Genomic DNA, 66,795 nt, shown 5'->3' with positions numbered 1-66,795 from the left:
GAGGGAGGCGTCAGGAGGACCTCCAAGCCCGGGCCTCCACAACCGGGTGGTCAGGGCTCCCCTTTGGAGCACCGTCCTCAGCAGGAAGCCACCTGAAGTCCGGGAAGGAGGGTGTCACAGGTGAGCACACCTACCCGTCTGGGGGGAACAGTCCAGGTCTATACGTATCATCCTTGCATTGTTGTTAATTGTGCCCCCTTTCACTCTCAACAGGCTCCCTGTCTTCCTCTGAGTCATAAATAAAAACACAGGAAACAAATATAAATGACGCATGAATGAACAGAGAGAAAAGCTGCCTTTCTTCACCGCAGATGCCAACCTGTGAACGTGGAAGGATCGAACGACACAATTGGAAAGAAAGTCGCCATCTGGCAACCAGCATGGGCACCACCGTTCCTGGCAAGAATCGAAAGCTGGTAAACCTAGCAGGGAAAAGGTAGAGAGAAAAGGTAGGGAGAAAGGGTGTCTTTGTAGGCTCAAAGTACCTCCCCGCAGAGGCGCGTTACTTACAAAGGAGGGAGGAGTAAGTGCAGTGAAGAAGTCCGGCTGATGCCCTCGTATTCAAGGGATGAGAGTTAATGCCAAGAGACAAGGTGCTATCAGGAGCCCCGTGGCAGGTGCCCGTGAGGGGAACGCAGCATCACTTCTGTGATATGGAAACACATCGGCTGGATCCGATCATCAGGAAACAGTTACTCACTCTATAAAATAGAATCCTGTTCAAAGGGATCCAAGTCATGAAAGTCAATGAAAGACTGAGGAATGTTCCAGATTAAAGGAGACTCAAGAGACAGGAAAACTCAGGGTCTCAAGTGTGTGGTCCTGACCTGGGTCCTTTTGCCCTAAAGGACATTATTGGGACAATTGGCAAAATGTGAACAGGGTCTGTGGCTCAGAAAGGGGTGTCCCATCAGGGTGGCTTTCCCGATTTGGGTGGCTGTGCTGTTGTCGAGCAAAAGCATGGTCTATTTGAGGGAAATACGCAAAAAAAAAAAAAAAAAAAAAGTCTTCTAGGGGGTGGGTGGCATGCTGGCCGTTGCTCTCCGATTGTCCAGGGAATAAGAGTTCTTTGTACTATCTTTGTACCTTTTCTCTGTGTCTGAAACCGAGGCCAGAGAGTAAAATGGCTCACCGCAGGTCACCCTTAAAGGCAGAGCCTGACTTATACCAGGGTCTCTGACTTCCCGGCCTCCCTTTGCTGTCTGCTGACCTTCCCAGCCTAGAAAAGGGTCCTCTGCTCAGATGCATAGTTTCCCAGAGTAAGGATGGAATCAAAGAGGTCAGATCTATGACACAGCTTTAGCCACCCCTAGCGGCCACCTAGCGGGTGGCAGTTCCAAGATGTACCGAGAAATTTGAGGGTACCCCCAGGCAAGGTGATTCCCACCGCGTGAGCTGTCCTCTCACGGTCTAAGAGGCAGGGTCAGTCAGCACCACCAGGGTTTTTCCCATCTGTGCCTTTCGGGTCCCAGGACCCCTTAACACTCTGAAAGATTACTGAGTGAGGGCCCCCAAAGAGCTTTTGTAGATGGGAGTTTTGTTTATCGACGTTTACTATATTCAAAATTACTCAAAATTTAATTTTAATTAAAATTGAAGCACACAGGGTGCCTGGGTGGCTCCTTCATCAAGCATCTGACTTTGGTTCAGGTCGTGACCTCGCAGTTCGAGTTCCACATGGGGTGAGCTCAAGCCCCACTTTGGGTAAAACACGAGCCCTGCTTCTCTCTCTCTCTCTCTCTGTCTCTGCCCCTGTCTCACTTGTACTCTCTCTCCCTCTCTCTAAAAAAGTGTAGAAAATTAAAGCACACATTCCATTGGCTGTCGGAGCAATGACATCATCACATGTCCGCTCTGGAAAATTCTACCACGCACTCAAGACAAGAATGAGCATAAGGAAGGCTGATAATGTCTTATAATGAAAACAGCTTTGACCTCACAAGTCCCCTCAAAGGGTCTCAGAAACGCCCAGGAGCATGGCCCCCCCAGCCACACCCCTGCTCCAGCGATCACTGGGATCACTTGGAGTGACGTTGAAGATGCGTCCGCCCGAGACCCCAGCCGTTCTGTCCCTCCAGACACACCCTAGAGAGACTTGCACACGCACATGTGAACCACAGAGTCAGACCCAAGAATGCACAAGAACGTCATCTCCCTTCACAGCTCGGAAACTGCCTGAACGACAGAGCTGACAGGTAACTGATACTCTGTTTCTATAACAGAATACTACACAGTATCAACATACATAAGGCTCCCAAACAAAAAGGGAATGCAAACAACAGGCTGAGGAGGGAAAAGGTCGGTATGAACCCACTTGATGAATTTAGAGCACACAGGAAGGCGCTGCACGTTGTTCATGGATACACTTAACCTTTGCTGTGTTAATAACCACGAAATTCAAGATTTCAAGATTCGCGGCCATTGTTCTCTACTGTGGGGGGCAGGGCAGAGAATCGGGAAGGGGAAGTTGCCCAGGGGGTTTTCATTGCATCTGCGATGTTTAATTCATAAAGTTATTTTTAAAGTACCCGAGTGACTGGGGGAAGATGTAAAACTGGGCCAAGCTGGCGGTGTGTGCCGTCACCAGTTCATTAACTGATTCTTCATCTTTGCGAGTACGTGAAGCGGAGACTGCCAGCCGCCTACCTAATATCTGTGTTCCTTCTTAGCGATTTATCAGGGGTAGCATGTGCCCAGCTTAAAAAAAGAAAAGAAAAGAAAAAGAAAACCCTGCATATTCCAGCCCCTGTGCAATGTAGTGGCCGTACCAGCACACTGGGGCCAACAAGGTGAACCTGAGGCATCTCACGGGAAAGATTCTCAACTATAAGGGATGACGACTGACTGCACTGGTTTTCTTCATCCCTCACACTCACCCCTTTTCTCCTTCTCCCCACCTAGAACCGGGTTGGAAAGACGGTTGGAGCTGCAGCAGCCCTTTTGTGATCATGAGGTCACTTTGCAGATGGAAGGCAAGACTGAGCACGGTGTAACTGTAGGGGGAACCTGAGCACTGATGATACCACATAGCCCTGCATCAGCCCTTGGCTCATGTTCCATCACGGACAAATAATCCCTCCTTACTTAAGCTGCTTGGGTCCAGGCTATGTCCACCCTCCTGCACCCTTGTCTCCCCAAGCACACGGAGAGCACAATCTCACGCTGCACATGCAAAAATGGCAGGTGCCCCAATTGCCTCGCTTGCTAACCCTCCTCTTCTCTTTGCCTTTTCCTGGTCTACATTTCCAGCTTGTTGAGCTGGGTTTTTTTTTTTTTTTTCTTCCCTCCTCTTGGTGCCAAGTAATAAAATTTCAGTACTTAGCCTTGAAAACTCTAAGCTTTTCTTACTGCCGGTAAAAGAAATCTCAGCAAGATAAGAAGGAAAAAATGTTCTTGCTTCCCCTACAGCTGCAAAAACACAGACGCTCTTCGGAATCATCAAGCCGGTTCTGATAAGTAGTGCATTGAAAATATTCACCGAGAAAACGACGTATGTTCTCCTCTTCAGAGTGGAGACTGGCGTGAAAATGCAAAGCCCTGTTCTATTTTCTGTGAGTATAAACGTGTGCTTAGAAGGGTTATTTGCACAAAGGAGCCTTATAAGATGCCTGGCCTGTGGGCCTGGCTATGGTGTCTACAGCCCTCTTAGGCTGCGAGGCCCAGGATTGGGAGGGTGTCTTATGTGACCCTTTCTCGCCCTGCTGAGCACTTGGCATCTGGAATTTCTGGGTCAAAACTAAGAGGATCATTGCTACTTGCATGAAGGAAAAAAATTAACAAAGGCGAAGACATTGTTAGATTCCTTATTTGAACCCAGATTCTTGGACTCTCCCGTCTCGTTTAAATCAACACGGATCTACCGGTATTTGTTCATGGGTTCCCCTATCCAGACGTCCTCCTGCTCTGCTCTCCCTTCATTTCATTTCATTTCCCTTCAAGCTCAACCAGAGTCTCCATCTTGGAAGGACCCTGCCCCTAGAAGAACTGGGCTTCCTCCATTCCCGCAGCTTCCCAGCATCTCCCTAGAGTAATTCCCCTCCTCACTCACATCAGCCAGGGTTCCTATAGTTACAAGGGATAGGAGCCCAATTCAAACTAGCTTGAGCAAAGAAGGAGATGCGTTAGCTCCAGCGCCTGGGAATCCTGGCTGAGCTGCACTCAGGCAGAGCTGCATCCAGGTGCTGAGAGGATGATTTGTTCCCGTGTTTTGCTCCCGGTCTAGCCTCTTCAGTGGCCTTGGGTGGCTTCGTCATCAGAGAGGTTCTAGCAAGGGGTGGGAGGGATGGGGTCAGCAGCTCTGGGACCACATCCCACCGATCCATCCAAATCGGCAGAGAGAGACATCTTGTTCTTGAGGGCAGAAGCAGCTCTGTGATTCTGATTGGCCCTTCCCCAAGTGTCACATGCATCTCTGAGCCAATCACACTGCAGCTTCTCACAGGCTAGGCCTGCACCTGTGCCCACCACGAGTGGGGGTGGTGCCTTGGTGATGTGGGAGGGCCAGTCCTGGAGAGGGGAAGGGGGTGGTTCTCATCAGTACACTGAGCTGGCACAAAAGCCCACTGCAATGTGAGGTTGTAATTCATTTTCTTCCGTGCCTTTTGTGTCCAGATGGACAAACACGGAGCCTGGCACATAGTAGGTGCTCAGTAAATGTTTGCAGAGTGACATGAATGGGAAATACGAGATGCAGCCCGGAAAAGTCACCTTGATGCCACAGCTTTAGAGCTTCTCAGACATTTCAAACTCCCATATGTAGAGGGGCCAGGCCAGAGACACAAATAATCGACTCAGGCCAGATGGGCCTGTCATAACTGGGGCGGGGAGGAATGCCCCAATCTGGGATCGTTGCATCTCGTGAATGTTTTTTTTTTTTTTTTTGAGAAACCGAAAATCTGGAAGTGTGTGTGATATCTAATATTTATGTTCTGACAACTAATTAAAACAATTTTTGAAAACATCGCGCGTGTCTATGGGCCACCTGTTTACGAGGATGACCGGAGTCCGTATTTGAAATGTGCGCAAGAGGGAGGAATCGGAACCTTCTGGAAGGCCACCTTCACGGGGGCTGCTTCCATGACTGCACGAGAGCACTGTCACCCCCACACCAGTCTGGGAGTCAGGGGATTCAGGACCGACCACGGGGGGCAGGCCCACACCATGAGGGTGTGCACCAGGCCGGCCCCATGGCCCAGGCAGACCCTGGCCCACCGGGAAGGCTGTCTCCTTGGGGTGGCTCTCCAATTTTCCACTTCGAATCAGACTCATCTTCCCCAGAATGCCATTCAGCCCCAGCCAAGCAGCACTGATTTTGCGTCCCAGAGTCTCCTGAGCTCCTAACGAGATCTTGACTGGAGCCCGGCTTTAAACATTCTTCACAGCGGGTGATTGGGTCTTGATTTGCTGGATGCGTTCAGCTGAGTCACCGTCCCCAAACAATATGAGAAATAAAAAGCTGGCCACGCTCGGATGGCCAGCAGCCGCCTCCTGATCCACTGGGCCAATTACACGGGCCGCTCCCCGCAAGCAGGCCCGGCCCCCCCGAGGAAGGTCCTGCTTAGAAACAGAGGGCGGACAGCCCCCTAGACAGAGAGGCTGCTCAGTGCCAGGCCCGGCACAGGGTGGGGGTGGGGCGCGATCAATACCACGTCACAGGCGAGGAAATGGAGGCATGGGGACCAAGGGGTCCTGCCACGTCACACGTGAGACCTGGGTCAAGGAACGGGGTTGTCTCCTTGATGCCCAAGCGGTGTGCATCCTGGACCCAGCTCTGCCATAAGCATCCCAGGGGGCTGTCTCTCCCCTCCAGGGCAATCCTGTGGGGACTTCTCTGCACCCCTAGACCGTGGAGTGACTGCAGCTTCCTCACCTGGGTCCAGTGGCCCCAGCGGCAAGGCTCAGAGCCCCTTCTTTGTTGCTGTGTCTGTGAGTCTTGGCGGTGGAGCGCAGTGGTTGGATCCCTGCGGTCAAATCCCACCCTGCCTTGTGTTTGGCCACGTGACCTCTCCTTCCCTCGGCTTCCCCATCTGCAAAGTGGGCATCATAACCGTGTGGGCCTCTGTCACCCACGTGGAGTGTTCGGAATGTGGTCTGAACATCGATAGTTGTCACAGGCCCCTGGATGAGAAACGACTGTCATTATGCCCCAGGATAACCAGCCGACATCACACGGCTTCCACTCCAGTACACGGGCCTGCCAGGGGCCTGACTTCCTCTCCGATGGAACACCTGCCCGTCAGCACCCCTTCCGGCCTGTCGCACCTGCTGCTGCAAGGGGGAGGGTGTGGCGGGAATGTGGCCACCCGCTTTCCCCCGGGGCCTACCTCCCAGCTCCGCTTCCCCTGAGACCATAGCTGCCTCTCTCGGAGCCCCAGTGTCCTCATCTGTAAGGTGGGGTGATGGCAGAAAATCTGCCTTGCAGGGTACGTATCAGGACCTTAGCAGAATTACCTGCTGCGGAGGCCCCGTGGCCAAGGATGAGACCAGCTCTCTGAGAGACAGCAAGCCCCCAGAATCCAGAGCAGCCTTGCCTTTGCCCCTGCAGAGTCTGGAGGCAGAGCCCATACATGCATCTCGGGGACACAGGGTGCTTGGACCCACTTCCTCTGAGGAGTAGTGGTCCGGTCTCCAGCGCGGTCCTGCGACAAGGTCGGGAGGAGAGCCGGACGGCCACTCAGCTCCAATCTGCTCCCTGGGGCTTAGGACCGAGCTGTAGTAGCTCTGACTCCTCACTCCTCTCCAGTCCCCCTCCTGAGACTGAGGCTGCTGGCTGCAGCGTCCCTTTACCAAGTTTAGCAGGTGCTCCTCTGGGCTGGCTGGGCTCTGTCGTGTTCACCTGCCCCGGGGAGGCGGAAGGGTAGAGACACGGGTCTCTGGGGAGAAGCAGGGGCGGGGGAGGGGGGTTCTCTCTGAGCAGACCACGGGCTGACAGGCTCCGTCACATGGCGCTGCACATGTCCGGTAGCAAGTGCAGGCCACTGAGCATCGCTGGAGAGGGACTCAGGAAGCTGGCTGTCTGCTCTCGGAGGGGCCGCTCCCCTCATCTTAAGAGAGAAGTGTGCTTGTCCCTCCTGGGCTCAGGGCGTGGGCCCACACGGTGGGCAGCACAGCAGTGACAGCTCGTCAGGGGAGGGGACGGCGCTTCCTGCATCAGCATTCCAGAAGGAAGCTCAGTGCAGGGTCCTGGAGACACGTTCATAAACCGTAACCCCGGATGCCAGTGTTTCCTCGACTTCACGGCCCCATCTCAGAGCCAAGCCAGTGTCACCATGGCTCCCTAGCTCCCCAGCAGGACCGCATAGGTCCTGTCCCAGAGCAGAGGAGGAGCTGCTAGAACCTCAAGGGAGGAGAAAGGCCGGGGTGCTTGGGCTATGAGCCTGGCCCAGGCATCTCCAAGGAAGGAAAGCCATGAATGGGAGAGGATAACTTTGGCATGAAGCTTCCGGAAGGTGGCACAAGATGTGAAGGGGAGGCCCACGCCACACAGAAGATAAGGGGTGACCCTGTGACCCCCCCAGGCTGTTAGTTGTCCCCAGCCCAGACCTTGCTCCCCCTATTTGCTGAACATCGAGTGAACTGAGCACCATTAGGAACCGAGTGGTCTATCTCATTTTGCCCTTGTATCGGTCACGATGTGCTAGGACCTGCTGCATTAACACATGGCCCCTGATCTTAGCAGCTTAAAGGACAAGGCGTCTTTCTCATTCTGGCTAAATAGCCAGTGCAGTCTAGCAGAGGAACTCTTGTCACGAGGTCCCTCAGGGACTCAGGTTGACACGGGGTCTATCTGGACATACGTTCCAGTGGCAGGACATACTCTGTCCTGTGGCAGGACAGAGTAATGTACTAGCAGTTAAATGCTTCTACCCAGAAATGACACGTGGGACCTCCGATCAAAGTAAGTCCCGCGGCATTACCCCTCTCCCCAAAGGGGGCAGGGAAGTACAATGATCCTCTATGTGTGTCCGGAAGGAAGAGAAGCAGAATGTGTGGGCAATCCTCAAGCAAACCCCCCTTACACCGGTGCAGTGAATCCCAGGCCACAAACATACAAGTGACTTTCTAGAAGGCTCCTTAATTTCCTACTTGGTCCGATTCTGCTGAGCGGGTAGAAGATTTCACCTCTGTTGTTCTTGGGGGCTTTCTGCCTGGTCCCTGGACCAGGTCAAGTTTCCTAGCTCTGGTACAGTGTCAGGATGTCAGGGGAAGAGAAGCATTCGTGCCATTTATTATGGGCTGAATTGTGTCCCCCCCCACCCAAAAGTCACATGGTGAAGCCCTAACACCCAACACCTGAGAATGTGATGTATTTGGAGACAAGGCCTTTAAGAGCCGATTAAGTTCAAACAAAGCCATTCGGGTGGGCCCTAATCCATCTGATGGGTGTCCTCATAAGAAGAGGAAATTTGGGCACACAGAGAGACATCAGGGGCGTGCATGCACAGAGGAAAGGCCATCTGAGGACACAGTGAGCACACCAAGGAGAGGGGCCTCAGGAGAAGCCAAGTCTGCTGGCACCTTGATCCCAGACTTCCAGCCTCCAGAACCATGAGAAGGAAATGTCTGTCATGTTAGCCACCTGGCCTGCAGTACCTGGCAGGCCACTACACCACTGGTCGCGTGTTCCCAGCCGTTACCACTAAGACCTCCAGTGCTCCTGGTGACAGGGACCTGCTGAGCTGAGCTCTGCAGTGTCTGTATCACTTGGGCTTGGAGACCGCTGTGCCCAGAGTCTTCCTCCCGAGGCTCACAAGGGCGCCATCTTATCTGGAGCCCGGCCTCCCCCATGCCTGGTCCTCAACGCTCAGGGACACATAGACCTGACTCCCAAGGGAATCCCCACCTGCTGCCTTCAGTAACCCAAGGCATTTGGGACAAAGTCAGGAGGTCAGCCACCATCTGTGGGCTTCCCTGGGTAAGGAAGGACAAGACCCAACTCCCCCTGACATGAAAGGGAAAAGAAAGCGAAGCTCAAGAAGGAAAAGACACAATTACTATCTCAAAATAGTATCCTATTTCCTGCGAGTGACCTGTTGGTGGTGGGAGGGGGGCTATTTTGATCCTCACATATTGTCATTAGGACCAAGCTTCTGTATACAAGATAGTTTCTTTCTCTCCCATTAAGGAAGCCTGTTGGCAGCATTCCAGTGCTGGTACAGCATCACCATCACTGGGAACAGGACTTGTTGTTCTGTCTATTTGAGAAGTCCCAAGGCATAGCTTCCCAAAGTCACCTACCTCATCATCCAAGATGGCTGCCAGAGAGTCGGTCATCACATCAGCATTGTAGGAAGCAGGGGGACAAAAGAGCATACCTCCTAGCTGAGTCAACGCCTATTAAGCAGTCTGTGTTAAAGAAAGCCTCATACTTCTGCTAACATCCACTGACCAAAACTTAGTCACGTGAGTGACTACGAAGGGTCAAGGAATGTCACCTTACACCTGCCTGCTTCACTGAACCACAAAACACCAGGGTGTGGTTACTAAGGAAGGGAAGATTAGATAGCAACCAGTCATCAGATACCCTGAGTCCCTATGAGGAAACTGAAGGTCAGAGAGAAGACGCCACTCGCCCAAGGTCCATACCTCATGAGCAGAGGCAGCAGGGAGGTAGGACTGGAACTTGGGCCACATAGGGTTAATTCCATCGCCATAACAAGGCTTCCAGAATTCCCCACATTCTGGCCACTCTTCAGCATGGTGTTTGTTGCCATCTGGAAAGTGCTCCTAGAAGAACAGGAGCAAGCAAGTCTTTTCGGGAAGATTAAAAATTTGAATGGCGCACAGTGTCAATGAGGCTGCACTGGTAGGAGTTAATACTCGTACAGCCTCCTTGAAGAGTGTGCTGGTTCAGATTAGGTTGAACTATAAGAGAAAAATCCAAAGCGGTTTAAACAAAGTAGACATTTTTTTCTCCCTCATATTCAAAAAGCCATCATAAGGGGCACCGGCTGGCTCAGCCGGCTAATCTTTCTGACTTCAGCTCAGGTCATGATCTCACAGTCCATGGGTTTGAGCCCGCGTTGTCCTCCGTGCTGACAGCTCAGAGACCGGAGCCTGCTTCAGATTCTGTGTCTTCCTCTCTCTCTGTTCCTCCCCCCATGTGTGCCCTGTCTCTCTCTCTCTCTCTCTTAAAAATATATAAACATTAAAAATTTTTTTTCTAAAAAGGAAGGAAGTCCAAGGCCACCATGGATGCACCAGTGTCAGGACATGGGCTCCTTCTATCTTGTTGCACTTCCGTGAGAGGCTTCCGTTCCCAAGATACTCTGTGATTCGAGATGGCTGCTACAATACCAGCCACTGCAACCACATCCCAGTTAGCAGGAAGGAACAGAGCCTGTTCTCTCTCTAAGGAAGTTGTGTGTATGCTTGCATCCCATTGGCCAGAACGTAGTCACATGGCCACACCTACCTGCAAGGATGGCTGGAAAATGTAGTCTTATTCCAGGAAGCTGTGTATCCAGCTTTTAAAAAAACCAGGGATTCCATTACAAGGGAAGAAAAGGAGGGAAAACCAGGGATTCCATTACAAGGGAAGAAAAGGAGGGGTGCCTGGGTGGCTCAGTCGGTTGAGCATCTGACTTCGGCTCAGGTCATGATCTCATGGTTTGTGAGTTCGAGCCCTGCGTCAGGCTCTGTGCTGACAGCTCAGAGCCTGGAGCCTGTTTCAGATTCTGTGTCTCCCTCTCTCTCTGCCCCTCCCCCACTCACGCTCTGTCTCTGTGTCTCAGAAATAAACATTAAACAAAATTTTTTTTTAAAAACAATGGGAGAAAAGAAGGACATATATTGGAGGATGGCTATTAGTCTCTGCCAGAAGACTGTAAGACTAATTAAAACTAATTAAGACCACGTGCTCCAGTAATTCCACTTGCATGAGTTACCAAAAGCATATTTCTAAGGATTTTTGCCACTGTGCTGTCTGTTGTTGCAAAATAGATCAGGAACAAAAGTCCATCCCAAGGGGACTGGTTAAATAAATTGCAATATATCCATAATGTATGCAGCTGCCGGAGGGAAGCAGCTCTCGCATCTGACATGGGATGATCCCAAGATCAGATGTCAGTGAGGAAAAAATCTACAGAACGTCTACGTTTCCAGAACAGGGGTAATGAATACACACGGGGGCCTCTGGAAGGCAATGAAGCCCCTGGCCTCGGTGGTGCTTCGGGGGGGAAGGGGACAGGGAACCTGAAAGTCAAGGTAGGGAGGAGAGTCAAACTTCGTCGTACACCTCCCTGCACCTCGTTTTTTGAGTGTGTGTGTGCGTGTGTGTGTTTTGGCATGTACGTCTATTACCTATTAAAACACAAACTTTAAGATCAGGACAAAAAAAGGGGTAGGCCTCTAGCCTCTTCTCTTCTGTTGGTGCCTCCCTGTTGACACAGCCATTTGATCCGTCACCACACTGAGCAAACCCCGGCTGTGAGTCTGGTATCTCAGCACAGGCGTCCCAGGCTGCAGTCACTGAATGCAGCTCTGGGCTGGACTGTCCGGTCCCGCCCGGCCCCCAACGCTTGCCCTGCCTGGGAGGCGCTGCAGGCCTCCTTCCCCCGCCCCCAACAGGCTTCTAGGAAAGCTGCGAGAAGCAACCTCCTGGCAGCCCCAACGGTCCCCGCCCCGGCTGTGCCTTTGCACTTGCCGGTGTCCGGGCCCACGGATGGCCCTCTGGGCCCCCGATTCCGACGAGCATGCCTCATGGGCCCCCCCCTCCGCCAGTGCCCTTGCTGTTCTCCCACGAAAGAGGGCTGGCAGGGCAGGCGGGGCCGGGCCTGACCCTCAGCACCCCTGTGGTCCCACTGAGCCTTCCTCCTCCTCTCTGGCACAGGGGATCGCGTAACTGGCAACTCCCTTTTTCTCTGGCTGCCCAAAGTCTCAGGGACAGACTTCAGTACGATGGCAGCAACACGGACACCAGCACCTCTCTCTTATTCACAGGTTGCTTTATTCTGGCCTCTTCTCAGCGTATCCCATCAACTCCCTGCCATCCTACCTTCGGAGCACCTGTTACGTGGCAAGCACTGTTCTAGGGGCTAAAAACAATCCAGTTGTCATTACTGCCCCATAACCGTCTGCCAGCCGTGCACGCTTACTGTTTCCTAACCCTTACAAGAGCCCCTCGAAGACAGGCCTTCTAATCCCCATTTTCCAGATGCTGAACAGGAGCTGGGGGAGGAGGAGCGGCCTGTCCAAGATGGCAGAGCAGAAGGAGCAGAGAAAGGATGGGGCCCGCAGGGCTCATCCTAAACCCCGGGCTCCCCAACAGGGTAGGGAGACAACAGCTCACAGAACCATGATGCTCTTTTCATGTGTGTCTCCTCTGCTCAAAAAGGGGCCTGGGGCAGGGAGCCCTGGGATCCGATTTCCCTCTATGTCCCCAGCAGCCAGCCTGTGCACTGGCCAGTGTTCCTTGGCTGAGTAAACGAAGGGGCCCAGGGCCTCCCAGGGCTGGGGACACAGGACCTGCCAGGACCTCTGTACGGCACGGGTTCTCGCCCCGGCCCCGGCGCTCCGGCAGAACCTCTACAGCTACACCTTCTGCTCCTTTTGTTTTTTATTAAAAAATAGATCAAGAAAATATCCACACTTCAGCCCACCTGCCAGAGCGGGCTCTGAAGAGGCCAAAGTGCCACGGGGAGGGGACTTTGGAAGGGACGAGGAAGGCCAGACCGGTCCCGGGTGCGCAGGCTTTGGAAAAAGGAGACGCCCTCAGCAGGCCCTGGGAGATCAGAGTCTGGGCCATGTCGCTGAGCAGGGTGAGGGCAGGTGGAAGGGGGAGGCAGCCCCCAGCTAGAGCAGAGGTGGCCACAGGCAACGCAGAGGGCAGGACAGGGCCCGCACGGGGCTGCCGCCCACAGAAGGTCCTGCGACCTCGTCCTCCTCCACCAGGGGCTTTGCGCGCCCTGGCCTTCTCTCCAGTCTGCCCTCCGCAGGCCCCAGCAGGCCTTCCTGCCAGGGTGGCCACACTCAGGCGTTGATAGCCTTCCAGCGCTCACTGTCTGTGCTGTTGATGCTGCCAGTGTGGCAGGGCATGGAGGCGATGTCGTCCAGGTAGGCCACCCCTCCGGCCGAGTCGAACTGTGTACTCGCGGCCCCTGCTGCCTCCAGTCCCTCTCGCCGGGCCACCGCGTAAGGCTGGGGCAGGTGCACGTCTGGTTCCTCAGTCTCGTCCACTTGGCATTTGTAGGAGAAGAGGATCTTGGGCTCCGAGCTGGTGGAGAAGACAGAGAGACAGGGAAGCTCCACCGGAGGGTCAAGAAAGGCTTCCTTTTCTGGGCAATAAGGCCTTTGGGCAGGGAATGAAACACACGAATGGCTGCCTAACCGCCACCCTGGGAGGTCCCCAAGGCTTGGACTCTGGAGTCCAATGGGACTTGTTTTAAAACTCAGCCCGTATGTGAGCTTGGGCAAGGACTTCTGCGCCTGTTTCTGTACAACTCTGAGCTCAAGAGGGTAAACGGAGGTAAATTCCGGCCCCGAGGTGCTCCGCAAACACCAGCTGTGACCTCCACCCTTGCAGCTTTGTGACCTCTCACTTTGCATTTACTGGTCCCTCCAGCATCGAGATAAAACTGATGGGGAAGCACTGCACCCGATTTGCAAAAAGGAGCCTGAGGCCAGGGAGATAAATACACATGCAAGGTCCCACACGGATCAGGGTTGGGCTGGGGTCCAATCCAGCCCCTCTCACCCCACCTCTGATGCCCCTACTTCCTCAAACCCAGCAGGTGGGGGAGGGTGCGGCGGGTGGGGGTGGGGGGCAAAACGCCAGCACTCCTGCCACAATAGAGGCCCAGGGTCCAAGCCTCCATCCCATGTGTCCTTAGCATCCTGTCTCCCTGCCACGTGCACCAAAGTGCACCCACCCTACGCTGCACTACAGGCCGGCTTCCCCCAGCCCTGCTCCTCTCCCTAGCCACTCCCAGCTTGAATCCGGGAGCATGGTGACTTGTGTCTCCTTTGTCCCCTGCGGTGTCTGGCGGCTGCAGCGGTGCGGGACACGGAGTAGGTATTCAGTGAATGCTTGCTGAAAGAATGAGCTAATCTACCATAGAACAAAAAGCAGCAAGTGTAGAACAGCGCAGAGCTACTCTCCTGCCGGGAAAGTGTGTATGTCTGTATGTGTTGTATATATAACGTGTAACGTGTATGCGTATATAATGTACGAATGTGTATGCGTGTGTGTAAGCACGTGTAGGAATATACATACACCCTTCATCAGCATCGCCTTCCTGGTATCCGAGCCTGAGCCGGGCCGAGGGACGCTCAGGACCGCGCAGCTGCGGATGCGCAGGCGCAGAAAGCTGGAGGCGCAGTTCCGCCGGCAGCCACGAGGCGGAGCTCACGGCCCTCAAACCACCAGAGGCGGGGTGGCGAGCAGGCAGGCCACCGCCTACCCCTCGGGGCCCACACCCCTTGCCCACACCCCCCCCACACACACACCCCCCCCCCACCCCCGGTGGGAAGACTCACCCAAAGAAGCCCCGGAGGAAGGCCACGTAGATGAGGGGCGCAAAGAAGCTGAAGTAGAGAAATGTAGTGGCATCTACACAGCTGGGGGGCAGGAGGAGAGGGTCAGGGAGGGGCCTCCTCTGGGTGGGGCCTCGGCTTGGCCTCCCCCTGCCCGCCACCCCTACAGCCGGGCCAGTAGACACCCTGAACCCCGCCCCACCTACCAGAGCCCCTCGATGATGTCGGCGCAGAGCAGCGCGCTTCCCAGCCCCTGCAGCAGGTTGAGCAGCGCCAGGATGCCCGCATACACGTAGAAGCTCCTCCGTGCTGGGGGGTTGGGGACCGTAAGGTCCTGCCCTTGCCTCCACCCTCCATTCCCAGCGTGTCACCGGAGACCCCTCTGGACCCCCAGGAGGACTCCCTCCCTGGCACCCACGGCTCTCCGGGAAAAGAGTCAACGCCCCACCCCCCAGGGACCCAGCCCTATCCCAGAGCCACCCACCAGCTGCTTACAAGGCAGGGAGATGCGCTCCTTCAGCGGGGTCTTGGGGAGCACGACCACCAGAGAGTAGACCTGTGGTGACAGAGCAGGGCTGAGAAGGATGCTGGGGACACCAGTACCAAGGCATCCAGTCTCATGCTCTGAGGCTCCTCGGGGCCACCCCCAAGGTGCCCAGAATGGGGGAGGGCACCCTCGGCCTCACCAGGAAGAAGAAGCAGGAGCTGACCAGCCAGAACTGGCGGCCCCCATGCCCATAGATGTTGAAGTCCTCAGCTGACAGGTGGGCATCAGGGTACAGGATCTCCAGCGTCCCCTGCAGGGGCAGGTGGGGGAGGGTCTCAGTCTCCTGCCCACCTGGAAAGCCCCCTCCCTGGGAGCTCCCTCATACAAAGCACCCAGATCTCTCCACCACCCCAAGCCCAGCTCCCCAGCTTGGCCATCAGAGATCCCCACTCCAGACTGCTCTCTGGCCTCGCCCTGCCCCCTGCTCGCCTCACTCCACCACCCAGAATAGGCCCAGCCATGGGGCAGGAGACAGAACTGGGCAAGAGGCAGCCCCCACCAGATCTAAGGAAGGAGTCTCTAGATGGACAGCTCTCAGGGTGGTCTGCAAACCCGTATTTTCCCTACCCGGGCTGCTTCTTAAAACAGCAAGTTCTGGGCCTCCTCCCTGCCCCCACCCCAACCTATTGGATTAGAATGGGGCGGGGGGGGGGTAAAACCTGCCTTGTTAACAAGCACCCCAAGTGATTCCTGGGGCGCATTTAAAGTTTGAGAACACTGCACCTGATAAACATTCAAACCCTGACCCAGAATCAGGAAGCAGTGGATGTGCGGCCCTCAGTGACCCCCTGGTCTCCTCCAGGGAGCCCTCATTGCTGCACCTGCCCCACCTCCCCTCTTACCTGGGTGACAGAGTAGGCCAGGGACAGCACTGTGGTGATGGCCAGCACCCGCTTGATGCTTGACTTGCTCTCCAGGTGACCTGGAAGAAACATGCTGGTCGGTCAGGGGGAGCCAGCCAGGTGGCCGTGGTGGGGTCGGTGCCCGCTAGGGAGGGACAGGGAGAGCACTGGCCCCAGCCGCACACGCACCAAAGGCAAGGCCCAGGATGACCACACTCAGCTCGATGGCCAACAGGAAGAAGCGGGTAATCTCCCACAGGATCTGGACACAGAGTGGGCAGACTGTCAGCCTGGGGGGCCCAGTCACCCCTCTCCCCAGTGCCCAACATCCCCCCACCCTTGTCAGCAGGCCCGGCCCCACCTTATCAGCAACGGTGGCAGCGTCCGAGGTGCTGACCGTCATGGACACCACGGCCCGGGCGATGCCCACCAGCGCCACTACGAACACCTGGTGGGCGAGAGCGGGGATGCCATTAAGGGGTCAGGGAACGAGGCGTCTGGGAACAGCGGGACTGCAAACCCACACCCCGCCTCTGCAGGAGCCTCTGATTCTTCGAGAACAGAAGGATTCTACGCTAAGAGTCAGGGGTGGGATGCAGGGGGGTGGCGAGATCCTCCGCTGCTGGTGACAGTTCCCTCTCCGGCCTCAGTTTCCTGGCTACACTGGCAGCCTGAGAATGGTGACATTCTTAGGGGTGACATGGTGGGTCCCCGCTGCCTCCTGCCTCTGTGACCTCAGGCCAGGAAGTGCACCTCCGTGCCTCAGTTTCCTTATCTATGAAATGGGGTAAAACTAGCATGCACTGCATTTGATGGCTGGCAGGGGCAAATGGGTAAGTACATGTAGCAGAAGCATGCGTGGCACCCAGTGAAGGCGAGGTGCACGTCGGGCGCTAGCACTGTCATATTAGCGGTTTTATTTCCAAGACGCGGGGGATGGGAGGGTGCAGGGAAGAGACATCAAAGACCCTGAGGAGGGCTACTGCACTGGCAGGCGGTGCAAAAGTGCCTGGATTTTGTCACCCCGGTGTCCACTCGCTTCTTCTGGCAACAGCCTCCGCCCTCTCCCTGCCGCTCGCATGGTTCGGGGGGCTGACCCCACCATGCCTGGCTTCAGGGGCTGGCCTGTAGCACAGGGCTGGGCATTCAGCCTATGGCATTCCCTGATTTGGGGATGGCAGGGGATCCCAAGGGAGTCTAGTGAAAGGCACGCCCAGGACAGCAGGTGCAGCCACTACGAAAGGAAGCTGAGGAGCGCGCCAGCCTGGAGTTGCCGGGCTGTCTGACTCCAGGAGGGCAAGACTGCTAGAGGCAAGGCCAACAGAGAGACCCAAGCTGACAGGGAGACAGAGACTGTGCCCCCACGACATTGCCGAGCCCCTGAATCCAGCCATGCCTGAAGCCCTAGGACTTGTCAGATTCTCAGTCAATATGTTCCCTCCAGCTTCTATGAATCTAACTTTGGTTTTCTGGGATACATATGAAGGGGAGAGTCCAGGTACAGGGCCGCCTGAGTGGCCCCGTCAGTTAAGCATCAGAATCATGGTTTTAGCTCAGGTCATGATCTCGCGGTTTGTGGGTTTGAGTCCCAAGCCTGGCTCTGTGCTGACAGCAAGGAGCCTGCTTGGGATTCTCTCTCCCTTTCTCTCTGCCCCTCCTCACTTCCTGCCATGTGCGTGTTCTCTCTTTCTCAAAATAAACAAATGTAAGAAAAAGAAGAATCCAGACACACACAACAGTCTGTCCTCTGCGCCACAAAAACCGTGTCAGCCTCCTGGGGAGACTGACCCCAAGATCACAGGAGCGCCCCAGGGTAAAGCAGACCCAGTGCACATGATGTGAGAAGGAGGGCACTGAGGCACAGAGAGGCCAAGCCACCAGTCCAAGGTCATTCAGCACAGCTGGGGTCTGGAGATAGCCTGAGTCAACCCTCACCGCTGTCTCCTGAGCTTTCTAGAACAGAGTCCCCAGGAATAAGAGGGCAGTGCTGAGTCCCCTGTCCCTGCGTTGTGTTCCTGGGCATTGGCCTTGGGTCGCTTCTCCTTGTCTGCTTCCCCAGAGAGGGCATCAGTAAGTGATGCTTTAAATAAATGTTTTATCTGTGGAATAAATACTCATCTCTGTAATGAGTCAGAGAGGCAGCGGAAGACAGAAGAGAGCAGGCTTCAACACCCACCACTGCCTCACAGAGGAGGGGGCTCCAGTCAGCCAACGACCCCTGGGGCCTCCACCAACGGCCTCCAGGGTTCCACACAGCCTCCCCTGACCCTGCCTGCCCGCTGACAACTCCCCTGCCTGGGAAGCTCTGAGCCAGGCCACAAAGAGGGGGACCAGAGAGCCATTCAGCTCTCAGGCAGTGGTAGCTAAGAGGCAGAGAGAGGGAAGGATTCCAGTCAGTCAGGCCTGAGCTCTGAAGGATGCAGCTGGATGGCCCCGCACCTGGAACCCTCACCTGGAAGCCACACCTTGGGCCCACCTTCTCAACCACAGCCCTGCTACCTCTCCCGAGGAGGCCCACACCAAGAGCACTGACTGAGGAGAATTCAGGTTTGCCCAACAGGCAGGAAGAGGTTCCAAAGAGGTCTCAAAGAGTGTGTGGATGGCTGGATGGACAGACAGACAGATGGGGGTGGCCGTGGGCATTTCCCCCCCAGCCAGTATCTATTCCCCTTCCCTCTACTAATGATTCCCCACTTTTCTTTCAGGGACCACCACCCTCTTCAGTCCACATAGTCTGGCTGAGTTGACCCCACACCCCAGCGCCAAAGTGCCCCTTTCCCTGCTAGTCACAGTGATTGGCTCGGGGACAAACAGGGACCCAAGGTGGGCCGGTCAGAGAGAATTTCAGGTCCATACTCGCACCGCCAGTAAAGAAGTCCTCTTCCGCTGGCATTGGCAGGGAGGCAGGATGTTAGCTCACGGCTGCTCTTGGCTATCTCTGACACCAGGCAGGGAGAGCTCATCTGAGATAAGGCCAGAGGAGGGCAGAGATGCTGAGAAACAGAGTCCTGATGACACCCGTTAATCCTCTGGATCCAGCCTCATCTGAAGCTGGCTTTCATTACAGAGGCAGTTGAGAATTCCCTTTTGCACTTATGCCAGTTGGAGTTGGACTGAACTCACCAGGATATAGAAGGTGATAAAAATGGGGCTGGAGGTGACGCGGATCTTGGCCCGAGCGAACGGAAGCTTCCAAAGCAGGAAGATGAAGAAAAGCACATTGGGGACGAGCAGCAAGACGTCCCAGTACCGGACCCTAGCAGACGGGCAGAGAAGCCAGCTGACTGGCAAGGCTCTGTCTGCACCCATCCCCCTCCGCAGCCCGTCATGCACACGCACACACCCCCGCACACACGGGGGAAACCCACTCACACGCAGCCAGTCGGCCCAGCAGGGCCACGGCTGCCTCACCTGGAGGTGCCAATATCCTCATAGAGCAGCAGCAGACAGCGATGTGGCACGCTGATGTTGGGCGCCACGGGCGGGGGCGGGGCTGTGCTCCCATTGGCCCGAAACACCTCCTCCAGGGCGTCCATCCCGCCAGCAGCTGGCCCTGCGGGAGCGAGAGCCCCAGCGTGGCTGCGTGGCCCCGGGTCTCTGGTCTCAGGTTCCCAGTGGAACCCAAGAGGGCCGCATACAGTGGGCCTGCGGACAGCTCCCCCACCCAGCAGGAGGAGGGCGGGCTGTGGCTCCTGCACGTGCCACAGCACAACCCCCAGACAGGGGCCCGGTGACCCCAACAGTAAATGCCACCCCACTGGTGGAGCCTTACCGTGAGCCTGGCACAGCAGCGCAAGCTACTCGGCACGACCTCAGTTCATCCCCCCAGTCCCCGGGGGCCCCGGGGACAGACAGAGAACAGAGGGGTTAGGAGCCAGAGTTGTTGGCCCCTCTGTGCCTGCTTCGTCCTGCCCTTGCAACGCGGTAATGACCGACGGCATCCACCCCGTGAGGCTAAGTGGTGCCAGGCGCCTCCTACGACCCACACACGTGCAGTCCCCAGATTCCGCGAGCTGCACTTCCTCCCTGCACGCAGATGCAGAGCCGACTTCGAGGCAATCACACGGCCACCAGGCGCCAGAGTGGGGCATCAGGCACACCTCAGGTGGCCCACGGCCCTCATCAGCCTCTGCTGCCACCCTGGAAAGGCAGACGCAAATCTGGGGGGACGTGCACTGTGCCTGGAAGCTGCACAGGTGTCCAAGTGGAGAAGGGAGGGAAGGAGATGTCCTGCAGAGGGCGCTGTGTCTGCAAAGGCAGGAAAGTTGGGGGGGGGGGGCTGCTGTAGAGTCAGCAGGTGGGCCCGCAGACAAGCGTCTCCCAATGACAGCTTAAGACCCCAGCCTGGAGGTGCCTGGGTGGCTCTGTCGGTTGAGGTCCGACTGCAGCTCAGGTCATAATTTCATGGTTCTTGAGTTTGAGCCCTGCATTGGGCTCGCTGCTGTCAGCGCAGAGCCCGCTTTGGATCCTCTGGCTCCCTCTCTCTTTTCCCCTCCCCTGCTCGTGCTCTCTCTCTCTCTCTCCCTTTCTTCCTCAAAAATGAATAAATAGGTAAAAACAAACACTGAAAAAAAGAAGAAGAAGAAAAGAAAAAGAGTCCAGCCGGTGGCCGGGAACCCTGGGAACTGCCCTGGACAAAGCAGGCTCCCAGGTCACTGGGCTCTCAGGGACAGGAGCAGAGGGGCTGGGCCCACACTGCTGGCAGCAGGGATTTCCTCAGGGAGCTCAGGGGGCCCAGGGCATGTGAGCGAGGTGTGTGTGGCCCGGGCACCAGGACGTAACAGATGCCAGCATGAAAACGAATACTTGAACACACAGGGCCTGATGGCCTGGCGTCTCCACTTCTGGGTACATTTATAATAGCCCCAGGCTAGCAACAGCCCAAATGCCCACCATCGGCAGCAGGCACACATATATGGCGGCGTCGGTATAAGCAGCAGAACAGAAAGAGAAACTACTGTTACCAGCAGTAACACGAAAGGGCCTCACAGATACGGTGCTGAGCAGAGCCAGCCACAAGAGTGGATATGCTGCTGCCTGACCCCGTGCAGGGGTCTAGGCGAGGGTCACCTTTGTGGAGGACGGAGGGCGTAGTGGTGGGGGGAGGAACACCAGCTTCCGGCGCTTGATCTGGGGGTGGGGGGAGCGGGTACACAGGCGTGTTCACCCTGTCAGAATCCACTGAGTCGCATCTAGGATCTGTGTGCTTTTCTGCACGGGTTACACGTCAGTAAGTTTTAAAAAATTAGAAAGACGTGTTCTGTTTACACCCCGAGAGTGCAGATCTCACACTCAGCCAGGGGCAGCCCAGGACGCTCAGCGCCCTGTTAGCAAGGATCGGTGGCCCCTGAACGACGGGCCGAAGGCGAGGGCTGGAGGGGATACAGGGACATCCCTGCTACCTATCCAGGCCATGAAACGGGAGCACTGCCTCTGGCTGAAAGGGAGAGGAGACTGAGGCAGGTGGGCTGAGACCATCCTCCTCCATCCCTCTCTCCAACAGGCCACTCGCTGCCTGTGGATCACATCCCCATTGGCAACTCGAGGCCAAACCAACAGGGCAAACATATGCCCGACACACAGTAGGTCCAAAGAAAGGGTGCGTTCTTCGTGCATTTTCCGCCCGCAGCAGCAGCACCTACCACGAGCCAGGGAGGAATCTGGGTGTTGGGCCACACTTCCCCTTTGTTCTAGGAGGGGAGGCAGCCAGCCAGCATGAAAACTGCCTTACGAAGCAAACTTCTCCTAGAGATAAAGGCTCAGAGAAGAAAACGGAGGAGTGGAATGGAACAACGGGTAACACAGTAGAGACTACCAGGGTCCCCAGCATCCACCCTTCCCTTTAGCACTGGAGCCCATAACTCACACAAGGCTGCCCAGAACAATAGCTATTTTCTAAGCTTCCCTTGCCACTGGCTATGGCCCCATGACCAACTTTTATCCAATTGTAAGTGAACAGTTAATTTAATGAGTTTGTCAATTTCAGGCCATGCACTTCTCCTTTCCCACTGCCTGGAATAGGGATGTGGTGGCAGGAGCAACAGCAGCCATCTTACACCACGAGACGGAAGCCATGGCTTGAGGAGAGAGCAGTAAGAAAAAGCATCTGGGTCCCACACCCAATAGGCCTCCATGCATATCCTGGACGGCTTGCACGCAGACTGTCACGCGACATGCAGGAGTAATCTTCTATCTTGTTGTCTAGACCTTTGTTTCAACAGCTAAGGCAGAATCCCAATGAATATAAAGAGGTGCTGCTTTGGACTGGGTCGTCAGACAACCCAGTGCCTTCTGCACTAGATCTAACTAATCGAGAAGCAGGCAGACTTGGAAAAATCTGGACAAAGAGCATATCTGCGAGAGAACAATGAATGGAAACGCCGTGAAATACAAACAGGCTTGGCCTGTTCAAAGGGCAAAAAGCAGGCCAGTGTGGCTGGAGGTGATCAGAAAGGCTGGCAGGGCCAGGTCACTGGGGGCCATATGACCACATGCAATGCGATTTCATTCTAAATGCAATGAGAAGCGTGTCACGAAGGCTGGGGACGGGATCCCCTTTCCACTCAGGCTGCCGTGGAAAACGGACCGGAGCGGGGGCAGAGTGGAGCCCCTGTACCAGTGCAGGCAGGAGGGCGTGGCTGCAGCGGGGGTGGAGTGGAGGAATTTGGGATACCTTCGGGAGGGTTGGCCCACCTGACCTCCCCACGGACACACGGAGGGAACGAGGGAAGACAGGAAGGATGTGGTGGCTTCTGGCCTGAGCCACTGGATATTTTGCAATGGCAAGGCCAGTGCTGTTAATGTGGCCCCACCAAACACTGCTCCCTTGTCCCTAGCTGACAAAATGCTGTTCTCGTCCAGGCCCCCTCCATGATGCCCTGCTGAACAGGCAGGGACCCCTCTCCCGGGCCACAAGCTGAACGAATTACTATTGGCCAGTGGCTTTGGGGTCGGGGCAGTGTGGAACAGGACCAGGCACTTGGGCCGTGTGCAGGGGTGCTCCAGTTTGACACAGGGACTGTGGGGGCAGGGTGCTATGATGTTTTTATAGAGAGAGGCCAAGGCTGCCAATGTCCCACAACATGGGGGACGGTCCACCAAATGGATAATCGTCCTCGCCTTTGCCAACAGTGCCCCGAAGGGAGGCTCTGGTCAAAGTCAAGAACGGTGTTCTCTTTGCTGGTGGCCAGTTCAGGCCAGGGCACATGATGCCACACGGGGGAAGTCTCCCAAGAAATGTTTTCGTTCCTGAGCACCCGATACTTTGAAGGAGGAAAGCCCCTTGCTTGCACCTGCATGTGGCTGTTGAGGGTATGACGTCTGAACTGCAGCCGTGCTGAACACGGGGAGGTTACTGCTGGCAGGGGGTGTGCCGGCCCCCTGAAGACTTCTCGTGACCTGAGATGCTGACTTTTAAGTGACCGGAGTTGAAGGAGAGAGATTCTCCAGCCCCCTCCACCCCACTCACCACTCCCTGTGGAGCAAAGTGTCAAACAGCCCCAGGAGGGGCAGGCCTGGGAGAGCAGGCCAAGCTCCCAGCAGCCGCCGGGAAGCTGAGAGTTCCTTGTGAAGGGATGGGGATCCCAGTCCCCAGTGGGGATGAACAGGGCCAAGGAGCAGGAGAGCCGGATAGAGAGTCTGAAGGGGGAAGTGTCACTTGGTTTTGCCTGTCCAGCGTCCCAATTTCCTGAGGGGGAGCCTCACCTTCCCCAGTCTCTGCCCATGAAGTTTGGGTACAGCGGACTGTACCACAGCTCCAAGGAACGAGCACGGGATCTAAGCCCGGCCAGTCGGGATGCTCCCCTGCCCCGACCAATGAGAATCAGCCCTGAGACTTTTGCTATAGTTGTTTGGAACAGATGGGCTTTCTGCTAAAAGCAGTACGCCAGGGCTGTCCCACTTTGACCCTGCACATGGATACCCACCCGAGAATAAAGCCAACTTCGAGAAATATAGAGCCGAGAGACAGATGGAAATACATCCCGGAGACAGAACAACCTCATGCGAGCCCCTGGATCTGGCCACACCTGAAGTTCATCCTACCCCTGGACTTTCTTTTGCGTTTTAAATCCCACAAATTCCTTTCTCTGCTTAGGTCTGGTGGAGTCTGATTTCTCTCCTGTACTACTGAAAAACTTCCGGCTAACACACGGTATGGAGTTGGGCAGATCCGGGTTGCACTTCTGGCCCTGCCGTGTACTTGCTCCGTGACCCTGTGTGAGTCGTTTCTCCTCTCTGAGTGTCACGGGGACAATAACACTTACCCGACAGAGGTGCTGAGGATCAGACAAGGACAGAGAAGCAAAGGTCTACAAAAGGTAACATAAAGGTAATTGTTGCTTTCCACCCCCTCCACCCCCAGAGGAGGGCTTGGGGTGTAGAGGAAAGAAGGATTTGGTTCCAAGTCCAAGGGCCCCTTTGCAAGCACTGCTGGCTGTGGGGTGATGAAGGAGAATAACATCGACTGCTCCCCACCAGTGCCCCTGCTGACTCTGCTACAACAGCACAGCACACTCGCTGAGCCCTCCCAGCCTTACAAGGGAAGTACTTCTGTTACCCCCACCGTACAAAGCTCAGGGCCAGCGAGCCGCCTGCGAGGTAATCTGTCTCCAGTGCCCAGGCCCTCAAGTGGCAACTTGCCAAGGGCCCCTCTCCAGGCATTGATCTCTCCACCTGTAAATGAAAGGCTTCATCTAGAGCTGTGCTTCTCAGACCTGAGCACTGTGCACAGGCAGGTTCTGATCCGCAGGCCCGGGGCCCGGTTGACAGTCCTCAACGCCAACCCCTGCGGCGCTGCTGGTCAGAGAACCACAGCTGGGTCATGAGGCTGTTGGCCACACCAGAATTGCCACTATGGGTCAAAGCTTACAAACCAACTGAGGCAATGATAAAAAATGAAACAACCACGCACACTACCTGGAGACAGAGGACTTTACGTGTGGTGACACACTTAACTAACACAGCAGCCCCTAAATGAGAGGGAACTACTTTGTACCCATTGTACAGAGGGGGAAAGGAGAGGCACAGAGGGGTGAGTCACTGGCTCTACACTCTCCTCCCCCCACCGTGGGTGAGCTCCTGGCCTCAGAGGTAGAAGTCTGGGTGGTGACAGACAAGGAAGGGGACTGCAGGCTCACGAAATGGGGGACAGTGGGACAGGAGACGGTGGGAAGGCCGGCTGAGGGCAGGGGGCAGTAGGGGTGGAGCCCAGACTAGAGAGGGGAATTCTCAGAGGACTTTCTGGGATGCTTGAGTAGCCTAAGGCAACCCCAAGCCTCTCAGGCCCAGGGAAACTGGGACAGACTTGTCTTCCACCTGGGAGGGACTTTCCTGACCTTGTTAACATTCTAGAGGCCATCTTCCCGCTCACCACTTGGGCCTCCAGTTCCGTCCCTTCCTCTGTGGCCGGCCTATGGGGCAGGATGCCAGGCTGGCTCCAGTCATGCAGTGCCAGACCTGCTATGAGCCCCTGGATGGGATTTTCCCTTCTCTGGACCTCAGCTTTCCCATCTGTGCATTGGGATTGACCAGGGCTGGATGGAAAACTCTAGGGAAGGCAGAGAGCCCGGAGCGTAAGAGAGAGGCTATGCCTCATAGTTGCTGTCATGCCCCTCGGGGCTTCTGACCCCTAGCAGATTGCTGAGCTTCTAAACCCTAGAACCAAAACAAAATGAGAAGGCTCCAGAGGACAGACGCCAACCCCTTATCTTTCATCCTTGGGGGTGGGGAGGTGGACACTGTCTGAGACACACTGCCAGCAGCCCAGGCAGGAGCCCCCAGGAGGATGGGAAGCCCTGGGCCCCTTCCCTCATCTGTCAAAGCCCAATCTGATCTGACCCCTGCCTTCTGCTCTGCCTCATTCCCTTCCATTCTCTAGCCCCTGGCTTCCACCTTGTTCTCCAAGCTGTTAAGCGTCCTCCTACCTCAGGGCCTTGGTGCTTGCTCCTCTCCTGCATCATCTCCTCACGTGGCCCATTTCCTCAGGGCGCTCCTTAACCATCTCTCACGGCTGGCCCACCCGGTGTTTTCTTTACAGCACTTCATTTGAAGTGGCCCAGCTGCGTGTTTATGTGTTTACTGGCTGCCCATCCCAGGCGTGCTCATGACCCAATCCCCTAGAATAGCGCCTGGCACAGAATTAAGTTCTCACCAAAATGTTACAATGTGGACAGATGAATCTCCAGCAGAGTGCGGCCAAGCCCTTCTGGGGAGCTGGAGAAGGATCGCCTGGGAGGACCCCACAGCCTCATCCCCACTACAGAGGCAGAAGGCAAAATCGCTCTCCACCCTCCATCCCCCCGATCCGTGGAAGCTGTCTCTGAGCCTCCCAGACAGTCCTTGATGCAAAAGCAGCCCGGCCTTATAAACAACACCTCCTGCTGTGGAAGCAGGTCCTGTCACGCTGTTTGTAGGTGGGGACACAGGCCCAGATGCGGGGCCACTTGGCCTAGATCTCCTCCTACACAGCCTCAAGCCCCAGGGTCCACCAGCCCTGTTCGATGGCCAGCCCGGGGCCTGTGCAGCCGTGTGTGTGCTCATTCCCCCTCGCAGAGGGCTCAGCCGCCCCATCCCATCTACGGGCCTCCCAGTTACCCGCCTCTTCCCGTGAGTCCTCACCCAGGGGCCCCTGGCCCTCTGAAACTTCCCCAAGGGGGTCCTCTGAGAGTGTGCCGTGAGCGGGAAGGGGTCATTCCGAAAGTAAGGAACGGCGACAGGTGGGCCCCAGGTCCAGCTGTGGGGATGGGGGTGGGTGTCCCGATCAGCTCCCCGCTCTCCCGCAGCTGTCGCGGGGAGTCACTATGGGCACCCGGGCTCTGGGAGCTCCCTGACAGAGAGCGACTGTAGGTGCGGCGGAGGCCGGGAGGCGTCCCTGGAGCGCCGGTCCCAGGCGCGGCAGAGGGAGGGGGGCACCCAGCCCCGCGGCAGGGCTTCCGGACGCGCAGCTATGGGGCTCCCCGTCCAGGTGTGGCGGGAAAGGGGAGAAGATCCCCTCCTTACCTGAGGGTCCCGGGCCGTGCTCAGCCCCCGCCGCCCGGGCCGCTCATCCACCACCGCAGGGTGCGCAGACCCGGCCAGGCCCCGGGACTCCGGCCTCCAGCGCCCCTGGCAGGCAGCAAGGCCAGGGAACGTCGCGCAAGAGCCGGGGACAGCCGGCTCCGCGGAAATGGGGAATCGGCGGGAAAGGGGAAACGCGGTCAGCGCGCCGGGCCCACCGGCCCCCAAGACACCACGCAGCCCTTCCCGGCAGCGGTGACCAGATGGCAGGCGCGTCCTTTTCGTTCAGCCAAAACTGCAAAAACAGCCACAGCCCCTACTTATAGCCCTCAGGCCCGCCCCCAGCCCCCAGAAGCCTATAGAAATGGAGATACATCAAAAAGAAGGCGCAAGCCGCGGAAGAAGCCAATCAGATCCCTAAGAGGCGGGGCGACCTGCTGACCTCTTAAAGAGACAGCAAGAGGGCATTGCGGGGGAGGGAAGCAGCTTTGGGGTAGGGAAGCTGCTACGTATCTCACCCTGAAGGCTGCCAGGATCGCGGACCCGAGAACTGAGGACGCTGCCCCCCTTTGGCCCCTGCTCCTGCCCCAGCTGTCAGCAGCTGTCAACAGACCCGCTCGCTCCAGCCAGTGCTCCTCCTCTGGGGCCCGGACGCGGCCGGACCGTCCAGGGAGGAGCCTCCGCGGACCTCCCCCTCGCGTGCTGCAGCCTCGGGCGCCCCTCAGCGGCAGTCTTGCCTGGTGACCTTTGGTCACCTGGCTGGGGAAGGAAGGGTAGGGACAGCCCCTCCCCCTCTCCCGGAACGACGCGTTTCCACAGCATGCCACGCTGCCCCTACGTCCACCATCAAAGCGCTCTGGCATTATTGAGCACCAATCGGGTTTCAGGCACTAATTTTCACAACAACCTTGCAGGGCGGTTATTATTAGCCGCCTATTCAGAGGAGGAACCTGCGGCTTAGAGACGTTAAATAACTTGTCCAGAGCCATACAACTAGGAAGTCAAGACGCCCGGGGTTTGAACTGCCCCTCCTCTCATCTCTGACTTCAACAGGTCTTCAGGCAATCTCCTCTGGGAAGCCTTCCCTGATTGCCCCATCTTTGCCGTGTTCACTCCTGCCTCTCCTCTGCTGGCCCTGCGTGGTTTGGCCCCTCCTGCATCTGAGTCACCGTTTCCCACCTAACCCCTCCTCATTCAGCGTGTTCAAGCCACGGTGCTTTCTGTTTCTCTTCCTTAAATATACCAAACTTGTCCCTGCCTCCCACTCTCTGCATCTGTCCTGTCTGGCTGGCTCCTTGTCACATGACCTCCTTGACACCCTAGCTAAAGTAGCTGTGCAGTCTCTCACATAATGCCCCTTTATTTCCCTCCAAGCACCATCTCTCAAACATGATTATATTCATTTACTTGCTTCCTAGTTCATCAGCCACCCTCCACTAGAATGTCAATGTCATGAGGACAAAACCATGTTTGTCACTTTCTTTGCAATATCCTGAGGCTGACTCGGTGCCTGGTGCAAGTTGTAGACACCCACTCATCACGGTAACCTCAGGACACACACCCAGTGATAAGACGGTGACTTCACAGTTGGGCTGGAATGACATGGACCCCGTTCTTCTAAAACAGGAGAAGGTTGGGAAGTCACCACCTCGTGACCATTTGGGATTCGGTTTGTCTGGGACTTTCCCAGCTTGGACTGTGGTCAGTGTGCACAGTTTCTGTATTGGCCAGGAGGGGCTGTGCCCAAACTGATGCCTGCCTTCCTGAATGGGCTACGGGGAGTCACAGTCAATTCCTAGAGTCGCCAGGAAGCTAAGAAAAGAACTTTATCACTGCTCACGTTTAATTAGGTAAAACAAGTCCTAGGCCACTCCTCACCTCCAGGGGGCAGGAAAACTTCCCTCCTACCACGTTCCAGGAAGAAGAAATGGAGTATCTGTGACCAGGCTAAAAGACTACACTCCATCTTTATCTTTATGTGTGTGTGTGTGTTTTTTTAAGACAGTACAGACTTTCCAGGGCAGGGAGTTTGCTATTATCATTGCAACGCACAATTCTGCATTCTATACCCTGGGTTTGGGGCCTTGCGTGTAGGTTTCTGCAGGATTTCCGAGGATATCTATTTCGTGCCCTCCTCTTCAGGGCAGAATCAGGATCTTATTCACTGTGGTATCCCCTACATACAGGACAGAGTGGAGCATTAGCGAAGTTCAAGAAGTGGTAGTTTAACAAACAAAGATCAGACTCCCAAGTTCTGTTCCTTGTCCTACACTGGGCTCAGGGGTGGTCATCCTCTCTAGGCCATGGCTGCTACAGAACGGGGATCCCTGAAAGCAATGGAAATCTCAAAACAACAGAAACAACATGACTGCTCTGCTGTCAGAAGAAAAGTCTGTACAATTTGTCATGTAACTGTCGAGGCCAAAGGAGCAGCCAGGAAGGCTGAAAAGATCTCTGGGATATATGTACTCAGTAGTTGGCAGAATGCCCATGTTGGTTCCTTGGTCTGTGTGAGGAGAGTTTTCTCAGAGGTGAAGGTCAAGTGAAAGCCCCTGAAAGTTGCCTCCTACCCACCTAGCTTAGCCAAGATAAGTAAAAAAACAAAAACAAAAACAAAAAAACAATATCACATGGACAAGGGAAATGCAGAGATTAGTGCTACCCATGGAGACCTAAAGTATCTGGAGTTGGGGATGGACCCCATCGTATCCCTATTTAATTCATCAGTCTGATCTTTAAAAAATACAGAAAATGGTAGTGGATTGCTACAAACTCAACCAAGGAGTAGCCCCAATTACAGCTTCCGTGCTGGTGTCCTTGCTAGCGTGGATCAGCACGGCCTCAGGGACCCAGAGGCTGGCCTTCTATTTGACCACTCATATCAGGAACCATTGACATTCACAGGGAAGGACAGCCATTCACATTTATGGTCTTGCCCCAGGCCAGTGGTCACTCTCCCACCAAAGGGCCCTGGCCATCTGGACATTTGACAGAACATTGCAATGACATCCTACTAATCTGGCTGGCTGAACGAGAAGTAACAAGTAAATGAAGACCTCGATGAAACATATGTGCTTCCGAATCGGGTGGAATATAAACCCTGGGAAGATGTGGGGGCTTGCCACATCAGTGGAGTTTAGGTCTGGGGCATACCAGAACATCCCTTCCAAAGTAAAGGACAAACGACTGCATCTTGAATACCCCATTGCAGGGAAGGAAACACAATGCAAAAACTCACTCTTTGGGATCTGGAGGCAGTATATTCTACACCTGAGAATTCTGCGCTGACCCATACATGTCTGGATGACGTAAAAGGAAAGAGCTGTCCCATGGACCACAGGGCTCACAGACCCTATAATATTAGAGGCATAGACGGTGAATAAAGATGCTGTGTGAGGTTTATGGCAAGCCCTAGTGGGAAATCCATCATGTACACCCCTAGGGTTCTAGAGCAACACCAGGCCACCTATAGCAGAAAATTATATATACATTCCAAAAGCAATTCCGCTAGGCTACTGGACCCTGGTGGAGAGAACTAGGGGACATCAGGGACCATAAGGCCAGAGCTGCCCCTAATGAACTGGGTTCTATCGGGCTTGCTAAGTGGTAAATTCATGTGGGCCCAGCAGATTATAAGCGATATGTTGTACCTCCATATCATCCACCCCCGTCACACCAGCGCCTCTCCCTCATTCACACCTATGACCTATCCAAGAGGTCCCTCGTGACCAGCTGACAAAGGAAAAAGGCTAAGCTTGATCGGAAATGAGCTGGCTCCTTATCAGATGTCTCATATGACCTCTCATACCCTCTAGTTCACTTGCTGTGAACAAAGCCAGCTGCCATGTTGTGAGATGTCCTGTGGGGAGGCCCACATGGCAGGGAAGTAAGAGGACCCCCTCCAACAGCCAGTGTGAAATCGAGTCCTCATCCAACAGTCTGGGAGGAACTGATTCCTGCAACATGAGGCAGCTTGGAGGTGGATCCTTCCCAAGCTGAGCCTCTCCGATGAGACTGAGGCCCCCGCCAGCACCTTGACAGCAGCACTGTGAGAGATCTTGAGGCAGAGACACCCTGCTAAGCCACAGCCAGATCCCAGACCCCTAGACACAGTCATTGCTTCAGGCTGCTGGATTCCAGGATAATTTGCTATAAGGCGATAGATAACTAATACAGTCCCATCCACCATCTCTTCTCTGGCTTTTCCCCAGCAGCTCCCAGCATCCCATCTCCTGCCCAGAGTCCTTTGTTGGTGCCTCCTAACTGTCAGTGTTTCCCAGGTCCCAGGCCTGGGTCTTCTCACTGCGCTCACTCTCTGGATTGTCCAACCACTCTCAAGACAATCTACAGCTGAGGCCCAAACTCCCTCTCCAGGTCCAGACCCGAGCATTGGATGACCTCCTGGAAATCTCCACTCAGGGCCCATGTTCAACACAGCCAGAAACAAACATCCTCTTTGCCCCCAAATTTGTCTTCCCTCTGAGCTCCCCATCTCAGAGGTGGTGCCATCATCCACCTAGTCTCCTAAGCCAGAATCCTGGTGTCATCCGGGATGCCTCCCTTTTGCCTGCCCTTAATACCCAATGCCAATAGATTCTCTCTTCTAAGTATCTCTGGGATATTTCCAGTCTTCATCATCCCTCCTGCACCTACGCTGCGATCCATCCAGAGATGCTTCCTCACTGCCGCGCTCACCAAGGGACCTGCCCTAGCTTGAGCTAGCTGCCTGTAACTGGAGAGAGGACAGCAGCAACTGTCTCCAGTTTGGTTCAATCCACCACCACCCAGGAGCAGCCTGAGGGATTCTCCTTTCCTGGGCATCGCAAGCTGTTTAACCGAAACTACAGAAATGCCTAGAGATCCCCGCTGCGCCGTGCTCTCTTATATATTTACAGTTGTCGTTCTTTGTATCTGGAACATCTCGGTATCTTTGCTTCCCTCAGTCAAAATAACTTACTAGAACACCAAATGTGGCCTCCTACAATCCTGGAGCTGTTTTGGTGCTTGAAGAATTCGGCCTGAGGGCTTTTGGAGTAGCTGAAACAGACTTTCTGTTCATAAGACCTCGGGAAACAGGGCTCTCTGAGCCTCGGTTGCCCCATCTGTAAAATGTCCACAGGGTGGCGAAGGTCGCGCAGGCAGCAGGTGGCGCTGGTCTTCATTGCCCCCACCCGCAGCTCCAGCTCCCACACCTCTGCTGGTCAAAGCGCTGAGAACGGCTGAGGGAAGGCCGGGCAGGGGAGGGGCCTCGGAGGCGAGGGCGGGGCCTCCTCCTTTGGCCCGCCCCCCGCGCACGCAGATAAGGCTTACGTCACGACGCTGTGTTCTTTCGGACGCTTCGCGGGCTCGGGCGGGTCACGTGAGCCGCTTTTCGCGCGAAAACTGGTTGTTGCCGGAGTGGCGGCGGGGAGCGAGGCGCTACCATGGCGGTGAGCGCGCGTTTGCCGTGCGGAGGGGAGCGGGCCTGGGGGACGGCGGGTGGTCCCCGCGACCCGGCACGTTTGCCTGGGGCCAGGGGCGCGGGCGGTGCGGGCGCGCTCCGGGAACTGGGGCGAGGGGCTGCGCGCTTCTGGTTCTCAGGCTCTTTTCGCCGCGCTCGGTCCCGCCGGGAAGGGGCCTCCGGATGAGGTTGGGTCCCTGGGCTCGGGTCGGGAGCTGATTTCTCCCTTGTACTCGTCCCTTGTGCAAAGCCAGCGGGCCCCGCGCCAAGCTGGGAGCTCGGAATTCCTTAACTCGAGCTAAGTGGCCCACCCGGCCACTATCATTCACCCACCGCGCACATGCTTGTGGGGCACCCTCTCTATGCCTGGCGCTGGGTGTACACAAGACAGACACGGTCCCGCCATCTTCGTGCACGTATTGTGGTATTTTTTGTCCATTTGTCTTATTTATTGTCTTCTCTCCACCAGTCTGTACGTTCCAGATCTCTGAGGTTTCAGTCACTCTTGTATTGTGTTTCCTATCGCAGTGTCTTGCATGTTGTGGGTGCTTTCATGGGTGGGAAGGCGGGCTTACAGGAGAGGAAGGCAGAGGGAGTAGAGAAACAGGTACATAAGCAAATGAGATGTGCTTAGTGACTGGTCTTGGAGAAGGGAAATGGGAGTGAGTGGCTGCAGTGTTTGAGTAAGTGATACTTGAGCTGCTTCCTGTGTGCTCAGAAGCCATTGGCTCAGCTCACTGGAGAGCATTCCAGGCAGAGGGAACATCTAAGGGCAAAGTTTTGAGCCTGACAGGGTTTGGAGTGTCGGGGGCACAGGGTCACAGGTAGAGACAGAGGGCTGCCTTATGGGAAGCTAAGTCAGCCCTCACGAGTTCTCGGTCCTCCATTGCAGGAATCATCTGAGTCCTACACTGTGGCATCCAGCCCAGCCCGGCGGCTGCGAAATGATCCTCTCACTTCCAGCCCTGGGCGAAGCTCCCGTCGCACCGATGCCCTGACCTCCAGCCCTGGTCGTGATCTTCCCCCTTTTGAGGATGAGTCTGAGGGACTTCTAGGTACAGAAGGACCCCTGGATGAAGAGGAAGAAGATGGAGAGGAGCTTATCGGAGATGGCATGGAGAGGTATTTTCATTCAAGGCCAGGCACTCAGCAGACGGTTTTTGCGGAGAGCTCGTGGGTTGTGTCCAGTGACCTTGCTTTGGGTGCAGGGGTAGCAGATGAATCAGAGTATCCTTGTCTGTGAGTGCACCTTGATGGCAGGGTCTAGGGGGAGACAGGTTCATGGAGCCACAGCATAGGTCCCTGTAACTTGCTGAATCTTCGTCTGGGTCCTAAGGCCTGGGTGAGCCTCAGCTCCATAAGATGTGCATCCCAGGGGATGCAAGGGGTCTCTAATGTGATGGACCACGTCAAGGATGCCAAGGGTGACTTGGAACAACAGGAAGAGGAGGCAGCTGAGTGTTTTTCTGCAACTTGTTTTTTGCCACTTCTTTTCTGCAACTGAAACTGTGCGGGGGTGCCTGATGAATCAAGATTTCTTTTTTTATTTAGATTTTTTTTTAACGTTTACTTATTATTGAGAAACAGAGACAGAGGATGAGCATGGGAGGGGCAGAGAGAAGGGGAGACACAGAATCCCAGTCAGGCTCCAGGCTCCGAGCTGTCAGCACAGAGCCTGACATGGGGCTCGAACTCACCAACTGCGAGATCATGACCTGAGACGAAGTCGGACGCTCAACCGACTGAGCCACCCAGGTGCCCCCTTTGGGACCTTCTTTTACTCTGACTCAGGGGTTCCAAATGTGGTGTGTTTGAGAGCACTGTACAGGCCATCCTATAATCCATGGAGAGTACCTTTTGTGAGCCACCCGAGGGACTTGCGAGGGCTCTCTGGACCTTTAAGATCTTTGCTTTAAGCATCATTACCCTAGATGATGAGACTGTTGTGCCATGCGTGTCACACTGTGGAAGGAATTGGGAGTCTTTGGACAGATGCTCTGAATTTTTTATGTGAACATATGCTTTCCATTCTCTTTGGCATATATCTAGGGACGGAATTGCTAGCTCATACGGGAACTCTGTGGTTAATCTTTTTTTTTTTTAATCCTAGTTAACATACAGTGCAATTATCGGTTTCAGGAGTAGAATTCAGTGATTCGTTACTTATATACAATACCTAGTATTCATCCCAACAAGTGCCCTCCCTCCTTAATACCCATCACCCATCTAGCCCCTCTCTCACCCATGTCCCTCCGTCAACCCTCAGTTTGTTCTTGATCATTAAGAGTCTCTTATGGTTTGTTTCCCTCTCCTTTTTTAAAATCCCCTTGCCATATGTTCATCTGTTCTGTTTCTTAAATTCCACATATGAATGAAATCATATGGTACTTACCTTTCTCTGACTAATTTTGCTTAGCATAATTTACTTTAGCTCCATCCATGTTGTAGCAAATGGCAAGATTTCATTCTTTTTTTTTTTAATTTTTTTTTTTTAATGTTTATTTTTGAGACAGAGGGAGACAGAGCGCAAATGGGGGAGGGACAGAGAGAGAGGGAGACACAGAATCTGAAACAGGCTCCAGGCTCTAAGCTGTCAGCACAGAGCTCGACGCGGGGCTTGAACCCATGAACCGTGAGATCATGACCTGAGCTGAAGTTGGACGCTTAACCGACTGAGCCACCCAGGCACCCCAAGATTTCATTCTTTTTGATGGCTGAGTGACATTCCAGTGTGTGTGTGTGTGTGTGTGTGTGTGTGTGTATACACACACCCCACATCTTTATCCGTTCATCAGTCAATGGACACTTGGGCACTTTGCATAGTTTGGTTATTGTTCATAGTGCTGCTATAAACATCAGCGTGCATGTATCCCTTCAATTCTGTATTTTTGTATCTTCTGGGTAAATGCTTAGTAGTACAATTGCTGGATATGGGGTAGTTCTATTTTTAACTTTTTAAGAAACCTCCATATTCTTCTCCAGAAAGGCTACACCAGTTTGCATTCCCACCGACAGTGCGAGAGTGTTCCCCTTTCTCCGCATCCTTGCCAACATCTGTTGTTGCCTGAGTTGTTAATGTTAGCCTTTCTGACAGGTGTGAGATGTTATCTCTTTGTGGTTTTGATTTGTATTTCCCTGATCATGAGTCATGTTGAGCATTTTTTCATGTGTCTGTTGGCCATCTGGATGTCTTCTTTGGAGAAGTGTCTGTTCCTGTCTTTTGCCCATTTCTTCATTGGATTATTTGTTTTTTGGGTGTTGAGTTTGATAAGTTCTTTACAGATTTTTGGATACTAACCCTTTATCTGATACATCGTTTGCAAATATCTTCTCCCATTCTGTCGGTTGCCTTTTAGTTTTGCTGATTGTTTTCTTCTCTGTGCAGAAGGTTTTTATTTTGATGAGGTCCCAGTAGTTCGTTTTTGCTTTTGTTTCCCTTGCCTCCAGAGACATGTTGAGTAAGAAGTTGCTGCGGCCAAGATCAAAGAGGTTTTTGCCTGTATTCTCTAGGATTTTGATGGCTTCCTGTCTCACATTTAGGTCTTTCATCCATTTTGAGTTTAGTTTTGTGTGTGGTGTAAGAAAGTGGTCCAGGTTCATTCTTCTGCATGTCGCTGTCCAGTTTTCCCAGCACCACTTGCTGAAGAGACTATCTTTATTCCATTGGGTATTCCTTCCTGCCTTGTCAAAGATTAGGTGGCCATACGTTTGTGGGTCCATTTCTGGGTTTTCTATTTGGTTCCATTGATCTGAGTGTCTGTTTTTTGTGCCAGAGTTGTAAGTTTTTAAAATTTATTCTGGATACAGGTCCTTTATCAGATACGCAGTTTGCAAATATTGTCTTCTCAATCTGGCTTTTTTTTCTTAACCATTTCTTAATGGTGTCTTTTGAGGCACAAAAGCTTTTAATTTTGATTATGTTCAGTTCTTTAGTTTTAATATGGACCAATTAGAATTTCACGGAGGACAGAGGACATCTCATGTGACTTAAAATTCTCAAAGAACTAGACATATACCATTTAACTGAAAACATTTAAGCATTTGGAAATGGATCAGCCCAGAAATGTACCTGGCTCTGGGATCTGTTTCTGGCATCAGCAGTGTGGAATTGCTTATTCTGAGTTTACTGCAAAGAAAAGAAAGGGGGGTGCAGTTCCTCCAATCACCACTTTGAAAAAAGGGAGAATTCCAGAAGATTGTCTGGGGGGGCGGGGAGTGTAGTATGGTATCTGAGAATGAGCCTGCAGTTTGTGGTTGGATGTATTTGACGCCCAACTCTGCTGAGCGACTTTTGGCAAAAGCCCCATTACCCCCGTAATCCAATTTCCTCATCTTTCAAATGGAATAATGGTGTCTACCTCCCAGAATTGTAGGGAGGAAAGCCGTGCTTCACTCTCATGGGTTCTTTGTTCAGGCAACATTCATTCCCCCTTCAAATATCTGGTAGGTGACTGGAAAATGAGCCCTTGAAGATCTTAAGGGTAGCTGAGACGGTTGAGCCAGCGTGTGGACGTTTCAGAGAAGCTGGTTTGGCAGATGTCAATAGATGACCCTCCCAGAACTTCCAGGGGCTTGGGGCGGCATTGTCTGGGAGGAGGAAGGTGTGGGGAAAATTTCTGCCTTGTTGGGGGGCTGGGGTTGGCTGCCTGAAGGTTTTGGGGTTCCTTCAATTCCTGTTTCTTTCGGGATGCTCAAAGCTGTCTGGAGATCTGTCCCCTTTTTTTTATTGTGGTTAAATACACGTAACACAAAATTCACCCTCTTTAAGTGTTCAATCCAGTGGCATCAAGTATACGCACACTGTTGTGTCACCATCTCTGCCACCCATCTCCAGAACTTTTTCCTCCTTCCAAACTGAATCCTGCAGCATTTGCCCTTTGGGGATTGGCTTATTTCCCTGAGCATATTTGTCCTCAAGATTCACCCATGTTTAGGGGCGCCTGGGTGGCTCAGTTTGTTAAGTGTCTGACTTCAGCTCAGGTCATGACTCGCAGTCTGTGGGAGACTGTGCTGACAGCTCGGAGCCTGGAGCCCACTTCAGATTCTGTGTCTCCCTCTCTCTCTCTGCCCCCTCCCCACTTGTGCTCTGTCTCTGTCTCTCTCTCAAAAATAAATAAACATAAAAAAACATAAAAAAGATTCACCCATGTTTAGCGTGTCAGACTGTTTTTCCTTTTGAAGACTGAAATATACTCCGTTGTATACACAGACCAAGATTTCTTCTGGCCTGCCCAGCCTGGGGCTCCTGAGCCTTCTGGAGCAAGCCCACTTCTGGAGGTGTGGGGGGGGTTGTTTTGGTCTTGATAACTAACAGGGTCCATTCCGGGGCTCTCTCAGGGACTATCGTGCCATCCCGGAGCTGGATGCCTACGAGGCCGAGGGACTGGCCCTGGATGATGAGGATGTAGAGGAGCTGACGGCCAGTCAGAGGGAGGCAGCGGAGCGGGCCATGAGGCAGCGTGACCGAGAGGCTGGCCGGGGCCTGGGCCGCATGCGCCGTGGGCTCCTGTACGGTAGGTTCGAAGGTCTGCAACCTCCAAGGGTGCAAGGCTGGTCCTAGCTTCCAGAGCCTAGGGGAGCTGGGAAAAGCAGTTCTGGGGAAGGCCTCACTTGAGGGTATCCCTTTGGCCTCCAGACAGCGACGAGGAAGACGAGGAGCGCCCCTCTCGGAAGCGCCGCCAGGTGGAGCGGGCCACGGAGGAGGGCGAGGAGGACGAGGACATGATTGAGAGCATTGAGAACCTGGAGGACCTCAAGGGCCACTCTGTGCGTGAATGGGTGAGCATGGCAGGCCCACGCCTGGAGATCCACCACCGCTTTAAGAACTTCCTGCGCACCCATGTGGACAGCCATGGCCACAACGTCTTCAAGGAGCGCATCAGTGACATGTGCAAAGGTGTGGCTTCCGAGCATCCCCGCGTCCCCTCCGCTCACTCAGTCCTCTTTTCAGAGTTCTCCTGCAGCAGGCCATTTGCATGGGCCTTTAACGGCACATTTAATAGGGGTGGGAAGTGTGGGGAATACTGGGTAACTTGCCTGTAGCTAGACAGGAGCTACCACCTGAAGCTGGAGATGTCTGTCTTTTAGGCGAATACGAAATGCATGTCTGCACTAGGATGCTCACTGGCTGTCCAGGGACACCAGCTGGACCACAGAAATGTTTTTTGAGTGCTTAATAGGCGGCCGGTTTCATGTAAAAGTCTGGATTACTAGTTCAGTCAGAAAGTAGCATGTTTCCGTGTGGCCGGAATTACATTTAAAAGGAGGCACACAGATCTTGGTTCCCTGCTGTCCACTCCGCCCCCTTTTGTTTTGTATTTGACACAGTTTACTCACAGGTTTCCTTCGTGGCCCTCTTAGGCATTTTGAGTTTGCAACGCTCCTGTAAACATCACCCTGTGCATTTCACTTGATGTAATTTTGCGCTACGCTGTGTGACATCTGCATTTTACAGTTTGGGAAGCCGAGGCTCAGGATGTGTCACTTGCCTGAGTCACGTAGCTAAAGCAGGGCAGGCTTAGAAGTCAGGGCTGGGGTTGCCAGCCCCAAGCCAAGGATTTGGGTGGGCAGGCCTTCTTCCCCGCGCAGTGAGATGGAAAGTGCCTGCTGTGTCCGCGGCTGAGCTCTGTGCTCAGTCTCTTTTTCCTGCCTCCAGAGAACCGCGAGAGCCTGGTGGTGAACTATGAGGACCTGGCGGCCCGGGAGCACGTCCTGGCCTACTTCCTGCCTGAGGCACCTGCAGAGCTGCTGCAGATCTTTGATGAGGCTGCCCTGGAGGTTGTGCTGGCCATGTACCCCAAGTACGACCGCATCGCCAGCCACATCCATGTGCGCATCTCCCACCTGCCTCTGGTAGAGGAGCTGCGCTCGCTCAGGTGAGCCGAGGGCAGGGCAAGCCTCAGGGTCCGGGTCCTTAGCACCCTGCTGTGGCTTCATTCGGGGGAGCTCCAGCAGGGCCACGGAGGTGTGGGCAGGCTGGCTTCAGCTGAGGAGAGAGTCCTCACCCCCTGTGCTCTGGCACTGGGGCGCGATGGGATGACCCTGGGTTTTCTGGATCCACCTACTTACCGCTCTGACCTCTGCAGGGCACGGGTCACGCATCTGGCCTCCAGGACTCTGATATTCTCGCTCTCGTGTCTGCAGGCAGCTGCACCTCAACCAGCTGATCCGCACCAGCGGGGTGGTGACCAGCTGCACCGGTGTCCTGCCCCAGCTCAGCATGGTCAAGTACAACTGCAACAAGTGTAACTTTGTGCTGGGGCCCTTCTGTCAGTCTCAGAACCAGGAGGTGAAGCCGGGCTCCTGCCCCGAGTGCCAGTCAGCTGGCCCCTTTGAAGTCAACATGGAAGAGGTGAGAGACCATCCTGTGCCCACTGTTGACTGCTCTTCCTGTCTGTGCAGGATGGAAGTGCGTATGGCCGCACCCTGAGGTGAACCAGATCTATCTGGCTAGTCTGTTTAGTTTGGCCCAGGTGTTTTTTGAGAATTTAAGCCAATATTTTAAGCAGATGATTTTATTTAAAACATCAGAGTTGATGGCTTTCTTTAAAAAAATGAGAAGCTCTGGAAAATTGGGCTCACTCTTACCTGGCTGCACCCTTAGCAAGGCACCTGCTTTCCCGTCCCTCACCCACATGGGGCTTCCCCTTGACGACCCTGGTAACCTACCTCTCTGACAGCCTCCCACTGGGGGCCTCTAGATGGTGACTGCCTCAGACACTGCTGTGCCGTATTCAGGAGGTCCTGCTGAAAGTCTCTGGGCTGTTTGCCTTTGTACTTGAATGACTTCATCTGTAGAGTGGGGGTCATCACAGTACTTTTAGGGGATGCCCAGATTGCCTGCTTAGCTCGTCTTTTTTTTTTTTTTTTTTTTAACGTTTATTTATTTTTGAGAGCGAGAGTGTGAGCAGGGAAGGGGCCGGGGGAGGGGGGCAGAGGATCCAAAGTGGGCTCTGTACTGACAGCAGTGAGATCACGACCTGAGCCGAAGTCAGACGCTCAACCGACTGAGCCACCCAGACGCCCCTTAGCTTATCCTCCTTAAGAGTCCACCTTCACAGAAGCTTCTTGAGAAGTCTTGTACACAGGAGCAGAGTTTCAGGCTCTGCTTCTAAACAAGTAGTAATTATAGTTGAAGCTTCTGGAGTACTTGCAAGGTACCGAGGGGTGGGTGATGTGTAATTTCACACCCTTTGAGGCAGGTGGTATTACTGACCCCTAGGTCACCCAGCTAGGAAGAGGTCCAAAGGATTTGAACTCCGGATTTTGATCCAGACTGTGTGCTTCCGACGGCTGTATTTTGTGGCCTCTTTGCTAGACAGTGAAATAATGGATGTTACATTGCACAGCACGACGTTAGCCTGTGACGTTTGGCAGTAGAGCCAACGCTTAGTGGAGCTCACCGTCTTGGTTGGCATTGATGTGTTTTTGACATATGGCACGATTTAACCATGAGGTTGCACTCAGAGTGTTAGCATCCCCATTCTGCAGAAAACGCATAGAGAGGGGACATCACTTGCCAAAGATCACACAGCCTAAGCCATGGAGCTAAGATTTGAACCGGGGCAGCCTGGTTCCAGCATCCATGTGCACAAGGGCTGGGTTACATAGCATTTAGCAGGTGCTTGACTGTCTAGCAGTAGAGAGGCATCCACAGGGGTGGTGGCAGGGGTGGGGACCGTCCACTCATATGTTGGTCACAGCAAGCTCATTCCCTGCTGTCTTTCACTCTCCGTTTTCTAGTGAGTTGGTAGAAAGAAGAACCATGTCTGTTTTCCCTCCTCATGGGGCCGTGGCCAAGGTCGGGTGGCATAATAAGTCAGTGTTTAGAGGGGTGCAAGGTTGGCCATGCAGAGACAGGCTCCTGTGACCTTGTGTTTGCCCCACACAGACCGTGTATCAGAACTACCAGCGCATTCGAATTCAGGAGAGTCCCGGCAAAGTGGCGGCCGGCCGGCTGCCCCGCTCCAAGGACGCGATCCTCCTCGCCGATCTGGTGGACAGCTGCAAGCCAGGAGATGAGATAGTAAGTGGCCCGGAGCAGGCGCGGAGGGAGCCCAGTTGCTAGGGAAATCAGCGTGAGCATCTGTGGTGTGGAGAGGGTTGGAGAGGGTTGCCGGTAGCGGGGGCATCGGCTGAGGCTGGTTCTTCCATTGCTGAGAGGAAGACCCCTCGGTCCTTGTAAAGGCTGGCGGGTTGGAACGTAGGAGTTAGTTTTGCTTTGGCCGTCTGGGTTACTTGTCTCGGTGCCTGGCATGGAGGACTTGGGGATGACTTGGGAAGGAGGACGCGCCCCTGGGTCTGACCCAGGGCTGGCCCTCTGGCTTGGCTCCCTTCTCCCAGGAGCTGACTGGCATCTACCACAACAACTACGATGGCTCCCTCAACACGGCCAACGGCTTCCCCGTGTTTGCCACTGTCATCTTAGCCAACCACGTGGCCAAGAAGGACAACAAGGTTGCCGTGGGGGAACTGACAGACGAAGATGTGAAGATGATCACCAGCCTCTCCAAGGACCAGCAGATCGGGGAGAAGGCAGGTGGAAGGCCGGGCGGGATTGCCATGCTCCCAGAGGAGGCTGGGGGCCCACTGCCCCAGAACCGCGGTCTTAATTCCCCGGGTCCTGGAGTCTGGGCTCCCTTCCTGGCGTCAGTTCGGAAAACTTGCCTTGATGGGGGGCACTGTACCGCTATTCGCGTGGGATGGGGCTGTGGTGAGGAGTCAGTGGATGGAGTGGAGCTTGGGCTCAAAGCTGAAACAGGTGCCGCATGGGGGGGTGGGGAGTGCGCCCTGCTACCAGACTCCTCCCCACAGTGGTTTCTCTAGGAAGGACTCAACCCCAGCGTGGTTTCGGGGTTTCTTTGTTTTAATTGTGGATGTTGTCACTGAAGGTTGGGGAGCTGGGATGTATGTTTCACCTGCTCAGGTATCGCTTGGCTCCCAGGTCGGGAAGTGTTCTCCTCAAGCTCATGGCTGTCCTCCATCTTTTTTTCGTTCTCTCTTCCTGTTCAGCATTTAACGCAGAACAGCGTAGCCTTCTTTTTGCCTCTGCTCTTCTGCAGAGCCAGACCCTTGGTTCAGTGCAGCTTCCATTTGGCTTGTTTAACAAATGGGATCCTTCCCTTGAGGGTAGGGCCACATGTGACACACCTCTGTCACCTCCACCTGGGCCACTAGGATTTGGGGTACCACCAGGAGGCGGGTGCTTTCCCAGCCTTGGACGACAAGAACCTCATTCTGTCAGCACACTCAGTCCTTGGATGCCTTTTATGGCCACAGTCTAGGATCTTGGTGGGAAATCCGGCACAGTCCTGGCCCTCATGGGGCTCATAGTTAATCAGGATCCCCAATAACAAGAAAGAAAACAATGGAACAGGATCTTCTCACAAAATCGGTACCATGGGAAGATGGTTACAACCCATGATTCTTTGGTTCCCACGCTTCCCAGAGGAAAATGAATGCTAATGCAGTGGACATGTTTTCAGACTCTTCGTGAGTATCTCAGCCAGTTTCTCCAGGAACAGAGACCCAGCCCTCCCTGCTGGGTGGCCTGGCACACATCAGCCGTGTTCATGTGCGCCTGACGTGCCACGGGAGCCCCGTGCTTCTAGGACACTTTGCCAGCACCTCTCTTTCTCTCTGCTTCAGTTCTTGCCGCTCTCCCGCTTTGTCAAGGAGACGAGGACGGCAGCAGATGAGAGCGTGGGAGACAGGATGTAGTTGAAGGCGGTCCCCACGCGTGCCCTGTGCCCCAGACTTCCAGAACTGCTCGTAGTTGTCCTAGCATAGAAAGCTGTGCCGCACTTCTGGGCCTTGGTAGCTGCTGTTTCGTCTGCCTCCTTGTCTGTGTAGCTAACTTCTTCAGGTGCACACGTGTGGGCTATCAGTGTACTGACTGCTCAGTTTCAGTTACACCTGCACGCTTACACGGTGACTCTCTCAGCGTTGGAGAGGGTGACTTCTAAAGAGAGGCCCTTTATTTATTTATTTTTATTTTTAGAGCGCGGTTGGAGGGTGAGAGGGAGACACACAGACAGACACTGAGGCAGGCTCCACACCCAGTGCAGAGACCAGCGTGGGGCTTGGGGCTTGGTCCCATGACCTGGGGTCATGACCTGAACTGAAATCAAGAGTCGGACGCTCAACTGACTGAGCTACCCAGGCACTCCTAAAGAGAGGTCCTTTAGAAGGATCTGGAGGGGATTCTTTTTTTTTCTTTTAATTCTTTTTTTTTAACGTTTATTTATTATTGAGAGACCGAGCATGAGCAGGGGAGGGGCAGAGGGAGAGGGAGACACAGAATCTGAAGCAGGCTCCAGCCTCTGAGCTGTCAGCACAGAGCCCGATGCATAAGATCATGACCTGAGCTGAAGTTGGATGCTTAACTGACTGAGCCACCCAGGCGCCCCTGAAAGGGATTCTTCTAGAGAGGATGACATCTCTGTGGGACCCCTTTCTGAGCCCCCATGGGTAAAGGAAGACCAGATGATACCAGGGGGGGTTGATCTGTACTGGCCCCATCTTTAGTCCAGTGTCAGGGTGGATGTTTTCACCAATAACTTGTTCAAAGACAGAAACTACACTCAAGTTTTCGGGAACAAACTGAAAGAATGGATGACAGGCAGGATCCAAAAATGGTGGGGCTCCTTTGAACTATCGAAGCCAGAGGTTTGCAAATTGGTAGCCTGTGGGCCACATGCTGCCTGCCAGCAGGTTTTGTTCAGTTGGTATGTGGTTCTGTGTTTCCTTTTCTTTTTAGTTTGCATTTATTTTTGAATGAGTTATCATCCTTAGGAGTCCAAGAGTTTTCACCTAAAGATCCAGAAGCCATCCAAGCATCCATCAGTGCTAGGTCTGTGTTGCTCTCCAGCAGTGACAGACAGGAGCCAAGCGGCAGCTGCCTTGCAGACGGGGCGTGCTCCCTGCTGTCTGCCCCAGCCACCCGCTTCTCTGTTCTCTGCAGCCTGAATAACTCGAGTGTGCAAAAACCCAGGGCATTTGATTTTGTGGGCCCTCGTCCGTGATAGATATTTCTACCGACATATCAAGGGATGTAGTTCACGCCTAACACTTAGATTGCAAAGAACTAATGGGAGCATCGGTGTGCAGCCAGTCTCTTTAGTTTGGATTTCAGCCCAACCCTTGGTGTGATCAGATGGGCTGCTTGCATCTGGGTAGTAGGATCCGCAGGCAGAGTTGTTACAAAGATTACATAGATGTGCACACACAAATGCTCCACTGTTGTGTGCTCAGCAGGGAGCTGTTACTGCATGTCCGTACAGAAGTTAGACTACTTGTTCAAAACGTGGATGGGTGTCCCAAAGGCATAAAAAACCGTAGGAAGATAAGCACCGTCTCGTGTTCACAGTCGCGGTGCAGTTGGGGGCTTGTCTCCTCTTTCTGGCGGGGTATTCTGCATGGGGAGCGGGAACAGTGCGTATTGAGAGTTAATAGCATGAGCTTCAGAGTCAGAGGAATCTGGGGTCAGGTCCTGCCTGTCTCATTTAGGAACAGACAGTTGTCTGCCCAGAGCCTCGGTTTGTTTCCTCCTTTGTGACGTGGAGGCCCCAGGATCATGAGGTTTAAATGGAATACTTCACGGGAAGCATGTCCTTCCTCGGCAGGTCTGGGTTTAGTCTCACCCTTCTTACCAGCCATTAAGGTTGCCTGTTACTCGCTCAGACCAGCTAGGTCAGCGACAGGACAGTGTGGGCTTTAGCATGGTTGCTTCCTTGCCCTCTAATCTACAGGAGGCCCATCTGGATGCAGTGGGTGCTTTGCAGGAGGGGAGCTGAGCCTGGGAAACTGGTGCATAGCAGGCAGGAAGGGGGCCTGCTGCTCTTGGTGCTGGAGGGAGACATTACCTCATCCACGCAGGGGCACTTCATACGGGAACAGCCCTGAGAAGCAGTCTGGGTAAAGAGAGGTCAGGGACAAGTGGCCTTGGCACAGCCACAGGACGCACAGGAGCAGGAGACATCCATGGCAGATCGTGTCTCCTGACACTCCCGGCACAAGTGAGGGTGTCGTGGCAGAATCATGCACACTGAGCATGAAGCACCTACTTGACACTCTCTAGGTAGTTTCCAGGTAGCAACAACAGTCCTATAGTGGAGGTGTCACATGTACCCGTCTTATTGGTGAGTAAACTGAGGCACGGATTAAATAAGCCTCCACGCCGCACAGCTGCTAATGGCAGAGGCAGGATCCCCATTGGGCAGTGTGGTCTGAGCCCGTGCTCCAGGGACAGCTCTCTGCTCCCTCTCCGTCAGTTACTGCGTCTGGGGGAGGACGCCTGTGTGCATGCTGGCTTACGGTGAGTTCTGTGCACGCCCAAGCACAAGTCCTGACCTGACTATTAAAACTTTACCGCACAAACTTCTGGATGTAGGCGTGGAGCAGCACAGTGAGCCCCACATATCCTTCCCCCGGCTCCACTGGTTGCTGCAGTCGTGCCAGCCTTGTGTCCCCTCGGGTCCACTCATTACTGTGAGGCCACTTTCCGATGCAGCATCTGCAACCAAGGATCTCTGGCAGGCCCTCTCTGCTGAACCTAACCCCAACTCTGCAGCCACACTTTAAAAAACTAATTCGCAGTTCTGTAATACCAAGTATTTGGTTGGTCTCCACATTTCCCTGATTATCCTACTTCTTTTTTTTTTTTTACAAGTTTCCTGGACTTGATCCCCAGGGAAGGCCCCCACATTGCGACGGATTAATCTCTTAAGTCTCAATCTTTTTAGGTCCCCTCTCCATCTCCTCTTTTCTTGCAAGTTTTTTTAAGGTTTTACTTATTTATTTGAGAGAGGGAGAGAATGAGTTGGGGAGGAACAGAGATAGAGAGGAACAGGGGATACGAAGCAGGCTCTGTGATGAGAGCAGAGAGCCTGATGTGGGACTCAAACTCAAGAACCACGAGACCATGACCTGAGCCAAAGTCAGACGCTTAACCAACTAAGCCACCCAGGTGCCCTCTTGCAATTTGTTTGTGGAAAAATTTGGGTCGTCTGCCTGCTAAATTTTCCACAGTCTGGTGTTGCCGATTGTGCCCTTGTTGAACATGTTCCTGGGCCACCCGTTTTCTGTGAATTGTTACTGAGCTGCGCAGGCTTACCCAGTCTCCAGGTTGATGGGTTTTTTTCTTCTTTTGGTGTGGGGGCGGGGGGTGGCGCGGTAAGACTGCATCAGGGGCCTGTGTTCCCACCGGGGATACGTGCCTTGCCTCTCTGTGACATTAGCCACTGATGATCCTTGGCTAAACCCATGCATTCATCAGGGGTTGCAAAATGATGGTCTTCTAATTCCAAATCCTTCTTCATTCATTTTCTAGAATCCTTCTATGTAGAGAAGCTTCTCTCTGTTAATTTTTGGACTGTCCCTGGGTTAAGGTCCAGCAGGAAAAGCAGGAGGGTGCTTGATTCTTTCCCTTTGTTTACCAGTTTTCAGAATAAGCAATGGTCCCCTCCCGGGGTGACCACTGAATGTCATTACAAATTAACAAATATCTGTGTTATTGAGGCTCCAGGTGATGCCCAGCGTGTCCCTCTAGTGGCCAGTATGAAGCCTGTTGTATTGGCTCCTGAGGGGTGTCGTCGTGACCCCAGTTGTCTGTGATGGCTTTCTTCTTTCTCTTGCAAGACACTGCCATTTCTCCAAATAGCCCTGTGGGATGTATAATTTTCTCTCAGTGGGAAATGGTATTTAGAGATGGCAGCCTCTCACACACACCAGGCCTGGACTACCGTTCACCAGTTAACGCTCTATGTCCTCTCCTTGGGCTAGGTCTTGCGGAAAATGTTAGGGCCAAGGAAAGAACCAGCAAAAGCGTACATGTGGAACCGACTTCCGCTCCTAACTTACTACATAAAATCACAGCAGGAGGCATTTCTGGCACAGTGCCAGTGGTGCTGGCAGATCCTCTTTCCGGAAGGACCTGCTGGTCACTCTGTCCTCTGGCAGCAGGGGAAAGCAGCCGTGCCTGGGATAAACCGCTGACCCCTAGCTCCAGCTCTGAGAATTGGATTTCTCCCACCTTCACTCCACCTTCTGGGCAGTCCAGAGGGAGCAATTCTGGCCTGTGGAGCAGGCAGGATCCAGCCCGGTGGGTCTCCCTCAGGATTTTCAGCACTGATTTTCCTGCTCCAGTGCCTCCTTCCCCCCTGGGGCCGGCTGCACTGCCGGCTGCCTTGGTGTGACCTGTAAGGAGGGAAGGATGTGCAGTGCTTGTGCAGAGCTCCTCAGTTCAGAAGGCAGGTCGAGAACAGTAAAGGCATGCAGGTGGAGGTGGAAATTCCTTCCTGCTGGCGAGACATTTCTCTGATGTCTCTGGTATTATCTTTATTTGATGTTGTTTCAAATCTTAGGATGTTTTATTTATTTTTTGTTTTTTAGATAGCATGTGCACACATTGGGCAGAGGGGCAGAGGGAGGGGCAGAGAGAATCTTAAGCAGGCTCCATGCTCAGCACAGAGCACGACGTGGGGCTTGATCATACAACCCTGGGATCATGACCTGAGCCCAAATCAGGAGTCGGACTCTCAACTGACTGAGCCACCCCGGCGCTGTGGTGTGGGCATTTGGGGGCTGGAGGTGTCCCCGTTCCCTGAGACTGGAGCGTGGGGGGGACCTGCTGTGTGTGTCAGCTTGGCCCAGACGCAGAGCACAGGTGCCGTTCTCATTGGCTCTTTTCCTTCCTTGCAGATCTTCGCCAGTATTGCTCCTTCCATCTATGGGCACGAAGACATCAAGAGAGGCCTGGCGCTGGCTCTGTTTGGAGGGGAGCCTAAAAACCCAGGTGAGTGGCGCTTGGGTGCCACCCACCTTTCCTCTGCACGGGTGTCCGTAGGAGCCAGCATTGTGGGTATTAGACAAGGCAGGACTCTGCATTTAAAGGCCGGGCGCCTGGGGAGAAAGCACATATTAACAGACGGCCAGACCATGTATGGCTTGGTCGTTGTGGGCGGAGCGTAGTCCATGGCCATGGCTCTTTGGGTGGTTTTAACTATAAAAATAACACGGGGGCACCTGGGTGGCTCAGTCAGTTAAGCATCCGACTGGCTCAGGTCATGATCTTGCGGTTCATGAGTTTGAGCCCTGCATTAGGCTGTGTGCTGTTTGCACAGAGTCTGCTTCGGATTCTGTGTCTTCCTCTCTCTCTGCCCTTCCCCTGTGCACACATGTGCACATTCTCTCTCAAAAATAAACATTTAAAAAATAATAATACGTGAATATGTTTTGATATTCTTAAATTGTTAGAAGTCACAGAAAGGTTAAAGTCACTGCTGACCATGTTTCTTTCTTTCTTTCTTTCTTTCTTTCTTTCTTTCTTTCTTTCTTTCTTTCTTTCTTTCTTTTCTTCCTTTTCTTCCTTTTCTTCCTTTTCTTCCTTTTCTTTCTTTCTTTAAGTTTACTTATCTTGAGAGAGAGAGAGAATCCCATGCAGGCTCTGCACTCTACGTGCACAGCGCAGCCCAGCCCAACTCAGGGCTCAGACCCACGAAACCAAGAGCCAGGCACTTAACTGACAGCCACCCAAGCGCCCAGTTTCTAAGCCGGTCCCGTTTGTGGTCTTTCCTCCGATTAGTGTGGTGTGTGCCCTAACCTTTGCACGGCCGTTCACATAGACTTACATGCATACGTCTACAAAAACCAGAAGAATTTTGTGGCATGTGTGTATATGTCTCTGTTTACAAACGTAGTAATTTCCTGTAGCGTGTGTTAGTGATTGTGTAAAATACTTGCCTTACCTTTTCTGCCCAGTAGCAGGTTTGTGTTGGTGCCCACTGAGCTGGCTTATGCTCCCGTGACTGCGTTGTGGCCTCCGTAGCCTAGCGTACGTAGCCGTCCCGGGTGGAGAACATTTGCATTGCCTCCAGTCGCTTAACATTGACTGAGAGCGTTATACAGGCGTCCCTGTGCACCCATTTCTCTGGGTCCAGTGCTCAGAAGTGGGATTGCTAGCCCTAGGGTATCACGTCCCTTTCTAAAAGAATGTGCTTCACATAAGCAGGCTGAGAAATTCGCGATAACCCAGCTACACCTCGCACCCCTCTCCTCTTTTACATCCCCACCTCTGTCCCTGCCTCCAGGGGGTAAGCACAAGGTGCGAGGTGACATCAACGTGCTCTTGTGTGGAGATCCCGGCACAGCCAAGTCTCAGTTCCTCAAATACGTCGAGAAAGTGTCTAGCCGTGCCATCTTTACCACTGGCCAGGGGGCTTCAGCCGTGGGCCTCACAGCGTATGTCCAGCGACACCCTGTCAGCAGGGAGTGGACCTTAGAGGCTGGAGCCCTGGTTCTGGCTGACCGAGGAGTGTGTCTCATCGATGAATTTGACAAGGTGGGCCCCTGGGCCACATGGTGATGGTACTGGGGAGGTGTTGGCTTAGCCCCGAGTGGGGGAACAAGTGTTCATGGGATAGCAGTCGGGGCAAAGCATCATGCAGTTGGACATTTGCAGATGAATGACCAGGACAGAACCAGCATCCACGAGGCCATGGAGCAGCAGAGCATCTCCATCTCCAAGGCCGGCATCGTCACCTCCCTGCAGGCTCGCTGCACGATCATTGCTGCGGCCAACCCCATAGGTATGCCAGGCACGACAGCCATGGGGGTTGGGGCTCTGCCCCAGGGAGGCAAGACCCGGAGAGGTCCTGCCTCGGGAAGCAGGAGCCTGCAGCCTCCCTCGGCCAGTCCCAGGGTCCGAGGAAGGAAGGAACTGAGCATCAGTAAACCTTCCTCTCTTTGGTTCTTGCTGGGGGAAGGGGGCGGCGTGGAAGCAGGACGTGGGGTCTTTTGTTGGGCTGTGTTCTCAGAACCAGTTTTGGACATTTTCCTTAGAAGACAAGAATTTAGTGCATTGTCTCCACTGGAGTCGAGTTGATTGTTGGTCCCAGCCAGCACGGAGGTGAAGCCCGGGCACCCCGCCCACTTATTCTAGGTTTTTTCCTGCTGGGAGATGGTTACACATTCGATGAAAAGGCTATGTCAGGGAAGGGCTCAGGGAAAGACCTCAACGTCTTGTCAAGCATGCCTGACAGTTGCAGGCACTGAGTGTTCATCCTCTTCCAAGGTCGTCTTTCTGTTTTGTCTCTGAAGCGACTTGGGGCTGGCAAGAACTCTCTGCTCAGGAGATGAGCATGAGCCCTGATGGAGAGGTGCCTTTGTGTTATAGGAGGCCGCTATGACCCCTCACTCACCTTCTCAGAAAACGTGGACCTCACGGAGCCCATTATTTCCCGCTTCGACATCCTGTGTGTGGTGAGGGACACAGTGGACCCAGTTCAGGTACACAGCCCCATGTCTCGGGCCCCGTGCAGCAAGCTGCAGGGACCTTGAGTGAGGATCAGAGCCCGGGTTGTACTAGTTGCAAGGAAAGGGACACCATTCAGACCGTGGTGTTTGTCAGGGAGTCAGCCTCGGTTTCTTTCCTTCACTGGCCTGTGCCCACCGCCCAGCCGACATGGTCCCCACTCTGTCACTAGGCCCTGCTGGCCCCACCAACTGTACCCACGTGCTTCTCCTGCATCCCTGCTGCAATCCGGGTGCCAGCTTCTCTTGCTCTGACCCGAAGCTGCCATGTCTGGTGGTGGGTCTCTTGGCTTCTGCTCCCAAGATGGAAGGTGGAAGCTGGCCCATCTTCTGGAAGCATAAGGTGGATGGATCATGCCTTTTCTTAACTTGCTGTCAGCTTCTAGTGTAACTAGCAGAGAATCCGCTGGCCCTACAAGGATTCCTGTGGACCTGTCTCCTCCTCGTGCCCTTTGCTTCGTCCACCCCAGCCACACTGCCCTCTCTCCCTCCCCTGCGGACGCCAGGCTTTGTGTTGTCAGCATGCTCGGCTCTCTTTCTGGAGTGTTCTTCCTAGATTGCCGCATGGCTGTGGCGCTCTGGCGGCCTCAGCTGGAGGGATCTCCTCAGGCCTCAATCTCAGGCATGTTACTCTCTGGGTATCTCAGAAGCCGTGTCTGTTCCCTCTCCCCTCACTAGGAGGCAAGCTCCGTGCGGAATTCTGTCATGTGCACTGGTCACCCCCGGCACCCACCGCCGCGTGGCCACAGCAGATGTAGGATGGCACCATTGGGAGAGTGTCATTCCCGAGCCACCTGCGGCTTTCACTTCTGGTGAGCTGACCTACCCCGGGCCAGGTCACAAGACTCATCCTGTGGCCTGGCCTCTCCTCTCTCGTCTTAGGATGAGATGCTGGCCCGTTTTGTGGTTGGCAGCCATATCAGACACCACCCCAACAACAAGGAGGAGGAGCTGGGCAGCAGTGGCACCCAGGAGCCCGCCATGCCCAACACGTACGGTGTGGAGCCCCTGCCGCAGGAGGTCCTGAAGAAGTACATCATCTATGCCAAGGAGAGGGTCCACCCGAAGCTCAACCAGATGGACCAGGACAAGGTGGCCCAGATGTACAGTGATCTGAGGAAAGAGTCCATGGTGAGCGCCCAGGGTCGGGGCGGGGGGCAGGGGGGTGGGCTGCAGAGAGGGAAGCACGGCAGAAGCTTCCTCAGCTGTGCGGTTCATCTCAGAAGTGCCAGTGTGACTTTCCTCTAAGAACTGCTACGTAGATACTGTAGCCATCCTATTGCAGATGGAGTGTGAATGCGTCCGTCTGCATGGTATGGGGCCCCGGGTCTCTGGAGTGTTGGCCAGTTCCGGGCTGACTTTGTGTGAATCTCCCCCAAATGAACGCACGATCTGAGCGAGTGTTAGTTCTTTTGTAGCAGAGTGGAATTTAGAGGCGGCCTGTGTGCCACTGGAATGCAGAATTCGTGTAGACTGGTGGGTCTCACCTACCTCGTCAAGGCAACAGCTGCTGTGTTTCTTTTTTGCCTTTTTGTCAGGTCTTTGGTGAGCATTCAACTTAGTTTTTATAGAGACAGCTATATTCTCTCACGTACACGGGAATGTGGAGTACTTCCCACCTGGCAGAAGCCAGTACAGCTGGCCAGAAACATCGCGCACTTGGGGTGGGAGGGGGTACACGAGTGAGCTTGTAGGAGAGAAGGTGCGGGTGGGATAGGGGCGGGCCACAAGCATCCGGCATCCATGGGGGCTCCCAGCACGCTTCGAGAAGGGTGGGAGGTGTGAGTTCACCCAGTGGCTCCATCGACTTCTGCCACAGGAGCCACCAGCCGTGCCACTTCTCCATTTTCCTCGCCTGTCTCCCCGCTGCAGGCGACAGGCAGCATCCCCATCACGGTGCGGCACATCGAGTCCATGATCCGCATGGCAGAGGCCCACGCGCGCATCCACCTGCGCGACTATGTGATAGAGGATGACGTCAGCATGGCCATCCGCGTGATGCTGGAGAGCTTCATCGACACACAGAAGTTCAGCGTCATGCGCAGCATGAGGAAGGTGGGTGGGAGCTGCAGCGAGGGCCTGTGGGAACGTGGCCTGCCGGGGGAGGGGGTGCTGCTCATCACAGGCGGCCATGGTGGGCATCCCAAGGCTCTGGCCCAGACCAGAACTTTGCTGTCCTTCCCGGCTGCTCTGGCAGGTCATGACAGGAGTGTGTTAGAAGTGGAGGCCGGTCATCCTATAGTGGTCTCGAGGGCCCTGGTAGGGAAGGGCATCACTGGACTTCGGCTGTTCTCTGCAGACTTTCGCACGCTACCTCTCGTTCCGGCGAGACAACAACGAGCTCCTGCTGTTCATACTGAAGCAGTTGGTGGCAGAGCAGGTGACATACCAGCGCAACCGCTTTGGGGCCCAGCAGGACACGATCGAAGTTCCCGAGAAGGACTTGGTGGACAAGGTATGGGCACAGAGGGGAGGAAGGGCAGGGCTGCTTCCTGGGGGGGGCTGTCCATCACCTTTGGGGGCAAGAAGTCCTTGTTTCCTCATTAAGGTGGGCAGGCCTTGGATGGGAGCCATTTATTGAGTGTCCATGGCATGCTGAGCACCACGCGCTTTCGCTCTTGACCGTGGCGAAACAAGGTGATGAGGCCGCCATCGCCTCTTACAGACGAGATGGGCACAGTGCAACTAAGTGACTGAGGAGCTGGTCCCCGCTCACAGGCCATCGGCAGAGCTGAGACTCCAAGCCCTGTGTCTGGCTCCAGACCCTGGCCCAGTCGCCTCTGCTCTGCTTGACTGCCACCCTCCCCCCAGCCAGGAATGGGCCTGAGAAACTGCGCCAGGACCGAAGGCTGTGCTGCAGATGAGCAGAAGTTCATGCCCACGGCTCACTCTGACGTTTTCTCTTTTTAGGCTCGTCAGATCAATATCCACAACCTGTCTGCTTTTTATGACAGCGAGCTCTTTAGGATGAACAGGTTCAGCCATGACCTGAAACGGAAGATGATCCTTCAGCAGTTCTGAGGCCCGGGGCCAGTGCAGGAGGCTGTTGAGACGCCAGCCAGGCAAGCAGACCGGTGCTGCCCTCACGCTGCCTGGGGGGCACAGAGCTGACCGCCGAGGGACTCGGGGGAGTGCCAGCACTCGTGGCTGAACTGTCCAGCATCACCCCCAGTCTCCTGGGCTCAGGCTGGGCTGGGGACGGGGGTGTTTGTTTCATGGGCTCTACTTTCTGCTTCTCGCGCCGTTGTAGGTGGGCACGCTTCGCCAGTGTTCCTCTCTGAGCTGCTCGATGGCCCACTGGCTCCCGGAGGTTTGTCTCCACTTTGTTCCGTGGATCATAGTCGTTCGTTTCCAGAGTACTGTGGTCTGTTTTATGTGACTGAGAGTATGAGGGTGTCATGAGGACTGTTGTTGCCTCTTGGTGTGAGTTCCTATCCTGGGTGCTTCTGCCACTTGTGCCAAAGAGCAAGTTGAAGGTATTCCTAGTGTTTTTCTGAAACCAGTCCTGCAGGTTTCTCTGGGCTTCTGTGAGTAGAGAGGATGTGTGGGCAGGAGGGCGCGCAACCTGGGGCCAGCACCTTTGGCCTCTGTAACGGCCACAGGGATTGCTCTGGTCTAGCCGGGGCTGACCGTCATCCTTGTCGTGTTAATCTGTTTTCTCCTCTTAGGCATTTCCCCGTCATCTTGTACATACAGTTTTTGTTCTGTAGTTTTAACTTTTAATAAAATGAAATAAAATCTAAATACTGGTAGCTGCCAGTCTGAATTCTGTCTTAATATAACGCAGGCTTTCCTGCACTTCCCTTGAAGGCCTTTCCCACCTTCCATTTTTGGTGTTCGGTGGGAGGCAGATCTGGCTGTAAGAGCTGTCGTCTTTATGGATGTGCAAGAAGCAAAATGGTGTGGCTTCTCCCTAGGGAATTCACTTGGGTACTGCTGCCTCTGTGACTTCTGTGGAATCCATGAGAATCATAGAACAGAGTTGTATACCTGGTGGGGCTGGAGGTAACTTGGCCCTGCCTCCTAACGGAGCAGCACTGTTCATCTTGACAGCGTTGCCACGTGACCTCTACCTGGAAATGCCCAGCTCTGATCAGCTGCCGTCCAGATGCGTGGACACCAATGATTCTTACTGTTTCTTACCTGAGATTTAGCAGAAGTGTCTCCCTTCCATCGTGTCTCTCTTGTCCAAATTTTCCTTTCTGGAAACCGCCAAGATAGTCCTTCGTACGAAAGCCCTGCAGACGTTTGATGAACCTAGTATATTTGGTTCCCTCCCTCATTCAGTTCCTTCCACAAATCCTGGAAGGGTCTAAGGGGTGTGGCAATACTCCAGTCATTCCTGAGGAACCAGTCAAGTTCTGCAGAACTGAATGGGGGAGGAGAGGGATGAGGAAGTGCCCCTTATGAGGTGAGATCTTTAGGAGGAAAAGGGAACGTGCCAGCCCCAAAGAAAAAGCAGCGGGTGTGGCCGAAGCTTGGGAGCGGGGAGAGTGGGAGCAGGAGCCAGGCCCTTGGGCTTGCAGGCTGAAAGGAAAGCTTTTTCTTTACACAGAGAACACTTCTGACACCAGATGTGAGGGTTTTTCACGCTAGTCAATTCACGGCGGTCCTACACTGGTGCCCTGCGATTTAAGGCCGCTCTGACGCCACCTGGACTCAGCGTGCAGACCTCAGGAGGCAAGGTCTCAGTCCCACAGGCCTGTACCCACTTCAGACACTGGTTGCAAGTCGTGCGTCCCCAGGTCTCCTACACTTCTGTCCAGCTTGGCTACATATCGCAGGTTCCCATGCCCCCCTCCTCAGGTTTGATAATTTGTTGCAATAGCTCACGGGAACCCAGGGCAGCAGTGTATGTACTATGGCCAGCTTCTTACAAAGGACATACTGAAGGACGCAGATGAACAGATGGAGAGAGAATACGTAGGGTGAGGTCCCAAAGAGTCCTGAGCACAGGAGCCTCTGTCCCTGTGGAGTCTGGGGTGCCCCACACTCCGGGCACACGAATGTGTTCTTGTTCACCAACCCAGGTGTTCGAACTCCTTCAGTCAGGGGTTTTTATGGAGGCTTTATTACATTGGCATAATGGTTAAACCATCGGCCATTAGTGATTAGCTCAACCTCCAGCCCCTCTCCCCTCCCCAGAGGTCAGGGGCTGGGACTGCTCCTTCCAACCTGCTAATCCCATGGTTCCCATGACAACCAGGCCCCATCCTTAGAAGCTTTCCAAAAATCCCCTCCTTCAACTATGGTATAGTTGAAAGGGCTTGTTAGGAAAAAGTAAAGGCATTCTTTTCACCTTTATTACTTGGAGCTTCAGAAGCCAAGATAAAACCCAAATATTAGAACAAGATGCTCTTTTCCTTTTGTCACTTAGGGGATGACAAAGACATTAAGCTCTCTGACCAGGACTGGGGAAGAAGATAAAATATATACACTATACATAGTTGTGTTCTATAGAAACCCAGATTAGGGATCTAAATTTTTTTCATGGAGATATAATTGACATACCACGTTCTATTCATTTCAGACGTGCAGCATAATGATTTGATAATTTGTGCATATTGCAGAGTGATCACAATAAATCTAGTTAACATCCATCACCCCACATGGCTACAAAAATTATTTTTTCTTGTGATGAGAAATTTTAAGGTCTCTTTTTACTCTCTTAGCAACAATTAAATGCATAAGACAGCACAGTTAACTAGAGTCACCGTGCTGTACTGTATATTTCTATAACATTACAGGACAGTACCACACAGGCCTAATAAGGGCTCGAGTCTGGCTGGGGTAGCCAGCCCTTGAGGGGTGGTGAGCAGGAGACTAACACGGTGTATTTTACAGGGGGCTCCTGGCCACTGTTGACTCCTACAGGGAGAAAGGAAGAAGAATTAGTGTCATAGAAGGCTCTGGCGCTGTCTGTGGATGGCAGTGGTCTGAACTAGGGGATGGGGGGAGGTGGATGCAGTCTAGACGGATTTTGCAGGTAGGTTTGATAAGACTCAGGGATGCATAAGAAGTGGGAGTGGGAGAAAAGAAGAAAGCGTTTCTAGCTTGAGAAACAGGTAGAGGTTTAGTGGAGAACCAGGAGCTTCACTGTTGGCATGTTGGCTAGGAACGCGTTGTAGACATCCAGGTAACTGTGAACTTCGCAGGCTGACTTGAGCCTGGACTGCTGATAGATGTTCCGGCAGGAGCTGTAATCATCTGACAGCTGTCACCATGGGGCCGGGCGTAATCACCCAGCAGAGCGCAGCAAGACACGAGCACCCAAGGAGACTCAAGGGCCCATTATCTGAACCAGCAAAGGACACTTCAGAGTGGGCAGAAGGCGGGAGGAAAATGAGAGGAAGGGTGGTTATGGAAGCCAGAAGAAAGCAGTTGAAGAGGGTTGAGGTCAGTTGGGGACAACATAGCTGTAAGTTTGGGTAAAATGACAGGCCTGTCCCCCATAACCAAGTTTCATTGCATCTAAGATGCCATCTATTATAAAAATCACCATTATTGTACGTGCTGCTAAGACAAAAATGCTAACGTTTAGAAAGATTAGATGCCGTCAACCGTAACACATCGCAGCTTAGAGATGCTGGGGGATTGTTTCCAACCTGCATCTTAAGTGGAAATAGGGTATTTGTGGTAAGGCGGAGGCTTGCTGTTCACCTTGAGGAGCGGTTTCAATGCACCGCTCTGTTTGTAGAATAAAGGGCAGGTTAGCGATAAGGAATACAAGTTGTATATCTGGAAAAGTCTTGAGAAGTTTGGCTCTGAAGGGGGAGCATGGAAATGGGCAGCTGACAAGGCATATGGGATCAAGGGAACGCTTTTCCTGTCGTGTTTATGTATTTAAAAAAAATTTTTTTTAATGTTTGTTTTTGAGAGAGCGAGAGAGACAGCACGAGTGGGGGTGGGGCAGAGAAAGTGGGAGACACAGAATCGGAAGCAGGCTCCAGGCTCTGAGCTGTCAGCACAGAGCCCGCCATGGGGCTCGAACTCATGTGCTATGAGATCATGAGCTGAGCCGCAGATGGGATGCTCAACTGACTGAGCCACCCAGGCACCCCGTGTTTATGTATTTTATAACAGGACGATTAAAGTTTGTATTTGTGCAATGAGAGTTTACTAATGGATTAATTGGAAAGATAACTGAGTGAAAAAATAAAATGCCAGAGGATCCCATATATGTGAAATTTAAAAGTATACTGATACTATGTACTGTTTATGTATATATGTGTGTTAAAAATAATACAAAATGTTTGGGTCACCTGGGTGTCTCAGTCAATTAAACAGCCGACTCTTGATTTCAACTCAGGTCATGATTTCACGGCTCAGTTCGTGGGATTGAGCCCTACGATGGGCTTTGTGCTGACAGCGCGGAGCCTGTTTGGGATTGATTCTCTCTCTTCCTTTCTGGTTCTCCCTGCTCCCCCCCTCCGCCGCCACCAAATAAATAAACTTAAAAAATTCTATAAAAGAAATTATATGAAACGTCTGCTTCTATGTTCTTGTGTTTTTTTTAAATAACGGGTTGAGATAGAATTTACATACCATATGATTTTAAAATGTACAATCCAATGGTTTTAACATTTAGAATTGTATAACCATCATCAAAATCAATTTTAGAACATTTTCATCACCCCCCCCCCCAAACACCCATACCTGTTAACAGTCACTCCCCTCCTGTTCACCCCCACTCCCTAGCCCTGGGGAAAGACAAGCCTACTCTCTGTGTCTATGGTATGACTCTTCTGGACATTTCATATAAATGGAATCTTAACAGTACATGGTCTTTTGTGATGGGCCACTTCCACTCTAATGTTTTTATGTTCCATCCCTGTCATAGCCTGTGTCAGTACTTTATTCCTTTTTATGGCTGAATAACATTGCGTTGTTATTTATCTGCTCATTAATATTTTATTTATTTATTTATTTTATTATTTTATCTGCTCATTAGTCGAGCATTTGGGTTGGCTCCACCTTACCAATTATGAGTCATGCTACCGTTAACAATCCTGTAACAAGTTTTATATGGACACATGTTTTCTGTTCTCTTGGATAGTACCTAGGACAGGAATTGCTGGGTCATTGGCAACTCTGTTTTAATCTTTTTTCCCCCAAATGTTTGTTTATTTTGAGAGAGAGAGAGAGAAACAAGGTGGGGAGGGGCAGAGAGAGAGGGAGACAGAATCCCAAGCAGGCTGCATGCTGTCAGCGCAGAGCCCGATGTAGGGCTCTAACCCACCAACCACGAGATCATGACTTGAGCCGAAATCAAAGAGTCAGACGCTCAACCAACTGAGCCACCCAGCCACCCCAACTCTGTTTTAGTCTTTTGGAAAGGAAACAGCCTATTTTCCAAAGCCGCTGCACCATGTGCATTCCCATCATTAGGGCATGAGGGTTCTGATGTCCACATCCCACGGAATGTGAGTTGCCTTTCTCTTTGATTTTAGCCATTTCCGTGCAGGTGAAGTGCACGGATTCTCGTGATTCTGATTTGCATTTTCCTGAGGCCAGTGAGGTTAAGCATCTTTTTGTGTGCTTATTGGCCATTTGTAGATCTTCTCTGGAGACCTATCTCTTCAGATGCTTGCTTGTTTTTAATTGGTTTGTCTCCTTATTACTGAATTATGAATTATAAGAGTTCTTTATATATTCTAGACACAAATCCCTTATCAGATGTGTGACTTCCAAATGTGACAAACACAAATGTTTGTGTTTTTTTGTCTTTTTTCCCCTATTCTGTGGGTTGTTTTCCTTTCCTTGGTGATATCCTTTGAAGCACAGAAGTTTTTCATTTTCTTGATTTCCAGTGTATAGATCTTTTGTTGCTTGTGCTTTTGGGGTCATCTCGGAAGCCACTGCCTAATCCAAGGTCATGAAAATATATTGCTGTGTCGTCTTCTAAGAGTTGTATAGTTTTAGCTCCTACATGTAGGTCTTTGATCTATTTGGAGTTAGGTTTTTGTGTGTGGTGTGGGGGAGGAGGCGAATCTTATTCTTTTTCACGTGGATATCCCTATGTCCCAGCATGATTTTCTGGAGACTGTTCTTTCTCCATTGAATTGCTTTTGCACTTATCAAAAATCAATTGGCCATAATGTGAGGGTTTATTTCTGAACTCTCAATTTTATCCAAGGATATAATTATCCTGGTGCCAGTGCCAACTTTGTTTTTCTTTCTCAAGACTGTTTTGGTTATTCTGGACCCTTTGAGTTTCCACATGAACTTTAGGATCATCTTGTCAGTTTCTACAAGGAAGCAAACTGGAATTTTGAGGGAGATTGTGTTCAATCTGTAGATTAATTTGAGGATTGCCATTTTAACCATCTGGGTCTTCTTAGCCATGAAAATGGAATGTCTTTGCATTTATTTAGGTCTTCGGTGTCTTTCATTTGTCGTTTTCAGAGCAAGTTTTGTACTTACTTGTTCCCAAGTATTTTATTCTTGATGCTGTTGTAAATGGAATTGTTTTCTTAATTTCATTGCCACTCGTATTAGTTTCCTGTTGCTATTGTAACAAATTACTGCAAACTCAGTGGCTTCAAATAACACACATTTATTATCTCAATTTTGGAGGTCAGAAGTCTGACATGGATCTCACTGAGCTAAAGTCAGAGTGTCAGCAGCCTTATTGCATTGTCTCTTACAAAATATTCAATATTTGTGTTGGAAATGATTATCCTTCTCTTGTTCCTCACTTACATGGGAATGCCTCTAATCTTTTTTTTAACTTTTATTTATTTCTGAGAGAAAGAGAGAGACAGAGCATGAGTGGGGGAGGGTCAGAGAGAGAGGAAGACAGAATCTGAGGCAGGCTCCAGGCTCTGAGCTGTCAGCACGGAGCCCGAGGGAATGCCTCTAATGTTTCTTCCTTAAGTTTGGTGATTGCTGTAGGTTTCTGAGAGATATCCTTTATTGAATTAAAGAAGTTTCCTTCTGTTTCTTATTTACCTCTGAAGTTTTTGTTCCTTTTAAAAGGAGTAGGTTTTAAGTCTCATCACATGCCCCTGTGGGGGCATCTCTCGAGATTTGTTTTTCTTGACTCTTAATGCAGGGAGTTGAATTAGTGACTTTTGCTAATACTCAACCAATCTTATGTTCCTGTGTTAAGTCGTATTTAATCATGGTCTATTATATTTTTAGTACATTGCTCATTAGCAGCTTGCTCATATTTTCTTTATGAAAGTTGCATCTGTATTCAGGAAGATTGGGGATTTTTTTCTATTTGTATTATTCTTAGTTGTTTTGGCAGTGGGGTTACACTAGCCTCATAAAGTGAATTGGAACACTTTCTAACCTTGCTTAGAAGAGTTTATACATTGAAGGTTTGACAGGATACATTCATTCCGAAGGGGACTTAATGTCTCTTTTAAGGGTTGATTTTACTGTCTTTTAATTTTCTCCACTGTTTATTTAGCTTTTCTACTATTTGAATCAGTTTCAGTAATTTGTGTATTCCTTAAAAGTATTCATTTCAACTGCATTTTAAATTTTATTGATATAGGTCAAGTTTTGCCTGTAGTTTAAAAATCTTATGTCTAGTTTTGTTCTCTTTTTCATTCCTAATGGTATTTACTAATGTCTTTCTTTTCTATCTTATACTAAAGGTTTGACTGTTTCATTTATCGTTTCAAATAACAGGCTTTTAGCAATCAGTTCTGGATTTTTATTGTTATTTTAACAACAATAGAAATTTATTGATTCATGTATGTTATGTGTGTATAGTTTAAAGCTTTTTAAATTGAATGCTTAGTTCATTTACATTTAACCTGTGGTTTCCCCCCCACCCCTAATAAATGCGTTTGTAGCTATAAAAACTCTTCTGTGAATTGTTGGCTATATTCTATGGATTTTGATATGCAGTGTTCTCACATTGTCATTAATTTCTAAATAGACTAAAATTGATATTGTGATTCACTCTTTAACCTAAGATTATTTATTTATTTATTTATTTATTTTTAATATATATTTTTTAACGTTTATTTATTTTTGAGACAGAGAGAGACAGAGCATGAACGGGGGAGGGTCAGAGAGAGGGAGACACAGAATCTGAAACAGGCTCCAGGCTCTGAGCTGTCAGCACAGAGCCCGACGCGGGGCTCGAACTCACGGACCGCGAGATCATGACCTGAGCCGAAGTCGGCCGCTCAACCGACTGAGCCACCCAGGCGCCCCTAACCTAAGATTATTTAGACAGGTATGCATTTTAGACTGTGGTTCCCTCCGTCAATTATATCTCATTTGCTTTTTATCTTTCAAGTAACTCCTCCTCATTTGAGAACACCAGCTGATCCCATCTTCTTTTCCAGTGCCCATTTGGACCCATGTGTATATGTGTATCTTTCCTATCATGTCTAGGAATCATGAGCAGAAGGGGAAAACAGGGACATGTAGTCAGTGTACCAGTAGCATGATTTCATATCCCCCAATTTTTTCTTTTTTCTTCTCTTCCTCCTCCTCCTTCTCGTCCTCCTCCTCCCCCTTCCCTCTTCCCCCTCCTCCCCTTTCCCTCCTCCTCCTCCTCCTCCTCCCCCTTCTTACCCCTTCCCTCCTCTGCCTCCTCCCCCCTTCCCTCTTCCTCCTCCCACCCTCTTCCCCCTCCTCCTCCTGCTCCTCCTTCTTTTAGGTGAGAGGTTCTGGATCATGTTTGTATCTAATGAAAATGATCCAGAGGAAAAAAGACTGACACCGTCAGAAAAGAGATACCCTAAAATGGAAGTCCTTGAAAAGGAGACAGATAATACAATGGTGAGCCCAAGTGGAGGAGACTGGCCAGATAGAAGGAGATAGATGATGGGTCTAGATGCACCCTAGTCTTTTCTTTCCTAAGTCAGATACTCTCAGCTGTAATAGTTGTTTTTCATGACATCTTCCTGGATTTCTCCTCTGTTACTTGGTCCTTCCTAAAAAGAAAAAGGTTACTATAAAAAATAGAATGTTAATGAAGTTCACGCAGTTCAGAATAACAGGACCATTAACTTCCTTGTTCTGGACACTACTCATTTTAAGTCCCAAATTGCTTTACACTTTGTAGCCATTACCTATTTGTGGGCTTTTTGTGTGAACTGTTATAAAATAGGTCTCCTTTAAAAAAAATTTTTTTTAATGTTTATTTGTTTTTGAGAGAGAGAGCACGAGTGGGGGAGGAGCAGAGAGAAAGGGAGACCCAGAATCCAAAGCAGGCTCCAGGCTCTGAGCTGTCAGCACAGAGCCCGACATGGGGCTCGAACCCATGAACCGTGAGATCATGACCTGAGCCAAAGTCAGATGCTTAACTGACTGAGCCACCCAGGTGCCCCAAAATAGGTCTCCTTTAGTTTGTACTTTCATAGAGACACTGGTCAAGATCTTTTACTACCACATCTTCACCTACTTTTCTGGAACCCATAGTGTCCTTAGACTCCAATGGCCTGTGGAGTTTACATTGACCGCAGGCTAAACAAAATGATGTAGTTCTGTTAATTAAATAAGAATAACTTTACCTAAAGGTTCTAATTTTGTGGTACTGCTTTTCATTATGTTCTTAGACCATCACTTTCTCCTTGTGTTTCACTTCCTCATTTGTAATATAAGGGCTTACTACTTTGTACAAATTAACCAAAGATTAATTAAGGTATTTAGCTCCTAAGTCCTCTTTCTAACCTTGTCTCCTGCCCCCAGGCTAATCTTGAAATTCATCATTCCCCTAAATATGATATGCCATGTATTACCACACCATGCTACATTTTGCCCATGTTCTTTGCTTGGGACCCATTCCCACCCCATCCCCCTTCACCCCAACTCTTATTTCCCCTAAGTAGGTAGTCCTGGAAGAGTCCTTTGAGATCATCTACAATACCTAGTGATCTACCCCTGGATAGCGTGATGAGAATATAATTTGAAAAAGCAGGTTCAATATAATAATTTATTTTATTGAAAGCAATGTTTTCCAAATATGCTATATATAAAGTAAAACTCCACATAATTATCACTGCTGCAGCTGTTTAAATTGCAGTAATTCTGAAAGGGTCAGGACTTTGCTCTGTTCCTTAAAGAGGCTGAGCTCCATTCCAGCTCAGGAATTGCCAATGCACCTTTCTTTCTTCTTGGAAGACTTCCTTCCTAACCCAACCTAATACCCCTTCATCCGTCCAGGTGCTAGCTTAAATGTTTCTTCAGGAAGTCACGTGTAAAAGTTCCCTTCCATACTCTCTCATAGCCCCTTATAGGTCTTAACAGACCTTACTAGACCTTAACAGACCTTAACAGACCTTCACTAGACTAAGCTCTGAGAATATGGGTTGTGGCTGTCTTGTTCACTACCATGGTGCTTGGCACATGAAAGAACTTTAGTTACCAAAAAGGACGAAATATTCAACAGGAAGTTAAAAAACGCTGCCCTAATAACGGAAAGCGCATATATAACAGATGAAGCAAACAGGGCCCAGAGGAGAGAAGAGTTTGGCTTAAGGTCTCTGAGCCATTTTGAAAGCACTAGACTGCCTGGCTCTAAGTCCCATTTTTGGTTCGCTCCTGTCCCGGGGCCTTTGACTAGTCTTTCTCTTGCCTTGGCCATCAGGGCTTGCCCAGCTCAAGGGCCCCTGAGAAGATTTCCCTGACCCCACTCCTCCTAGAGTCCCATTCAACCTCTTGATGTTCAACCTGTTGATGCAGGATTAAAGATACTCTTCACGTCAACAGGGTCAGGGGTCGTTCCTGGCTTCTCTGAACAGTGTCATTCCATGCAGGTTACCACCCGCTGCCTCCTGGGCGCGCAGGAAAGGTTTCCATCCAATGGATGACTAGGTGGTGCGGGCGCGCCCTCCTCCAACACCGGGCCCCAGGCAGGTGGCCTCCGCTCTCGAAGGCTAGAGGTGCGAGGCCGGACTCCGGGAGGTCACGGTCGCGGCCCCGCCTCTCCAGGCACCCGCGGCGCTGATTGGCCGACCGGGCGCCGGGGGACCGCGCGGAGGGGCGGCCGCCCGCGCGCCCGCCTCGTCTCCGCGGGGGCGCGCCCGCGGCACGCGGCTGGGCGGGGCCGGGGGTGAGTGACGGCCACGCGGGCCAATGGGACGGGCGCGCGCCGCCGCCGCCGCCCGCGCGGCCCCTGACGCCGGCCGAGGCGCCGCGCCGCTGCGGCTGCGGGCGGCGACGGCTGCACCATGGGCAGGCTGCTGCGGGCCGTCCGGCTGCCGCCGCTGCTGCCGCCGCTGCTGCTGCTGCTGGCCGGGGGTGAGTGCGCGCCGCGCGGGCGGGCGGTGGCGGGGCCGGGGCGGGCGGCGGCGGCGGCGGCGGCGGGCCGCGGTGCTGGACAGCTCCCGGGCAGCCAACAAAGGGGCCGGAGCGCGAGGCGCGGGAGCGCGGGGCTCGGCTGGGCTGCTACGCCGTCCGCGACACGCGCGCTCCCGAGGCGCGGGGCGGGGGGGCGCGGGGGGCCACCGCGTGTGCCTCGTGTGAGAGCGGTTCCCCGGCGCGGGGGCGTGCGTGTGGGCACACACACACACACACACACACACGCACACGCACGCAGGGGAGGCACGAGGAGTGTGGTGGATGGAGGGCGCGCCTGCACGCGCTCTCTGGGGGCTCTGTTGGGGGGGGGGCTTGGGGATGGTGGGAGCACTGGCGAGAGGAGGGCGGACCCTGGCCGCCAGCTGGGCGACAGCCACACAGGGAGACACGGCATTTACAGGGTCCCTGAGGCCACCACAGTGGGCGTGGGGCGCGGATGTCTTGCGGCCGCGAGGGGGAAAGTGCCAAACAGCCGTACACACAGCTGCTGCGACAATGAGGGGGGTGTGTTTACGCGCGTGTGGTGCTGCCGGACAGAAGGGGGGGTGTGTCATTGTCAAAGCCTGTCTAGACTGTGCGGGGCAACTTTATTAGGAGCTGACAAAAAAACACAAAAAACAAAAACAAAAACACGTATGACAGCAACCAGGTCTGCTTGTGACAGCGACACTGCTGGATAGCTCCTGCGCTGCTGCCGCGCAGGGGTGCGCGTGAGAGACCTTTTGAGATGTAGTTCCCGTTCAGCGGTGCGCAAGGGCATTGGGATGTGTGTGGGTGATGACAGGTGAAATGTGGGGGGCAGGTGTGAAATGCATGTGCCCGTGACAGAACCTACTGGACGGCCTCTGAGTGGCAGACGTGGGATTCAGGTGTGTGCATGGCGGGTGGGCACAGGCATGTGGCAGCCGATGAGACAGGCCACCACCGCTGAATGAGGGGTGGGGGAGAAGTGCTGTCCGCAAGGGTGGGTCAAATAGGGACAGGACCGAACACCTTCTTCATGTGGCGGACACAGCCATGAGTACGTATTAAGGGGTGACTGTTAATCAGGGTTGGTGGAGAGGCGTACTGGAATGAGTGTGTGTGCACACGTGTGTGTATGTGTGTACGGGCTCACTTATCAGATAGCCTTGGCTGACTCCACTTCTGAGGGACACACAGGCGTATTGACATGTGTGCGTGTGACATGGGAGTTTGCCTGGGACACTGGCTACTGAGTCACCTCCCGTGCAGTTAACCCACAAAGACACAGGCACATGCGAGGATCTGTGGGAGTGAAGGAGAGGCTGTAAAGGGTCTCTGCCCAAGGAGGGAGAACAGTCTGCTTGGCAGTGAGATGGGTCATTGCCATGGCCCACGGTGACAGAATCCCAGGGAAAATGACTAGGAGCAGAAAGGGGCCTCCCGCTCCGAGCATGCCCCCGGAAGGGTTAGTCAGTGAGGGTAGTTTTTCGCCACCATCAGTCCAGGGATAGCTAAGGACCAAAGGGGGTGTGCACAGAAATGCGTCCATCAGATCGTGTCTCAGACGCTCACACGCACCCGTGTCTGTGTTTGCATACCTTAAACCTTCTTTGGAAGAGGTGAGACTCAACAAATAAATTACATATTGATTAGCCTGCTGTTTCTTTGTGCGACAGCCACACCAGAGCTGGCAGGCACGGTGGGTCAGGACCCATGCCCAGCTGTGGCTGGCCATGGATTACTATGGGCAGCTCCACTCCTACTCGCCTCCCACCTGCTCCCTCCTGTGCACACTTCATGATGCATGTGATGTACGTTGTCGCCTCCCTTTTGGAGACGTGTGTGTTCAGCAGTATGTCTCGTTCTTCTACACCTTTCTATAGAAAGCCTTTGAGAACTCTTCAGCTTTGCTTCTCAGACACATCCAGACACACATAGGAATGTGCATGTGTGGC

The 66,795-nt window shown here is 52.9% G+C and overlaps 3 protein-coding genes across 5 annotated transcripts in view; 2 read left to right on the top strand and 1 right to left on the bottom strand.

The window, feature by feature from the left end:
• Positions 1-11,806: 11,806 nt before the first annotated feature.
• On the bottom strand, positions 11,807-32,004 carry TPRA1 (transmembrane protein adipocyte associated 1). Of its 3 annotated transcripts, none has more exons than XM_042962356.1 (11): positions 31,814-32,004; positions 19,273-19,414; positions 18,985-19,117; positions 16,223-16,309; positions 16,051-16,123; positions 15,862-15,941; positions 15,159-15,269; positions 14,968-15,028; positions 14,679-14,781; positions 14,476-14,556; positions 11,807-13,213 (listed from the first exon to the last, which is right to left on the bottom strand). In XM_042962356.1, the coding sequence occupies exons 1-11, from the start codon at positions 31,956-31,958 to the stop codon at positions 12,970-12,972; spliced, it is 1,260 nt and encodes a 419-aa protein (XP_042818290.1). In that variant the 5' UTR covers positions 31,959-32,004; the 3' UTR covers positions 11,807-12,969. The 3 variants fall into 3 exon arrangements, with proteins under 3 accessions (XP_042818290.1, XP_007097448.1, XP_042818294.1); XM_007097386.2 differs by lacking the exon at positions 31,814-32,004 and adding an exon at positions 27,375-27,569; XM_042962360.1 differs by lacking the exon at positions 31,814-32,004 and adding an exon at positions 26,860-27,151.
• Positions 32,005-32,212: 208 nt separating this feature from the next.
• On the top strand, positions 32,213-54,350 carry MCM2 (minichromosome maintenance complex component 2). Its single transcript, XM_007097384.3, has 16 exons — positions 32,213-32,285; positions 33,189-33,418; positions 37,634-37,809; positions 37,932-38,192; positions 38,952-39,171; positions 39,440-39,647; positions 41,187-41,321; positions 41,639-41,830; positions 47,996-48,089; positions 49,384-49,634; positions 49,755-49,881; positions 50,469-50,581; positions 51,488-51,736; positions 52,478-52,660; positions 52,905-53,060; positions 53,516-54,350. Exons 1-16 carry the CDS (start codon positions 32,280-32,282, stop codon positions 53,624-53,626), a joined length of 2,712 nt encoding a protein of 903 aa, XP_007097446.2. The 5' UTR covers positions 32,213-32,279; the 3' UTR covers positions 53,627-54,350.
• Positions 54,351-64,734: 10,384 nt separating this feature from the next.
• The window catches only part of PODXL2 (podocalyxin like 2), a 40,686-nt gene continuing 38,625 nt past the window's right edge, over positions 64,735-66,795 (top strand). Inside the window, exon 1 of the mRNA XM_042962342.1 lies at positions 64,735-64,816. Coding sequence (XP_042818276.1) covers positions 64,747-64,816 — 70 coding nt within the window. The 5' untranslated portion in view covers positions 64,735-64,746. The remainder of the gene's footprint in view (positions 64,817-66,795) is intronic.

This window comes from Panthera tigris, chromosome A2 (assembly GCF_018350195.1).
Source record: "Panthera tigris isolate Pti1 chromosome A2, P.tigris_Pti1_mat1.1, whole genome shotgun sequence".
NCBI classification, from domain to species: Eukaryota; Metazoa; Chordata; class Mammalia; order Carnivora; family Felidae; genus Panthera; species Panthera tigris.
This window is presented reverse-complemented; position numbering and strand designations above follow the sequence as displayed.

Excerpts from the sequence above, each read along its gene's own strand:
- MCM2 (XM_007097384.3), top strand. Across the intron at positions 49,882-50,468 it reads TGCTGCGGCCAACCCCATAG|GAGGCCGCTATGACCCCTCA; the intron begins GTATGCCAGGCA and ends TTTGTGTTATAG. Across the intron at positions 53,061-53,515 it reads AGAAGGACTTGGTGGACAAG|GCTCGTCAGATCAATATCCA; the intron begins GTATGGGCACAG and ends TTCTCTTTTTAG.
- TPRA1 (XM_042962356.1), bottom strand. The coding sequence starts at position 31,958 with ATGGGGCAACCGAGGCTCAGAGAGCCCTGTTTCCCGAGGTCTTATGAA. Across the intron at positions 19,415-31,813 it reads AGGCCACATTTGGTGTTCTA|GGCCAGCTGCTGGCGGGATG; the intron begins GTAAGTTATTTT and ends TCGCTCCCGCAG. Across the intron at positions 16,310-18,984 it reads TTATCACCTTCTATATCCTG|GTGTTCGTAGTGGCGCTGGT; the intron begins GTGAGTTCAGTC and ends CTCGCCCACCAG.